The sequence below is a fragment of the Triticum urartu genome, chromosome 6A (assembly GCF_056163025.1).
Source record: "Triticum urartu cultivar PI428250 chromosome 6A, HENAU_Tu73, whole genome shotgun sequence".
Classification (NCBI taxonomy): Eukaryota; Viridiplantae; Streptophyta; class Magnoliopsida; order Poales; family Poaceae; genus Triticum; species Triticum urartu.
In genome coordinates, this window is record NC_141878.1 from 173570373 (window position 1) to 173641535 (window position 71163).

General features: G+C 46.0%; 4 protein-coding genes and 1 pseudogene across 5 annotated transcripts; 3 read left to right on the plus strand and 2 right to left on the minus strand.

Moving 5' to 3' along the window:
* Positions 1-3469: 3469 nt before the first annotated feature.
* LOC125516676 (leucine-rich repeat receptor protein kinase MSP1-like) lies at positions 3470-11989 on the plus strand. 2 transcript variants are annotated; one of them, XM_087527295.1, is made up of 2 exons: positions 3470-3968; positions 7850-11989. In XM_087527295.1, the coding sequence occupies exons 1-2, from the start codon at positions 3957-3959 to the stop codon at positions 11726-11728; spliced, it is 3891 nt and encodes a 1296-aa protein (XP_087383421.1). In that variant the 5' UTR covers positions 3470-3956; the 3' UTR covers positions 11729-11989. The 2 variants fall into 2 exon arrangements, 1 of the variants encoding a protein (XP_087383421.1); XR_015607797.1 differs by lacking the exon at positions 3470-3968 and adding an exon at positions 6654-7274 and having other exon boundaries at positions 7850-7983.
* A 1055-nt stretch (positions 11990-13044) lies between these two features.
* Positions 13045-21058, minus strand: LOC125513517 (ATP-dependent zinc metalloprotease). Its single transcript, XM_048678649.2, has 7 exons — positions 20558-21058; positions 20130-20189; positions 19686-19934; positions 19272-19348; positions 13919-13995; positions 13698-13830; positions 13045-13607 (listed from the first exon to the last, which is right to left on the minus strand). The coding sequence occupies exons 1-7, from the start codon at positions 20964-20966 to the stop codon at positions 13452-13454; spliced, it is 1161 nt and encodes a 386-aa protein (XP_048534606.2). The 5' UTR covers positions 20967-21058; the 3' UTR covers positions 13045-13451.
* Positions 21059-25894: 4836 nt separating this feature from the next.
* Positions 25895-31792, minus strand: LOC125517542 (glycosyltransferase family 92 protein RCOM_0530710-like; annotated as a pseudogene).
* A 4181-nt stretch (positions 31793-35973) lies between these two features.
* On the plus strand, positions 35974-37904 carry LOC125513516 (uncharacterized). Its single transcript, XM_087527296.1, has one exon. It carries the CDS (start codon positions 36480-36482, stop codon positions 37902-37904), a length of 1425 nt encoding a protein of 474 aa, XP_087383422.1. The 5' UTR covers positions 35974-36479.
* Positions 37905-38395: 491 nt separating this feature from the next.
* Positions 38396-42156, plus strand: LOC147964624 (uncharacterized). Its single transcript, XM_087527297.1, has 2 exons — positions 38396-39400; positions 39934-42156. Exons 1-2 carry the CDS (start codon positions 38396-38398, stop codon positions 40939-40941), a joined length of 2013 nt encoding a protein of 670 aa, XP_087383423.1. The 3' UTR covers positions 40942-42156.
* Positions 42157-71163: the final 29007 nt, after the last annotated feature.

The following is a 71163-nucleotide window of genomic DNA, read 5'->3' on the forward strand; positions in this document are numbered from 1 at the left end:
GACTGTTGCTGTGATGACCTCAGCGGAACAAATGGCTTGGTGGTCGACAACATGCATCCCCTGTGTTGTTTTTCGACTTTATTTGATGAAGAAGGTGGTGACGGTGTCTAGCAGGAAGCATGGGGATGTTCCCCGGCCAACGTGCCACATCGGATATGGTTCTGTCGCTTGCGACGGATTATTTCATTGGCTCATAAAGCGGCTTTTGTCGCGATGGTGCTCCTCTAAACCAGGGTGTGAAAGTTCTTCGTCTCCTTCCAATTTGGCGATGATTCAACGACGACAGAGGTCGGAGGCGGTTGATGGTTGTTCTTTGTGAAGTGACCCTCTAAGGCTTGGTTGTATTTTGAATTTTAGCGGGTGTCCCTTTTTCAGTCATACCGAGATATGTGTCCTCGCTTTATCTAGAATTGTGCTATTGTGATGTTATAATCGTGATTTGTTATTATGAACACGTAGTTACCTTAAAAAAGGGATGCTCTAAATCTCTACCATCTAGGCAACCCCCCCCCCCTTTTAAAAATGCTACACACACGGTGCTTTACGGGGCCGCAGCGAACCCCTTCCAACTTACTGCTAAACTCCCTCCTGATTTTTATGGGGTGGGTCCGTTTCACCTCTTTTTCCCAATCACAACTTTTCACGTCAGCACGTCCGTGAAATCCTTCTGTCTGCGTGGCAAAGCTCCCCCCTGCCATTTCGAAGGCAACTGCCCTCAGGTCAAAAACCCCGCATCCGCTACTCACAGAAGGTGATCTCATCCCTGTTTTGTTTTGTCTATAGCCATCAAATTTAATGCCTACTACTTATATATCTTACACCACACTCTAACCCCGTCCCACTCGCAACATTGTTAATATCATTACTATGTAGGTGAGTCATACCCGGTCGCCGTCCCTGGTCCGTCACAAACACTTCAGTGAAGTTGGTGCGTGCGCCCTGCTCCCCGCCATGCGCCACATGTTCGTCCATGCCTTGACGTCGACTCTCTTCACTTGTCACATCTGAATCGCTGCCACGCTACCCCGCCCTTTCTATAGTGGAGGTTCGGCGAGCCTAGACCCTAGACCGTGAATCCAAACCCCGTATTGGCCGCCGGCAGATACAAAGAAGGAAGAACCCACCCACTCCTAGAGCAGAGATCTACACGGCCGACAAAAAGATGAGAAACCCAACTGAAAAAAAAAACAAGATCGGCAGCAACGCGGTGTGGAGCACAAGGTGGCAGGCCAAATAGAAATGGAAGGTAGCCGGCGGATTCAAGGCGAAGGCCCGGGATGGCAACTACCACCATGCATGCACCCTTTTCTTTCCCGTTCCTAGCCGAAACCCATATAAATACGCCGCCACCCTCCCAGGAACGCCGTCATTTGTCTCTTTCATTCCTCCTCTCCTCGCCAGCTCGCCGAGACTGAGTGGCCGCGCCTGGAACACGTCGCCGGCGAGTTGGCGAGCGCGCCCATCGCGCGTGGGATAGACCTGGTAAAGCAAGATGGCGCGCCCTCCCGTCTCTCCGTGCCCTCTCTCTTGCTGCACGCTCATGCCTCTCTCTCGTGCTCTCACCACAGGACAGTCCAAGGCAGTACGAACACGCAGGGGACAGTCGATCGAGGCGCCGTCCGTCTCGATCGCCGGCGGTACGTGGCCAGCACCCCGATCGAGCGAGGCTCTGTCACCGATCGAGCGAGTAAGCAAAGACTTGTCGGTCCCTCCCTCCTCCCTCGCTTCTTCCATTTTCCTTCTATATCTGCATGGCCCTTCCACGTCGAGATGCCGTGTTTGTTTCCTTGTTCGTCTCTTGCTCTGCTCCGGCCGATCATGCGCGGCTGTTCCGCCAGCTCTCCAGGCCGATCCCGACGGGGCTACATATCGTGCAGAATGGTGTGATCTCGCTCCTGTCCTGTATGTAGATCTGCAGTACCAGCAGAATTACATATACAGATAAAAAAAGGAATTACAGGTCGATCTATACATCCTCAAGAGAAGAATTACATATCATCTACAGTAGCTAGTGAGTTTGGAATTGCCAGGGGCATTTGAATTTTGACAAGTCTCGTACGTGTGCGACGCGCTGAGGTCTGCATGCCTGAAGTGTGTTACACCGATCACGCGCTGGTCCTATCGCCGTGAAGTCTACTATTATTCGTATTCACATATAATTTGCCTTCTGTGGGACATGCATGCACGGCAGGTATACACCCAAGGGGCATATCTTTTTCAATCCTATAATAAATTTATTCAAGATTGCAATCCCGTACTACATTATTTTGCCCAGTTATTGCTATATTTCGAAATCTAGTACTCCCTCTGTTTTTATATAGTCCGCATATTAGTTTTGGTCAAAGTCAAACTTTGTAAGTTTTGACTAAGTTTATAAACAAAAATATTAATATATACAATAAAAAATCAATACCACTAGATTTATTATTGAATGTACTTTCACATCATATAGATTTGTTATGGTAAATGTTTATATATTTTTCTATAAACTTGGTCAAACTTTACAAAGTTTGACTTCGGTCAAACCTAATATGCAGACTAAATAAAAATAGAGGGAGTAATAAATTGAAAGGGCCCTGGTTGCATATCGCCCCGGCCGAGAGCGGCCGCAATAGCTCGACGTGTCAGTAAATGCTACCGTAACTCTACTCCTTTTGCTATTCTTGAATGATGATTACCCTTTTTAGTTTTGCTAAAGCATATCAAAATGTGTTCTAAATATTGCACATCTAAGTTCAATGACATTAATTTTACGCTAAGATTCATGCAAGCATTTTTTTATCTTTTTTTAATTGATTGAGTTATTTAGATGTGCGATAACTAAGGCATATATAAATGTGTCTTAAACAAATCTTTATCCTTTAGAGTGGTTGCCAATTGGTAACTGCTTGGCAGCTTTTTTGGATATCATTAACTAATTAATTGCTTGCATGCATGGTCCAGCCCGTGCTTGCTTTTGGATCCCTTGTTTTCAGGATTTCTTTCCCCTCTCTTTTCGGGTGAGATCAGCTCGGCCGTTTCCACTTCTCGTTGCTCAGTCATGCTTTGGAAGGTACATACTCTACTCCGTTTAAGAATTAAGATTCTTGCCTCAAGTTGATTAATCACATATGCATGTGCACACTGCTTCTTCTTTTTTAGAGAGAGAGAGGGGCATGTGCACACTTGGCTTGGCTCTGTGCATTGAACTCGAGAGCTTTGTCCGGTTAACCGTGATGCCATTTATCAAAAAAGACTTTTGCCCTATTTTATATATAAAGCGATGATCAACAGCATCCGGTACAAAGTCACGCCCCACAACACACCGTGATGCCATTTCGTTGCTCATCAGCGACGAATTCATTTTTGCTTTTCTTTTCTATTTTTGTAAAATATAAATAACACGGAGGGTGGGGGAGAGGGGGTCAGGAATTTGCCACTTGGATATATTTCCAAAAGGGGCAGCCCTCAAATGTTCACAACAAAGGTAAAGTGAATCACAAAAAAAAAGAGAAATCGGAGGGGGAGGGGGTACCAAGGCAAGCAATCCAGCGGTGTGCTGCACGGTTGTCTTTCCGACATGCTTCGTGGTGGCGGTGGTGGTTGCACCTCTTGGTCGTATGGGCAGCAAGGGATTTAGCGGCGGGAGGCTCTGGCCTGCTCTGGCGGTACCCAGATCTGGTGTAGTTGGGCTTGCTCTGGTTGCAGTGGTGAAGATGAAAGAATAGAGTGCAGAGGATAGGAAGCACATTCTTCGGAATCCTCTACCCCCCCCCCCCCCCCGAAGGGCGACACGGGTGGCGTTCCCATCCGCTACCTCTGGCGCTCCTTCCTTCTCCATCCTCTTCCTCGCCGCCGCCGGTCAGCGCCCCTAAGTAAAGCCGCAGTGGTGTGGAGGAGGTCGCTCGTTCCTCTTCTCGTTGCTCAAACAGTTGAGTTGTTGTCACGGCTCTCGAGAATTGATCAAGCACAGAGTCATGCTTTGGAAGGTACATACTCTACTCGGTTTAAGAATTAAGATCCTTGTCTCAAGTAGATTAATTGCATATGCATGTGCACCATTCTTCTTATTATTATTTGAGAGAGAGAAAGGGACATGTGCACTCTTGGCTTGGCTCTACGCGTTGATATTTGAGAGTTTTGTCCGGTTAGGTGTGATGCCATTTCGTTGCTCGTGAGTGATAAACAATCCGATCAAACTTTTCTGTTTCAGTTTTGCTTTCCTTTTCTATTTTTGTAAGGAAAAAATCAAAGCCGAGGGAGAGGGGGGGATCCGAGCATTTCCCACCTGAATATATTTCCAAAAGGAGGCAGATCTCAAATGTTTACAAAGAAGGTAAATGGAATCACCCAAAGAGAAAAAAGAGAAATCAAAGGCATCGGGGGGGGGGGGGGGGGGTCCGAAGGCGAGCAACGAGCAATCCGGCCGCCTGCTTCAGGATGATAGGCAGTCGACAGATGTGAGCGCCAAGAGTAGCATCATCCCGGCATGCCTTCCAAAGTAGAGGGAGAGAGAGGGTGTGAGGCCTCTAAACCCCAAGACCACCCCATTGTGGTGCTTCTAGAGTTGCCAACAACACAAGATGGTGAAGGCATTGGTAGTGTCGGGGCTGACAGCGGTTGGCACGTACATGAGGTGGAGATTTTGCACTTCGGCGCTTTTTCAAGAACAACAATCCCAACCGAGTTCTAGAACCACGAAGCAGACATGCACCGGAAGATCAGGTGATCGACAGTTTCATGGGGTTCATGGTAGAGGGGGCACACCATGCCTTCCAGGGCGACAATCCTATTTGTTTACTTGTAAGAAAAATCCAGTTTGATCCCCTTTCCCTTCCCGGGCCGCTCGCTCGGGAGGCTCTGGAGGTGCCAAACCTAGCGCCGAGAAGCCCCCGCCTCCATGAGATCCCCTTGCCACCGCCGCCGACGGCAGCGGCGGCGCCTGGCCCACAAAGTCGACGAGTGTGGTCGGCGCGCCCCGACATGCCTTCCTCGTGCGGGGGAGGGCGTCAAGCGGGCAGCGCGAGTGAGTTCTTCCGGTGCGGCGGAGCATAGCGAGGTGCACGTGTGGGGCACAGCGAGGTGCGCAGTGGGGCACAGTGAGGAGCGCAAGCACGACGGAGCGCGGCGGTGCACGACGTGGAGCATAGTGGAGGAGCACAGGCGTGGGGGTGCCGTCCAATTGGAGCCGACATGGGTGACGGCGGAGGCGACGCCGCTCGGACATAGAGAGGCACAACGACTCTCGACCAGGTGTTACCGCGCGAGCAGCGGCCGGACCTCGCTGCAGTGTTTGGACGAGCGGTGGTGGCCTCCTGGTGGCACTGGCGCAGGTGCTAAAGGAGAGGGCTTGGACCGGATCTGGGGCTCTAAGCCGCAACCGCTATGCTTCTGCCAGCCAGGAGTTGGTGGGTTGGGTACTGCATGAGGTCGAGATTTGTTCTGGTGTTGCGGGGTCTTGGTCGTGCCGGAGGTGGAAGGTGAGCTGTGTGACGGAGGTTGTGCGGTGTGTCGGTGTTCCACGACGTTCTGATCACATTGGCGAGGTGCTGCGGCGGTGGCGGAGTAACCCAACATGGACAGTGGCCTCAATACAGTGGGGATGGTTGGAAGTGCGCGACATTACAGATGAAAATCTTTGCCCGTCTTCGGCCGGTGCTAGCGGCGACGGCGCCTGTGGGTGTCGTTTCCCTCCTTCAAGGCGTCGCGGAGGTGTGTCGGCATGCCCTCTTGCTTGGGTTGTTGTCTCCGGGCGAAAGCCTAGGCCCCTTTTCGGATCGGCGATGGCGGTGTCTCTGATATGGTGACTGTTGAGAGCCTCGTGTGGGGAGACATGGTTTGGAGGTTTTGTGTTGCGGCTCTTCTATGCTTGCCGCTGGTCCAGGTAGATCTTCATCGGCACAATGTACGCCGTTGCCGGTGAGTCAAAGACGATAACTTGCTTGGGTCTATCTGAATCCCGCCATCCACTCGCCATCTCCTTTTAGGCATTCTAGGGTGGTTGGTGCGTCAGGAAGGGAGGCCCGGTTGTAGTTGTTGCTCTTTGAGGTGACTGGTGTTGGTCGAGACGCGACTTTGTTGTTTTGCTCAGGGCACACTCTCTGCGTTGCGTTGTAATGTCTGTGGTGGTTGATCTTAAACTTAAATTGTATGTAAAGCCATTTGTAGAACCAGACATCAATCTAATGGCAGGGTTGAAGTATACCTGGCCATACCTCGGGCCGGGCCGGGCTTCGGGCCAGGCCTAGCCAAACTTGACGCAAAAAACCCAGGCCCGAGCCCGGTCCGGCCGGCCATCGGGCCTGTTTTTTGGGCTCGAGCCCAGCCCAAACATGTAAAAGCCCGTCGGGCTCCGGGCCAGCCCGGCCCGACCTTCAGAAAAATGCAAAAACGACGGGCCCAGGCCTGGCCCGGCCCGGCTATCAGGCACAAAATCTAGGCCCGAGCCCGGCCCGGGAGCAGCGCCAGGCCGGGCCAGGTCGGGCTTTTTCGGGTCAGGCTGGCCGGGCCGGGCTTCCCATGGCCAGGTATAGGTTCAAGTGACACATCCTCAGTGAGTGAACTTTCCGTATATACGGGTCTTCTGGAGGTCGTTTCAATATAAAGCCATTTTATTTGCTCAAAAAATATAAAGCCAATTTACAGTTAAAATGATTTTAACACGGCGGAGCAGTGACCCCCCTACCCACCGCCAAGATAGAAGTTTGTGCGTTCCAGTCCCGCCACCACCACCGCCACCCCTACCCGCCGCCATAGCTCACCGTGAGCTTCGCCGGTCAGGATTCCGCACTGCGTAAACGCCAAGTAGCCGGCCGTTCGCCGCCGGCCCGCAGATCGATGGAGGCCTCTCGCTGTAGCTCGAGGGACGCGACGCTGCAGCTTCCCGTCGCGCTCTTATCCGTTCCCGCCGTCGCCCCCTCGCCGCGCGCCGACCTCTGCCTGTCCCTCGTCATCGCCCCGGCCCTGGCGGCTCCCTTTCCCCGTCTGGTGCCTCCGCGATCACCAGGACCGTCGAGGCCAACACCTCGGGTCGGGGGTGACGACTGACGGCGAGGAACGTCATGACGTGCCGGACGATTGCCGGTGAGCCCAGCTGCGAGGTGAAAGAGAACCGGGCAGCATTGCCGGAGAAGAGGGAGAAGGAAAGAGCTGTGATGGATTGTCCGCCGCCGCCCACAACCTGTTCGATGTATTGGCTGTGTGTGGATGTGAAAACAACAGCCAAGGAAGGGCATTTCGCTACAAATGTGAAATGTAAAATGAACATTTTGACCCTGACAGAGTAGCATATTCAGGTAAGTGTTGCAAATGGCATGACATATCTGGACAGTTTGTACAAGAGCAATCTTGCACGTGCAATTTCTTTGGAAGTTGGCGATGGTATTTAGAATTACATTGGCATGTATCCAGATTCCCCTTGCCTGGGACTCTTAATCTTACATAGTAATTTCTTATTTCTTATTTAGCATATGTATATACCAATCTAGAACACCAGCTTAAGCTTTGTTGAATCACCTTCTGCTTTGTTGAATCCACGATCGTCTATTGGCTCATGGAAGATGCCCTGATTAGTTTTTTCTGCCAAGTGCTCCTTCCGTTTCTAAATATAAGACTTTTTAGAGACTTCAATAAGGACTACATTCAGATGTATATAGGCATATTTTAGAGTGTAAATTCACTCATTTTGCTTTGTATGTAGTTGGTATTGGAATCTCTAAAAGGGCTTATATTTAGGAACGGAGGGGATATTTTTTAGCACCTTATTTCATTTGTTTGCCTGCAAGATTTATTGGTTTGATGTATTGTCATTGTTCAAAACTCTGTTACCTCAGCACTGATACTTACTCTTGATTGTCCCCTCCTTTTCCAGGATAGCCTCTACCTGTTGGTCCAACTTCTCTGTATTATCCGTATATCTGCATCGCCGGAATCTGATAAAAGGAATCTATTTGCTCTGAGGAATGCAATTCCTCAAGGGAAAGGCTTTCTCCATGACTGGTTTGATCCAAAAACTCCTCCATGCAGCTGGTCAGGTATAACTTGTGCGGGAGACGCGGTTGTGGCCATAGATCTGTCCCATGTGCCACTCTATGTCCCCTTTCCGTCATGCATCGGGACATTCCAGTTGCTTGTTCGGTTAAAGGTCAGTGGATGTCAGTTCAATGGTGAGCTCCCAGAAGTTGTGGGAAATTTGCGGCAGCTCCAGTACCTAGACCTGAGCAATAATCAGCTCGCTGGCCCCCTACCAGTTTCACTATTTGACTTGAAGATGCTTAAAGAACTGGTGCTTGACAAAAACTGCCTTTCCGGACAACTGAGCCCTGCCATTGGTCAGCTTCAGCACCTCACTAAGCTATCCATGTCCATGAATTCCATCTCTGGAAGCCTTCCTCCAGAGCTGGGAACCTTGCAGAACCTGGAGTTTCTGAACCTTAACAGGAACACATTCAGTGGGTCGTTACCGGCAGCTTTCAGTAATCTGACCCGGCTCTCATACCTTGCCGCAAGCAATAACAGCCTCACTGGATCAATATTTCCTGGAATAGGCACATTGGTGAACCTCAGGAGACTTGTTTTGTCGTCAAACGGTTTGACTGGGCCAATTCCTGAGGAGATTGGTCAACTAGAAAACCTGGAAGTTATAAATTTAATGAACAATGGTTTCACTGAAAGCATTCCAGAAGAGATTGGTCACCTGAAGCGGCTAAAAGTGCTTAAACTCTCCAACTGCAAGTTCAATGGTGCCATACCTCGGTCAATCGGTGGTCTTGAAAGCTTGATGACTCTTGATATATCAGGGAACAACTTCACTGCTGAACTCCCAACATCTGTCGGTGAACTGAGCAATCTAATTAAATTGTTAGCAGTTCGTGCAGGGCTCACTGGGGCCATACCGAAAGAACTTGGTAACTGCAAGAAGATTACTGTTATAGACCTGTCCTTCAATCATTTTACTGGCTCTATCCCTGAAGAACTTGCAGAGTTAGAAGCTATTATCAGCTTTAAAGCGGAAGGTAACAGACTGTCGGGTCACATTCCAGATTGGCTTCAAAACTGGGGGAATATTAAGTCCATATCGTTGGTGAACAACATGTTCAGTGGGCCTCTGCCATTGCTGCCTTTGCAGCATTTGGTTGAATTCTCTGCCGGAAAGAACCTGCTCTCAGGCCCTATCCCTGCCGGGGTGTGTCAAGCTATCTCTCTGCGGTCACTCAACTTGTATAGTAACAATCTGACAGGGAGTATCAAGGAGACATTCAAAGGATGCAGGAACCTCACTATACTGAGTTTGCAAGTTAACCAGCTCTGTAGTGAGATACCAGAATACTTGGCTGAGCTACCGCTAGTAAGCCTGGATCTCACCCAGAACAATTTCACGGGGTCTCTGCCTGACAAGTTCTGGGAGTCATCAACTGTTCAGGAACTCTATCTCAGTGACAATAACCTCACCGGCATGATCCCTGAGAGCATTGCCGAACTTTCCCACTTGAAGATTCTGCGGATTGACAATAACTACTTGGAAGGACCAATTCCACGGTCGGTCGGCACTCTAAAGAGTCTGATAACATTGTCTCTGCGTTGCAATATGTTGTCTGGGAACATCCCGGTAGAGCTCTTCAACTGCACAAACCTCGTCACGCTAGACCTGAGCTATAACAGTCTGACCGGACACATCCCAAGGGAGATATCACGCTTGACACTGCTTAATAGTTTGGCTTTGTCTAATAATCAGCTGTCAGGCACTATCCCTTCCGAGATCTGTGTGGGATTCTCGCACGCGTCTCACGTTGATTTGAGATTTTATCAGCACCAACGACTTCTTGACCTGTCATACAACCAATTGACTGGTCAGATCCCAACAACGATCAAGGATTGTGCTGTAGTGGCGGAACTATACCTGCAAGGCAACTTGTTGAATGGAACTATTCCTGCAGAGCTTGGCGAGCTGATGGGTCTTGCAACCATTGACCTGTCTTTCAATGCATTAGTAGGACATATGCTTCCTTGGTCTGCGCCATCTGTACAACTTCAGGGCCTTTCTCTGTCTAATAACCGCCTGAATGGATCCATTCCTGCTGAGATAGGCCACATTCTTCCTGCAATTTATAAGCTGAACTTGTCGGGTAACACGCTTACTGGCAATCTACCCCAGTCTTTGCTCTGCAACCATCACCTAAGCCGTCTGGATGTCAGTAACAACAACCTCTCTGGAGAAATCCTATTCTCCTGTCCCGATGGGGATGAAGGATCCGTGAGTGCCCTGAACACGTTCAATGCAAGCAATAACCATTTCTCAGGGAGCCTCGATGTGTCTATCTCCAACTTCACAGGGCTGACCTCTCTTGATATCCACAGCAATAGCCTCAATGGGAGCCTGCCTTCAGCTGTCTGCAATGTTACCACTTTGAACTATCTTGACTTATCAAGCAACGATTTCAGTGGCACCATCCCATGTGGTATATGTGATATGTTTAACCTTGTGTTTGCCAACTTCTCTGGTAACCACATCGTTGGCACGTACAACTTAGCGGACTGTGCTGCTAATAACATCAATCACAAGGCGGCTCATCCATCTTATCAAGTTTCACTAGCGGCAATCGTCTGTGGCATTACGATCATTATCATTCTATTGGTTCTTCTGGGGGTTTACTTGAGACGGAGACTATTGAAGAGAAGGTCCTCGTGGGCTCTTGTACCTGCGAGCAAGACCATGGTGACCTCCGAGGAAACCTTAAGGAGCAAACTCCTAGGGAAGAAGTCACGGGAACCTCTGAGTATCAACCTCGCGACATTTGAGCACTCACTGATGAGGGTCGCCGCAGATGATATCTTGAAAGCCACTGAGAATTTCAGTAATCTACACATCATAGGCGACGGTGGCTTTGGCACTGTCTACAGGGCAGCACTCTTCGGAGGCCGGCAAGTTGCTGTCAAGAGGCTGCACGGTGGCCACCAGCTCCAGGACAACCGTGAATTCCAAGCTGAGATAGAGACCATTGGGAAGGTGAAACACCCAAACCTTGTTCCCCTCCTTGGCTACTGCGCTTCCGGCGATGAGCGGTTCCTGATCTACGAGTACATGGAGCACGGGTGCCTCGAGGCATGGCTGAGGAAGAACCGGACTGACGCAGCCTACTCGCTGGGATGGCCAGACCGTCTTAAGATATGCCTTGGCTCTGCCAAGGGCCTGGCGTTCCTGCACCACGGCTTCGTGCCCCATATCATCCACCGGGACATGAAATCGAGCAACATCCTGCTGGACTGGGACCTGGAGCCGAGGGTCTCCGACTTCGGCCTCGCGAGGATCATCAGCGCGTGCGAGACCCATGTCAGCACCAACCTCGCCGGCACGCTCGGCTACATCCCCCCGGAGTACGGGCTGTCGATGCGATGCACCGCAAGGGGCGACGTCTACAGCTTCGGCGTCGTCATGCTAGAGCTGCTGACCGGGCAGGAGCCAACGGGGCAGGAGGTGGATGAAGGCGGCGGAAGCCTCGTCGGCTGGGTGCAGTGGATGGTGGCGCGCCGCCGCGAGAAGGAGGTGTTCGATCCCTGCCTCCTGCCGGCTTCGGGCGCGTGCAGGCAGCAGATGGCGCGCGTGCTCGCCATCGCCCGGGGCTGCACCGCTGACGACCCGTGGGCGAGGCCGACCATGCTGGAGGTGGTGAAGGGCCTGAAAGTGACACAGATGATGGAAAGCACGCCTCCGGCGACGACGACACTCTCCAGAGCGGGCCTCCGGTGGTGACAGGCTCTCTCCAGGGAGGACATGTGATCCAATGATAAACCCTTTTTGCGAGAGATAACCTTTCTTCTTTTCATTTCATTTCTGAAAGGCGATAGCCCAATCGTTGTAAGCTTGTATCAGCGGAGTAAGCTTCAGTTATCTGGAGAATGTGACGAGTCGCTGCAGCAACGGTGCTGCTGAAGTGCTGATCAAGCTGCGTACATGTATCCTCAAATAATGCTGTGGCTCTTCTTTTGAGTTTTTAGCTGGTTACAAGATATATATGCACCGTCTCCTTGATCTGGCAGTTTATATGTATGGCGAGCTCGGGATATGCAATGCCTGGGAGCGTTTCCATACGCGGTGTGTTGGTTGCTTCATACTGTATATACTACTAGAACCCGCAAAAAAAAAAGGAAAAAAAAAAGAGGAGTTCAGCTCCAAGACATTATACTGGACGTGCAAATAGGCAATGTTTTCTTTCACTTGTGTCAAATGCGTGGATGTATGTCGTAGGGGTCTAGAGTTGCTGAGATGCTGTTTTCAAGAACAAGTACTAGTACAATGCTGAACCTGAGGGGTATAATTCAGAACTTGTCTTTGTGACTTTGCACTGGCAGGTTGTATTATTCCCTGAGTCTGAAGTCCAGAGCTGCTTCGATCGGCAAGCGAGCAAACATAAATGGAAGCCGTTTGCTTCGAGTGACGCGTCCTTTTGCAAATGTTTCTGTCCACACAATGAACTGAAAGTGGCAGAGGCGAAATTCTGGTTCGAGTCCTTATAGTTATAGTTTTTTAGTAGTGATCTCTGTTCATGGAGATCACGAGGCCACCGATACCCTCTGTGGTACCGTGGTACGGTGGGATAGAAGAGTGGCATGTGGGCTTCTCTCAAAAGAGAAAAACTTTCACACCGCTGGCAAATTCCACCGTCTCTCCTGCTTGAATATCGTTCAATCCATAAACATGTGCGATCCCATCTCCAACTGAGACCACTCGATCGATCTCATCCACTTGAAAGTTCTTGTAAAACTTGGTCATTCTACTTTCTAATAGAGTTGTGAGTTCTGCATATCCGAGTATTATATCATGTTTGGAGCATGGAATCAAGCCATAGACAACGATCGGTCATCCAATCAACCAGATAGCTGTCAAAAGCACTGAAACAAAAAGCTACTCCCTCCGTTCCTAAATATTTGTCTTTCTAGACATTTCAAACAGACTACAATATACGGATGTATGTAGACATATTTTAGAGTGTAGATACACTCATTTTGCTCCGTATGTAGTCACTTGTTGAAATCTCTAGAAAGACAAATATTTAGGAACGGAGGGAGTATATGTATATCTATTGTTACCTATGTTTATATTTGTCAAACGTACAAAAAAATATTCATCATCATCACTTCTTTACATCTCCTATGTATATGCACATTTATGGCATACTGGCAACAACACCAAGCACATAGCTTTTTCCCAGCTTGCAAATTTCCACGGGAGCTCATCTGGCTACACATGCATCAGATGATCCTTTTCCTCCTTAAACCACATCAATGGATCGACGAGCCATACTATATTATGGTTATGATTTCATTGAAGAGCGCGTGCAGTCCCAGCTTCACTCCACTTCTTGCCTCAGCAAGTAGCAAGATTTCTTGTGTGCGTCAACTTCTTTGCATTGCTGAAACCTCTCAGTAAGTAAACCTTATCGGCAGGAATACGTGTAAGATATCAACATTCCCAGCTATCTGTCGGAGGCGATGGCTTCTTCGATCCTCCTAATGACGATGCTGAGACCATGTCCGCTTTCAAGTGCTTTGACGGCAGCTCTATGTGCTTTCTTGTGCCACTTCAGGAGGTTGTAAGACTGCATCACTGACCAGCGAGCTCTATTTGCCATCTGGTGATAAGCAACGAAAGATACTCATGGACTGTTTTTGGTTTATTAAGACGAAGGTAAGAAGAGACACATCAGAAGAAGAATATAGACCTGTGCGACAGAAAGCGGAGGATCGAGCAGAACACACAAACTCCTGAATAAATTCTCGTCATTTTCTCCTCCTTCTGCCTCCCCGTATACAAGTGCTTCTGCGGCGATTCCAGCAAACAGAATCATGCAGTATCTGCAATTACGATCTCGCTTCAGTACAGAAGAGACGATGTCCAACAACTCCAAGTGTCGAAATCGAAACATAACACCTGGTTACATACCTGTCAAATGCTGTACTAGACAGATGACCCTCACCAAGTTCTTTCTCCATTTTTGCGTCCCAGAACTGTGTTCCTGCCTGCAGAGGTGTGACATTACACATCTTGAGATCTCTATGAAAAGCATATCTCAGATCCTTAAGGATTTTTTGACACATTGTGCCACAATCTGCACAAAGAAAAACAAGGAAGTCTAATCCTATATTCTTACTCTTACGAGCACTGGCGGAGCCACCTCCTGGCAACCCTGGGCAGCTGGCTGGGCTCGGCTGGCAAGCCTCCCTTAGAAACATTTTTTTTAGTCGAAACAGTGCTGTGTTTGAGGTTGAAGATGACTAATGTTTGGGCAAAAGTTCACTACCATAGCAATGCACATGAAATTATTCATGATGTAGCACACAGCGAGCAATCTGGTTCTATGTTTAAGCTAGATTATGAGAAGGCCTGATAGAGTAAATAGAGAATTTATTAATTCTATGATGCACCAGAGGGGCTTTGGTGCTAAATGGATGAATTTGATACAATCCTTGCTCTATAAAGGTCAATAGCAACTTCTTTGAAGCTGGTCAACCCTATCTCTCCTTTACTATTTAACCTAGTAACTGAGTGTTCACTAGAATGCTGATGAAATCTGCTAGGCATGGTTTAATATCTGGTTTGAAAAAAAAAATCTGCCATGATCCTTAAGCGGATCCTCTCTTGCTTGGAACAAATATCCATCACAAGTGTGAACTTATGCCTATCAACATCGATGCTGATTAAGGCCAAACTTATGCCCAAACCTTATGTTGCAGATTAGGGGAATTTCCTATGAAGTATCTTGGAGTTCCCTTGCACTATAACAAACTTAGAAAGGAGGACTTGCAATCTGTCATTGATAGTGAGAAATTAGTTCTTATTCAATCCTGGTAAGCAAATATTCCTATTTACATGATGAGTATCATTAAATTCCCTATGAAGTATCTTGAAAATGGGCTATAGCTCTCATAAATTCTCAGATGGCATACTGCTTCTGGATATGAGCCATCATAAATATCATCCAACCCATTGGTATCTGTTGACACAGGAAAAAAAGAATTTGGAGCCCATTGGTATCTGTTGATACAGGAAAACAATAATTTGGTGGTTTAGGGGTACAGATATGAGCATGTGTCTTCTAGACCTTGGGTTAAAAGATACTCCCTCCGTCCCATAATGTAAGACGTTTTTTCACACTACACTAGTGTCAAAAAACGTCTTACATTATGAGACGGAGGGAGTACCATTTAAATGACAACAAACTCTAGAAACAGATAATTGTTTTGCAAGTATAGAACTCAGGACCCAAACTTATTTGCCTGTCCTACCAATGATATCTCTCCCTTTTGGAGGAGGGTGTCTTATGGGCTGCAAAAGCTGGTATGATGGGATATCAGTGGAAGGTTGGAAATGTCAAAAAGGTGAAGTTCTTGGAAGACCATTGGTTTGGCACCTCAAGTCTTGCTATTCAATTCTAGGAGTTGTATGGGCATAATATTTCCCTGACATCTAGGATTGGGTGCAATATAAAAGATACTTTTAGAAGATGTGTAGATCAGAATCGGCTCAACAAACAGTTTGATGTGATTCATATTGCTAATTCGCTTCAGATTAATGAGTATGATGATGCTATTATCTGGAAGTTTGAATCAAAAGGGATGTACTCTGCTAGTTAATTTTACACTATCATCAACTTTAAGGGAGTTATGCCTGTACATGTTCCTGCTGTTTGGAAGCTAAGCTGTCCCACCAAAAATCCACATTTTCCCAGGCTCCTAAATAGAGACAATTTAAATAAAAGACAGAATGTGCCTGATCTACCTTGGCCGGAACCTGCGAGAATGAAAGAAATCCCTCCTCGACTCCATCCAGGCCCTAGACCTCCGGGCCGACTCCACGGGCCTTACCTCGGAGGAGTGGCTACTCCGGTACGATCTTGAGGATCAGCTCATGGTCATATATACGGATGAGGAGGCCTACTGGCGTCTGCGGGGCACACAAAATTGGGTCCTCAAGGGGGACGCCAATACGGCATATTTTCAGGCCATTGGCAATGGCCGGCGGCGCCCGAACACCATCCCCTTGCTTTGGGACGGTGAGACCCTCCTGCGGCGACTGGAGGACATCCGGACCCATGTCGACGGCTTCTATAAGGCCCTATTCTCAGCCTCCCCTCGGGGAGGAGTTGCTCTGGCCCACGACATCTAGCCTGAGCACATGCGCGTTTCCGCGGCAGATAATGCAGCCCTCACGGCTCCGTTCTCGGAGGAGGAGGTCTGGGCTGCCATCAAGGGCATGAACCTGACGTCCACTCCGGGGCCAGATGGCCTCCCTGTGAAGTTCTTCCAGACTTTCTGGAATGTCATTAAGCAAGGGGTCATGGCCCTTCTTGAGGAGTTTTTTGTGGGCTCCATCGACCTAGCCCGCCTTAATTATGGGATTATCACCCTCATCCACAAGGTGCCTGATGCCTTCGACATTCGCCAGTTCCGCCCGATCACGGTGATCAATGTGATCTTCCGAATCCTGGCAAAGGGGTACGCCAATAGGGTGACCCTCTTGCGGACCGCATCACCCACCCCGACCAGTCGGCCTTCATCCAGGGACGCTATATCCTGGATGGAGTCCTAGTCTTCCATGAGGCTCTCCATGAAGTTCGCTCCAAACACCTCAAGGCGGTCTTCCTGAAGCTGGACTTCCACAAGGGTTATGACATGGTCAGCTGGGCCTTCCTTCGGGAAGTTTTCCTCCGGAAGGGTTTCAATGATCGTTGGGTTACCAGGGTCATGCAGATGGTCTCCTCGGGCCGGACCGCCGTTAACATCAACGAGGAGATTGGACCCTACTTCCCCACCTTCTGTGGGGTGCGTTAGGGCGATCCTCTTTCCCCGTTCTTGTTTAACATGGTGGTCGATGCGCTCGCCTCCATCCTCGATAAGGCTAAAGAGGCGGGCCACCTCCGCGGGATAGTCCTCGATAAGGCTAAAGAGGCTGACTCGCTGGCTGTGGCAGATTGCGAATGGGGAAGGGGGCCTTTGTCTACGCATGATTCAGAATAAATACCTGCATGGCCAGCCGCTCGCCTTCTGTCAGTGGTCTGGTTGCTCTCAGTTCTGGCAATCTCTAATATAGTTGCTCCCGGTCCTCCGCATCGGGACCTCCATCTCGGTGGGGTCTGGAGCGTCCACCCTCTTCTGGTTCGACCGGTGGGCCGGGGACCGCCCTTTCGCGGCCCGTTTCCCGGATTTGTTCGCCATCGCGGTCGAACCTAGGATCTCTGTCGAGGTGGCCCTTATTGACTTAGGGCGCCTCGTGTTCCGGCGGCCTTTCGGGCCCCCGGACCTCCTCGCCTGGCAGGACCTTCTAGCATGCATCGCCCTACATGAGCCTAACGTGGAGCACGCGAACGACCGCTTCTCATGGCATCTAGAGCCGTCAAGTAGCTTCTCCACTACATCCATGTACCAGGCCATCGCAACGACACCCGGACCTGAGCCTCTCGTGGTGATTTGGTCGATCCGTCTACCGCTGAAAATCCGGATCTTCCTGTGGCAATGGATCAGAGGTCGGGTCCCCTCCGGTGTGGAAGTGCTCAAGCGGAATGGCCCGGGAGATGGGATGTGTCCGCTCTATGGGACAGAAGAAGACTCGAAACACATCTTCTCTTGCGTATCCGCACAATTCCTATGGAGTTGCCTCCGCGAAGCGGTGGGTGGTAGTTGGTGCCACAACAACTTCCCCAACCTCTTCGCCAAACTCCAGGCTTCACCGCCAGCTGTCCGCCACACTAGGTGGCTGACTATTGGGGTCCTTGCCTGGACACTGTGGACGGTCTGAAATAAGCTTGTGATCCAGCGTGTGCCTCTAGGACGTGCTACTGACGTTGTGTTCAAAATGTGTGGTTATTTGCAGCTTTGGTGGCCGCTTAGCCGCCCCCGGGACCGAGATGCCATCACCACCATCATCGCTGATCTTCACGCGATGGCTCTCCGCTTGGCGCCGCCGCTTCCTCCTCCGCCACCAGAGCCGGATTAGATCCTCACATTCTGTGCCGCCACTTGTTTTTCATTTTTGGGCTTGTTGAGTTGTGCCCTCAGCAGAACCTGTTTGTACCTTGTGTTGTGCTACTTCGTGTGCGGGGTGTGGGTGCGTGTGTTTGCTGTGTGACCTTTGTTGGACCTTGTGGCTTCGGAGGTTTGCTTTATATATAAAGCAGGGCAAAAGCCTTTTCCGGTATCATGTGTACTCTGTTCTGAAGCTGAGGCATGCATGCTTGGAAAGTGATTTCTCATTTCACTGGACTTCCAGGCATTGCTAACTTACTTTGAGGCTGGAGCCTGTTTGTGGATAAGTAATACAACCATAAAGTAGCAAATGACGTTATGGGGGTTGTGGAAGCTTCATAATCATATTTGCTTTAATCAGCACATATTTGTCCGGAATGCGGGTGAGTTGGTGGAAAATTGCTGCATTTCTTTCAGTGGCGGCTCCTGTGCTCGGAGGGTGCAAGAGAGCAGATAGACAGAGCGGTTCCATCCTGAGTCTCTGAAGATGGAGTTCCCATGGCCGCAGCATGCTAATTCTGAAGCCTGGGAAGGTACTATGGCCAGTCTTGTGCGCTGGGCCGCTGGCTGGAAGCCACCTCGCTGAAATTCGTGGAGAATGAGATGATGCTTCATGTCGTCCCCAACATCTGAGTGCAATCTGGGGTTCTGGTCGTGTGGATGTCTTTTGTTATCTCCTTGTAACACGGTTAATAGATGTACAAGACGTTCTCTGAACTTTTTATTTACTTCTTTTGTTTTGCTGGGGTAACGCTTCTGTTATTCCCCCGTGGACTGGTGATGTAAAACCTGAACCGATTTGGTTTCGTGGTCAATGGAACTGGGGCGGGGGCCTATTCTTTTAAAACTACCATAGCCACAGTTAGGCTTTGCCCAGGCTCCAAAGGCTGGCTAGCTCAGCCACTTCTTACAAGACATATTTCTTTAGTCTTGGCTACTACATACCAACTTGGTGAGGTTTATTAGCCTTCTAGATCAGCAAATACTTCTAAAACTGCATCTAAATCCAACTTGAAAACAAAATACTTGTGCATACTTTCTTAATAATGTATGCAGGAACATGGGCAGATTGAACTCAGTCACACCACTTGCTAGTGATGGCAGTAGAACATTTGTTACTTGTAACTTGTAAGTAAACTTAACTCAAAATTTTGAGAAGGCGGGATGATGTATTGAAACGACAGAAATTACACTACTTCATCAGATAATAAACATAAAAAAAACAACTAGCACAACATACATATAATAAAAGAAAAAAATAGTAAAGGTGGTACCTGGCCTTGAATGCCCATCCGCAGTGCCACAAAAGGATCCAGGATGACTCCTCGTATGGGGCAGCCCATTAGATAAGCTAGACACAGGTTCATGAAAGTAAGATGTGTTAGGGTAAAAACTAGTCTCAGAAGTCAGATGCTATACAAATAGCCATTGTTCCAAATATTGGCCACTTAATCGCTACTCGGTGGGTCACCGAATAGCCGATTAACTGGTTTATCGGCCAATTAACTGGCCAATTCGCCTATATTATCCCTTATCGTCACCTGACCGATATGGTACCAGTTACCGATATCCTGAACAATGCAAATAGCAGACTGCAAAACTAACAAATAAAAGCTACCATCCCAAAGTTGGATCGATACAGGACTTGAGACCATAAAACAGTGTGAGACATTGAAGGAAAGAAATACCAGTAAGAAGATGTCCGGCTTCATGTACAAGGACTCTGCGCTTGTATGGAGGCCAGAAACATGAGATTTGTGCAGCACAAGTACCACCAAGAAAAAGTGCATCTCCGGTTGCTAACGCCAATATCGCAGCCAAGTTAGGCCGTACATCCACTCCTTGGGTTAGTAGAAAAGATGCACCGCCAAAAAAAGTAGCCAGAACATAACGAGAATTTCCTGAGAGACCCCACTTCTTTGGTGCAAGCTTTGCAGCTGAGAAAAGTAAAACATGAAGAAGATAAGGGCTACATAAGAAGGTGAAGTCCTAAATTGGTGCATTATCCTATTTCACATATCCACTGGTAAGACAAGGAGTGTTGCAGTATGAGTTTGAAAAAGAATGCCACTTCAATGTTTGAATAAGGAAGAACACAGATGAAAGAAAGGGAATATTGCCTCAATTTTCACCTTCCAGGCCTGTCATCTCCTTTAAAATTGTCGGCGTAACTTCTCTCGGTCCCTCCAGAACTGCAGCAAAAAGGGTATAAAATATCTCTTGACCTAAATGAAAACTATCAGTGCATTGCTGTAAATACAGAGCAAGCCAAGTGCAAAATTTCAGGGCGTTCCTTGACTGAATCAGTATAGTGAAACACTTTCAGATCAGTTCACAGCTTCGCATTCTACATAGCTTATACAAGCTAGAATGCTGGATTTTACCATGAACCCCGCAGACCTCATCGAACATTGCTAACAGCTAACAAACCGAATTCTACACCAAGTACAAATTTGAAGGCAGTTTGGCAACTGGGATACTAATTTTGGATAAAATGGCCCTCAAACCCATTCAATTATCACGCAAAAAATGGGACAATTAACGAGAGATCGGCGTTTACCTATGTTCTTGCACTTGCCGAAGTTGGCGAGGACCCCGCGGTCGGAGAGGAACTGGTACGCCCGGCCGACGAGCCGCATGTCATCTGCGTCGATGCAGGTGTCCAGCACCTCCCAGTCCCGCCCCGGCGACAGGGGGAGAGCCACCTGCGTAGCCGCATTCGTGGCCGCTTCCGGATAAGACGCGGGCTCCACGGACTGCAGGAAGCGGAGCGCGCGGGAGAGGTCCTTGCTCTCGACGGCGTCCTCGAACTCGCTCCACTCCCTGAGGGAGCCCGCGCGGAGGCGGGTCCCGGGGCGCGGCGGGCGGGACGGGAAGGGGAGGAAGCGCTTAGAGGAGGGGGGAGCCGGCTGGGAGGCGGAGAGGGCCGCGGTGGAGGTGAGCGGCGAGGAGCAAGAGGTGGACGCCATTGGTGCGGTCACGGAGGTGGGTTGCTCTGCTTCGCTGTGACCGTCGTGGCGTCGCCCGCTGCCGGTCGTCAGGCCTGTCCGGTATGACTGATTTTTTTTAGTGGTAAGACAAAATTGTATTCATCAAACTCCACATAAAATGGGATACAAGTTAGGTCATGAGGTTGGCCAAATCAAACATGATCCCATGATCCAGTCTAAAAGCATACCGAATACTTCGCTAACTTATGTGCTTCATAATTCACAACACGACATTCGAAAGAAAAGTTAAAAGTGAAAAAAGCTACTTGGGATTTAATTTCGTCGATAATAGCTTCATAGCTTTCCTTCAACCCTTAAGGCTACCGCATTCACCGCTAGTTGTGAGTCAGATGATATAGCGACATTTTGTAGATGCAGATCCGCTGCTAACGCAAGTGCCTCCCGATATGCGATCACCTCAAACGTGGTCGGATCATGTGAAACGTCAATCACCAATCCCGAGCTTCCCTAATAATTCCCTCTGTTGTCTCTGCATACTGCTACAGCCGAGCCTCTTTTTACTAGTTGGACTCCCACGATGACATGGATCTTACTGAACTCCGGGGGTGGAGCTCTTGGTCTTGATGGTGGTACACTGGGTGGAACAAGCGCTGCTCGAATTAGAGTCCACCCTCCTTCCTTGATCATGTCAAGATCTTCGATATAATGATTGATGAAGCCTTGTACCGCATGCGGGCTATGAAAGATGCCCTCATGAATAGCTTTCCTTTTAGCTGCCCATATAGCCACAAAGTAATAGAAAGTTTTACAAGGAGGTCATGCGGCAATGTTTCCATGCGCGTGAACAGTCATTGCTTCGCATTCGGTTGGGTAGTGGATGATATCTTTTGTGCCAGCTCCTCATTAACTAATGCCGAGGTACACCTGGACATTGTGTAATCGACCAATGAATGCCTCCACGAATCCGGTGCTCCACAGATGCCGCACGCGCTCGAATTGGTCATGCGCTGGTGAGCCCTGACATCTTTAGTGGGGATCGAATGTTTCGATAAACGCCAACGGAACACTCTAACCTTGCCTGGAACCTGGACCTTCCACAAAGTTTTCCATGCCTTCTTCTCTTTGGTCGTTGAAAGTGCAACTAATCCCTAAATGGTTTTGGTAATTCATAACAACATATATATCATTGATCTAATGCTTATTGAAAATAGATTTCAGAAAAGATCAATGATTGGCATGGCAAGGACATGAGATTGTGGACCCCTCAAAATGTTAAGGACATGGATTGGCAAAGCCTCAAGACTCTGCATTTTCTACATTTTTTGTTAAATGGTCCAAGATCGCATTGAGTCCATAGGAAAGTCAATACTATTAAAAGGGGATGCGGTTTTGATCATGACTCAATTACTCAAGTGCTTAGTGATATTGCTCCAAAAATCCTCAAACGCCTTCTCCAAATCACATATGTCCAAACCCTAAAATTTCATCTCGGTCCCACTAAAAAGATTTATGCCGGACCCACCAAGTTGATCCTACACACTGCCAAAGCCAAATCCTAAAATTTCGGTCTCACCGAGTTGTTGTGGCCAAGTTTCTATAAGCCAATTTGTTCATTTTGGAATCACCGAGTTGAACTGATCGGAACTATCGAAACAAAGTCCTGCCTAGGTTATCACATTTCGGTCTGTCTGAGATTTCCACTTCGGTCCCACCAAAAAGCCAAACATTCATATCTTTTACACAGGTCGGTCTCAACGAGATTTTGCTCCGGTGTCACCGAGCTGAGTCAAAAGTGTGTAACGGTTGAATTTTGGGTGAAGGCTGTAAATACCCCTCCACCCCCACCTACTCTGGGAGGAAGCGCTTGGAGGAGGGGGAGGCCGACTGAGAAGCGAAGAGGGCCGCGGTGGAGGTGAGCGGCAAGGAGCAAGAGGTGGTTGCCATTGGTGTGGTCGCGGTGGTGGGTTGCTCTGCTTCGTTGTGACTGTCGTGGCGTCGCCCGCTGACGGTTGTCAGGCATGTTAGGTATGATTGAATGTTTTTGTTTTTTAAACGGCCCACCGTATCCCCACGAGCAAACCTGGTCAAGTGGGCCGGCACGGCCTGACCCTCCACTAAACATGCCTGGCAGCACGATCCAGGGCGGTTTGTTCATAAATGGGTTGCCGTGATGGCACGTGTGCTGCACTATCAGGCCCAGATATGGCATAGATTTTAAACGTGCCGGCCGGCCGGTCTGTAATGGGCTGTTTGGTCCTAATAGGCCATTACGGCCCAATTACTTAAAAAAATCTGAAAATCTGAAAAAATACATGAAACTCAAAACCTGAGGCAAAGTTTATGTGGAATAAATCTTGAGCTTTCTTAGTGGCTGCCTCATTAAAAAATTTCATCATTAGGAAGGAAAAGGAGTACAAAGCCATGCACTAGATTACAAAAGGATAAAAAATTACAAAGCGTACAACTGTTCTTCCTCTTCTTCAGTGGTAAGATTTTTGAACTTGGCTTTCTGTCTTGTTTGTAAATGCTGGAAGATAACCATATAAGCCAAAACTTAACTATGTCATTATAGATAAGTTCCAAGTAAAGTCATAGAAAACCAAGATTCATTTTCTAAAGGGAAGTGCAGACCAACATCTCACCAAAATCATGACTTCACGAGAAATGAACTAGTTTCAGAACAGAAGCCAAACAACTCAGGATCAGGCAATAGATATTTAAGCATGGACCTCAGTTAACAAATAGGATCTGAAATCACTTGGGTGAAGCTTTCATGAATTATTAGCCCAGCTCACCCAAAACCAAAAAAAAAATAAACAAAATAAAATAAAGAGGCTACATGTGGTGCCCAACTATTAAGCCAAAATCATTCAATGAAAAGAAGTCATCCTTGTGAAATATCAGAAGCGTCTCACCTCCCATGGGAGGCCGCGTAGTGCTATATTGATTGATCGGGGCTTATCCCGTCTAACGCATACATTGTTCTGTTACAGCCGTGGTTGGCAAGGAGAGAATAAAGAGGTAAGAAAAGCAACAGTGAAAAGTAAATAAGCTAGAGGTAGACGATGAGCGAACGCAAGCCATCCGATCTTCTTTTCCGTCATTGATCCCCAGCCGTTCATTATCTGAACCGGTACAGTTAACTGAAGACTAAAACACCTAGCAAGTTCAGTCACAATGCCCCGTTGTGAGCGCGATCTTGTCTTCAAGAAGCTGAAGGTTGACGGCGCCATGCTTTGACTGTCTTCTTGAAAAAGGCTGGGAATGTATGCTTCATGAAATCCACGTCTTCCCAAGTTGCGTCATCCAGAGGAAAATTCAGCTGGCTAATGTGGAACACTGGGTGGATACCCACGTTTGCAGCTGCAGGTGATATGCCACAGTGCCCACATGATACAGTACTCGAAATGGTCCGAAGAACTTCCTTTGCAGCTTGATGTGAGAGTGAAGGCCGAAAGCATATGGCTGAAGCTTCCAAGTAAATCATGTCAACTACTGCGCTTCATCGTTGACAGCAGTTGTCAGTGTTGACAGCAGTGCCTACCATCGAGAACTCACTGATTTGTCGCTGTGGATATCCATATAAGGCCTCAAAAGGAGTCTCTTGGAGAGACGAATGAAAAGAACTGTTGTACAGTATTCAGCCATGGGTAAATGCTGAACCCGTTTCTTCGAATCAGTAGAAACCAGGCAGCAAAGGTAATTTCAATACACTCGTTCACATGTTCAAGTTGCAAGATCAGTCTGACAATGTCGCATTCTCCATTGGAGATGCATTTTGATGTATGAGTTCCATATCAAGAAAGACTTTTTCCAAAGATGTTTCCAGCTAATTAAAACAAGTCAAAACTGGAACAAAACCATATAAGCCAAAGCTTACCTGCATCATAAACCAAGATTCATTTTTTTAAAGAAAAGCCAACAAAGTGTAGACCAGCATCTCAATCAAATAGTTTCAGAATAGAAGCCAAACAACCATAAGGATCAGCCAATAGATACTTAAGAAATGGACCTCAATCAACAAACAAGATTTGAAATCATTTGTGTGAAGCTTTCACTGATTAGTACTCAAGCCCACACAGACCCAAAAATAAAATAAAATAAAGAGGCTTCATGTTGTGCTCCAGCTAAGCATTACAAATTCAACTGATCTAAGTCCAATTGTTAAGCCAAAATCATTCAAGGAAAAGAAGTCATCCAATTTTAGCAAAAGAACCAATATTAAAGCACCGTGTCACATGCTGAGTATCAAGGCACAATGAACATAAATTTGTTCTTAACAGTTCAAGATGGAAAAAGAAGGACAGCAAGAGCTTGAATAGCGAAAACAAACTGCTAACCATCGACAGGGAAAATGCTCTCAGGTTATTATTATACTCCCTCTTCTAGTTCTGGAAAAGTTATTGGCTTAGGCATGGGTTTAATTAACTTTTTCCAAACTTTGACTCACTATATTTCATAATATTTTTGGATTGGAAATGTGAAAACAATGTGTAGGTTTATCTCATAAAGTACTTTCAAAAAAATATTGTCTCGAAGAACTTTACAGTAATGATGTATAATAAAAATAAAGGTTATCTCTCATAAAGTATTTTAAAGAAGTACGTATAGATTTGAAGAGTTTTATAGTTAACGAAAATAAGCAGTAAAAGTTGCATTATGGGGGCTTCTTCAGAACTAGACTAGAGGGAGTATGTTCATCATTGAGCAACACACACATATTGTGGTGCTTCCCGATCAACCTAAAGCCTATTTTTATTCACAAAAAAAAAACTAAAGCCTATTTAAAAGGTGTATACCATCCAATTTAAGAGATAATTTTTAATTCTGGAAAACTTAGTGGTTTTGATTTACGTTTTGTTAGTGTAAATAAACAGAAATTACTATGTAAAAGAGGGGGAGAGGTGGTAGATCTTACCATTGTGTGTTACCTGATCTGACTGGAGCTAATGAGGGTTCCCAAATCCGACACCGAACCATCTTGCAGTTAACAGCTGAAGGATATTGTCTTTAACCTCGCAGTATCTTTGGGCCCAGCCTTTTGGTTCGGTGTCATCAACTGCTAAGCCAGGAGCCCGGTCCTTTGAGTCGAGGTTGATCGGATCTTTCCAATCAGCCACATAAGCGGACACGCGCCTCTTGAACTTGACTTTGAACTCCGACCAAGCTTGGTATTTGTAGTGGTTAACACGTGCGAACGCAGTCCAGATATGTAACGCCCCGAGACCAATGTGCCAGATGTCCGTCAGTTATTCACTGTCGTTGTCATGTTATTTTCTTATGTGTTGCATCTTGTCATGTCATCATGTGCATTGCATCATCATGTTTTTGAAACTTGTTTTCGCCCGGATTCTCCCAGTTCCTTCTGTTGTCCGTTCTGAGCTCAGACACACTTGCACGCGTCCGCGGCACGTCCGAAATATTATTTTATAAGTGGCCGGAAAATGTTCTCGGAATGGGATGAGAGTTGACGTGTGATCTTATTATAGTGTAGATAGACTGCCTGTCAAGTTTCATCGCATTCGGAGTTCGTTTGACGCCCCAACGGATAACTATAGCGGCAATATAGCCGGTCTAACATCGGACGTTTTCGGTTCTCCGAAAACAGTCGCCGGGCCTCTCTCTCTTCTCTTCTCTCAGCCTGAGGCCTTCTGCACAGTCCACTACCTACCGCCGGGCCTAGCCTAAGCTCTCTCATCAGCCCGTGGCCCTCCTCGCGCGCGCGCCCGAAAAGCTGTCCCGTACCCGACCCGGGCAGTCGTCACCGTTGGTTCCGGATCATCCCAAAACATCTCTAAAATATCTTCGGTTATTTGTTTGGTCCATCTAACCTATTTTATCTCGATCATCCAATTTTAATCGGATGATCCAAACTCCCCTCTTCTCTATATATAGTCCAACCTCATGCCTATTTTGGACTAAACCTAGCACTAGCCCTCCATTCCCGTGCAGCCGCCGCCGCCCCTTGTTTTCCGCGCCTGGCCAGCCCACAGCCGCCACCTCGCACCACCAGATCCACCATACCACAGCCAACTAACTTGTTGCAGCTCCCCACCGTTGATCTAGAGCGTCAGATTCAGATCGAATGGCCCCCGTCGCCCCAGTTCATCCCGCAAAGGCTCTGGATCAAGCAGTCCCGTGCAGCGCTGCAAGGCCCGAGCGCCTCGTCTCCTCCCGTGCCTCCGTCCAGGACGGATCGGGAGCAGCACCTCCCTACGCCAACTCGCCGGAGCAGAGCACCTCTCTACCTCGCGCCCCTCCTCTTTTCCTTTCCCCGTTGCGGTCTCCTTCCTCTCACGTCTCCCTCTCTCCCGTTCTACAGGAGCCACCGCCGCCAGGGAACCCCGCCATGGACGCCCGTCGAGCCGCCCCTAAGCTTCGTCCGCACCGCCGTTTCCTGGATCCGCCCGTCTTCGCTGTCTCCGGCGCTGCCGGAGCCCCAAGACCCCTCCGCCAAGACCCGTCGTGGCCGCTGTCATGCCCCGCCGCCGCTTCCTGGTTCGACTGCCCGTGCGAGGAGACGACCAGGAGCAAGCCTAGCGCCCGCGTTGACCGCTCCACCACGTCGGCCCAGCGTCTCCAGCGAGGCCCAGCTGCGTGACCTACCGGCCTCCCTCCTCCACCGAGTGGGCCGAGGCCCATGGTGAGGCCAGTTGCGCGCCTAAGCCGGCCTGCCCGTGAGGCCGCCGCCAACCTCCCTCACTAACTGGGCTTGGCCCATGGTGAGCGCCCAGTCCGCCCAGTTTCAGCCTGCTGTGTTTTTTTCAGATCTGGGAATTTAGTTGTTATTCCAGAGAAAGCAGTTTTACAGAAAAGCCCTTCAAGTTCATGCACTTAATAACTAATTAACCGTGCACCGGATTAAAATGATCTTTATATGTAATATGTCTAGAATTTTGTCTAGTTTAATAATATGCAACTTTCACCCATGTTTAAGATGTTTAAAGTGATGTTTGTTTAAATTTGTCCCTATGCCATGTTAAAATGATTTAATTCATAACTATTTAACTGTAGCTCCAAACCTAACAAACTTTATATGCATTTGGGGTAGAAAAATGCCTAGTTTAAAATGGTGTACTTGTTTTGCATGTTTATTAACTCTAAAATTATGTTTAGGGCAGAACAGTATCAAACCTAATATATGCATATGGGGATTTACCGGAATTGTTGTTCATTGCTTCCGGCCTCATTTAACCTTGACTAGATAGGTAGTTTTACTTTGCTTCACCCTCTTGCCATGTTTGACAACATTTAATATTGTTGGGTACATAACCAAGAGGGAACTAAATAATTGATGTGGTGTTCCGTCAATATGCAACCCGTTCCATATTGTGCTTCACTTAATTTGTAGGATTGCTTGTGCACTTTGCCATGCCATGCCTCTTTAAACCGGACATGCATCATACTTGATTGCGCATCGTGCCATGATTATATGATGGTTGTTTTACTATATTGTTTGCTTTCTTTCCGGTGTTGCTTCTTCGGATTGGTTCCGATAACGTCGCGTTTGTGAGGACCCGTTCGTCTACGTCCGTTTGTCTTCTTCATGGACTCGTTCTTCTTCCTTGCGGGATTTCAGGCAAGATGAACATACCCTCGAAATCACTTCTATCTTTGCTTGCTTAGTTGCTCGCTCTTTTGCTATGCCTATGCTGCGATACCTACCACTTGCTTATCATACCTCCCATATTGTTGAACCAAGCCTCTAACCCACCTTGTCCTAACAAACCGTTGTTTGGCTATATTACCGCTTTGCTCAGCCCCTCTTATAGCGTTGTTAGTTGCAGGTGAAGATTGAAGTTTGTTCCTTGTTGGAACATGGAGATGTTGTTCCTTGTTGGAACATGTTTACCTGTTGGGATATCACAATATATCTTATTTAATTAATGCATCTATATACTTGGTAAAGGGTGGAAGGCTCGGCCTTATGCCTGGCGTTTTGTTCCACTCTTGCCGCCTTAGTTTCCGTCATATCGGTGTTATGTTCCCGGATTTTGCGTTCCTTACGCGGTTGGGTAATAATGGGAACCCCTTGACAGTTCGCCTTGAATAAAACTCCTCCAGCAATGCCCAACCTTGGTTTTACCATTTGCACTAACAACCTACCACCTTCCCTTGGGTTCTGCAGACTCAAGGGTCATCTTTATTCTACCCCCCCGGGCCAGTGCTCCTCTGGGTGTTGGTCCGAACTGAGCTGCCTGCGGGGCCACCTCGGGGAAACTTGAGGGTTGGTTTTACTCGTAGCTAGTCTCATCTGAGTGTGCCCTGAGAAAGAGATATGTGCAGCTCCTATCGGGGTTTGTTGGCACATTCGGGCGGTGTTGCTGGATTTGTTTTAACCTGCCGAAATGTCTTGAAGAACCGGGATACCGATTCTAATCGGAATGTCTCGGGAGGAGGTCTATTCCTTCGTTGACCGTGAGAGCTTGTGATGGGCTAAGTTGGGACACCCCTGCAGGGATTTGAACTTTCGAAAGCCGTGCCCGCGGTTATGGGCAGATGGGAATTTGTTAATGTCCGATTGTAAAAAAACCTGAAGTTGACCTTAATTAAAATGCATCAACCGCGTGTGTTACCATGATGGTCTCTTTCCGGCGGAGTCCGGGAAGTGAACACGATATTGGAGTTATGCTTGACGTAGGTTGTTCTAGGATCACTTCTTGATCATAGATTTCTCGAACGTGCTTTGCCTTCTCTTCTCGCTCTCTTTTGCGAATATGTTAGCCACCATATATGCTAGTCGCTTGCTGCAGCTCCACCTCTTACCTTTACCTTACCCATAAGCTTAAATAGTCTTGATCGCGAGGGTGCGAGAATGCTGAGTCCCCGTGGCTCACAGATACTTCCAAAACTAGCTTGCAGGTGCCGTTGAACCGTGCAGATGACGCAACCAAGCTCAAGAGGAGCTCGATGAAGATCTTGTCCCTTGTGTTGTTTTCGTTCTAGTTGATCAGTAGTGGAGCCCAGTTGGGGTCGATCGGGGACCTTTGTTGCATTTGGTGTTCTTTTTTTATTTTGGTTCCGTAGTCGAACCCTGATTGTATTTAGATGATGTAATGCTTTATTCATGTATTTGTGTGAAGTGGCGATTGTAAGTCAACTATGTATCTTTTTTCCCTATTGTATTACATGGGTTGTGTGAAGATTATCTCACTTGCGACATTGCTTTCAATGCGGTTATGCCTCTAAGTCGTGCTTCGACACGTAGAAGATATAGCCGCATCGAAGACGTTACAAGATGCTTTTGAAAGTAGGCTTGAGCTTAAAATGATGGACCACATTCATGAGGGATGGTTCCACGGCGTCGAGGCGGACCAAGGATTTGTGCCGCTGCGGGCTCTTCAACCGGCAAGTGTAGCCCTGGCAGACCCCCTCCGGTGGATGTGCTGTTTGGCCCGAGGGGGCAAAATCATAACAAGCAAGGTATATTTGGCCAACGCTATCATCAACAGAAATAACGGGCTCTAGCAAAGATTTTGATGGCTTCTCTAATCCTGCCCAGCTTGTTGAGAAGATGAACTCATCAACATCTATGACAGCCATCCATTGGCACGAAGCTTGCTGTGTGGCCGCGCAATGAGACAGACCAGCTTCTTGGACCTTGGTCCAAGGCCATGGCACGGTTGTGATGTTGAGCCCGGAGGATAAGCTGCGCCACTAGGCCTGCCAAGTTGTCCTCGCTGCCATTATCATAGATAAAGAACTGATCCACCCCAATCGCACTATGGTAGAGTGCCCACTCCCTGAGAAACTTGGAGATGTTGCGTCCCATTGTGCAGGCGCAAATTGAACTCTTTTGAGGAGTCACCGAAGAAGATTCAGCTTGCTGTCGACGAAAGGTTGCAAGGGAGGGCATGGGATCCTCGCCGGTGACCCCTAGTGTGACAAGAACCTTGGTGCTTCCTCCTGACTTGACAGGTGTCGGCGGCGAGGGGCAGCGAGTAACTTGCTGTACTGAGGTGATTGCCGGTGTAGTTGCCAGCATGGTATCGGCGCCGTCGCTGTAGCGATACAGGCACTGAAGGCCTTGGCGGCGGCTGATTCCCTTAGCGAAGACGAGCACGTCGCCTCCGTCCAGATGAATCTGGAGCAGCTGCGGCGGCCGAGGAGGTGGAGGAGTGGAGTAAGAGCGGCGCTTGGAGCTGCTGGAAGCTCTGCGCTGGGTCGGGAAGGCGGCAGACGTATGCGTGAAGTCCGGACGCCGGCAGCATCCCGAGCGGTCTCGCCGGGGAGGAAGCCCCGCCCTGGAAGGCGCAGATGGCGTCGCCGGTAGGCTCAGCGTCGTCCAGGATCAGGACCTCCTGGTCGGGAAGGAGGACCGCATCCGCGTCCTGCTGCGGCGGCGATTGGCTGGCGCGGAGGCGGAGGGGCAGAAGGCGCCGCGCGAGGCTGTCATCGCTGAGGCGGAAGGGCGAGTATTGGGATTGCGGGGACGGCGACGGAGAAAAGTCGGCAGCGAACGGGAAGGGCGGGGGCGCCGGACTGTCGGCGACGAGCGGGAAGGGGGCGCCGAGGCCGAGGGGCAGCGAGAAGACCGGGCGGCCCGAGTAGGCGTTGTGGCCTCCGCTTCCGGCTAACAGCAGGAGAGCTCCGACTGAGACGCCGCCGACGATGCGGCGCAGCCGGCTGCAGCGGCGGTGTCGCGGCATATTGGATTCGGCGGGAGCACGGCGGGAGCTTGATTTCGCGGGAGAAGGAGCGTGATTTGGCGGGAGCTCGAAGGCGAAAGATTGAGATTTCGCGGGAGCAGGGAGCAGAGCTTCGATTGCTGGGTTGCGACCGAGAAGACGGTCTCGGTCGATCGATCTGGGTTTAGGGTTTTCGACCCGACCCGAGCACGGATTGGTTTTTTTTTCCTCCCCGGGTCAGGCTGGCGGGCCGCTGGGTCGGTTCCACTTCCCGCGTCGGTCGGATTGGGCTCCACCACGTCATTACGATCAGGCACGCTGGATTTTGCGAAACGTGCTCTCTTTTCTTTTTTTTATAATGTAATAAAACGTGTTGCCTTCTCCAATTCCACGCCGAGCCTCAGGAGAGAGTTGTTAGGGTTAGAACATGTCTAGCAGATCCCGCGAACCGGTCCTGTCCGCTATAATAACTGCCGTTTTATGAGATCCATACTATATCCCCGGTCCGAACAGATACTTCAAATCGGGCCGCCCCGAAAAAGAATTTGTGGGATCCCGCATCCGCGAGCCCAATTCCTTCATATGTGCGGATTTCACCTGATTTTGTCGAATCCCCTTTCGGTTGTCGCGAACCCACTTCCGCCGGCTTCACCTCCCACCTCCCACCCCGTCGCCGCCGCCAATCCATCCTCTGACCTCGCTGTCCTTCCTCGCGGCGCTAGAATTCAGCCGAATGGCCGCCCCCTGGTGCGTCATACCATGTGTCGCCGCAGCTCTATATGCCCTGGCCTCCCACGGCCGCAACTCCTTCCGCTGCCGCTCCAATTCCTTCCGCCGCCGCTCCATGTGTTGCCTTCTAACTCCAAATCAATATCGAGCCCCCGGAGAGAGCGGTTAGGGTTAGCAAGGCGAAAAGGAGGCGATCGGGTCCTTTTGCGTTGAAGATGGCAAAGATGAAGGAGGCTATGCTAGCCAAGCATTGGGATGCAAAAGTGGCTATGGCCGAGGAGAAAGAGAAGCACAAAGAGGAGAAGTGTGAGAATAGGTGTGCCTTCGAGGAGCGCAAGCTCATCCTAGGGGAGAAAAAGAGGAAGGACAAGACGACCGCCGAGGAGGACCGGTTCATGATGATGAATCCGGAGGGCATGGATGCAATGGAAAGAGACTTTTGGGAGACGAAAAGAATGGAGATCATGCTCTAAAGAAAGATGGAGCTTCAAAAACTTATGGACGGTGGTGGTGTTGGGTTTGGTGGGTGTTTTTCTTTCGGCAATGTTGGTGGTGGCTTTGGCATGGGTGGTGTGGTGGTGTTGGCTTCGGCATGGTTGGTGGTGGTGGTGGTGCCAACTTCCACATTGGTGGTGGTTGCTTCGGCATGGGTGATGGTGGCTTCGGCATGGGTGGTGGTGCTCACTCTCCTGTCCAAGTTCGTGAGGATGGTGGTGCGAGCTCTTCGGTTCAAGTTCGTGAAGATGGTGGTGCGAGCTCTCCAGTCAATGTGAATGATGGCGATGGTGGTGCGAGCTCTCTGGTCAATGTGGATGATGGCGATGGAGGTGCTAGGGGCGATGTTGGTGGTGATGTTCTTCACAACAATGAGAATGTTGCTTGATTTATCTATGTCATTTAAGTATCTTTTGTCTTGTTTTATCATGCATTCATGAGCCTAAACTTGATACCTCGTATGTTGCGCATTGGATGCGACAAACTAGTATGATGATCAACTAGTGATATATATATATATATATATATATATATATATATATATATATATACACACACTAGCAAAAAGACCCGTGCGTTGTAACGGGAGAGACAATTGTATCTGCAAAATGCATTTGCAGTCAAGCTGAATTTAATCTTTACCGAGATATGTGGGAACAAAGTTTGCATATCTTTAATATGAACTAAATTTCTAAGTGAGTGACAAAAATAGGTTGAAAAATCAAGAGTTACACTAATAGAACTTTAAGAAAATAAACTCAAATCTGCAGTAGAGAAGTGCACTCGGGTAGTAACTTTTTCTCTTGAGGATTGCAATAAACATAGAATTTTTTTATATTTGATAGTACAAACGGAAAACTTCATATTTTGTGGTTGCAAGGTTGCATGATATTTTTTTCCGGATAAATCATGGTTCGCGAGTTCAGCTACGGAAATAAAAATATTCTTTTCTGATTTGAGATGACTTTTAGTTGAAGTGCGGCACATAGAAAACATGCCCTGGCACCATGGGTGTAGTAACTGGTAAAGAAAACTTTGTACATGAGCTCCCACATTAAAAGGCCAAGGGTACATAATGACGGGCAAAAAGGGAACGTGTTTACCTCATATAGAGGTCTTGTACTCCTTGTGGTTTCTCTTAATTTCTAAAACTAAATTAAAATTAAAAAGAGGTAAACACTTTAGTTGAAGTGCGGCACATAGAAAACATGCCCTGACACCATGGGTGTAGTAACTGGTAAAGAAAACTTTGTACACGAGCCCCCACATTAAAAGGCCAAGGGTACATAATGACTGGCAAAAAGGGAACGTGTTTGCCTCATATAGAGGTCTTGTACTCCTTGTGGTTTCTCTTAGTTTCTAGAACTAAATTAAAATTAAAAAGGGGTGACGACTGGATTCAAACCCGCACCTCCTGGGTAGATGTGTGGCGCTCTAGCCACTAGGCTACAACATCTTTGCTGATGTTAAGCGAGATTCGCTAGCTGATAAACCAAATTTAGCGCAGCGACCTGCGATGGAAAAAACGAAACGTTTTTTCTGACTTATAGGTGGCATACTCGGTAATTTGTATCAACTTTGGGGGTTAATTATATGACGTACGGGCAGAAGCAATAACCCTTTTATTATTAGGGTAGAGGTATATATATAGAAAGTCTATTAATAACCCAGGGTAAAGAATAAGTTATTCCTCCTTTCATTCCAACAATTTAGTTCCTCTCTGTCAGTAGTAGATTGTGTTCTGGTCTAAATTGATAAGCTATGTGGAGTTAGACGTGTGTTATATAGATCATGAAATCCATGCTTAGGTTCTTTCGTGTGCAGGTTACATTTTCTAGACATATAGGTAGCCAATTACTGGTTTCAGGACTACGTCATAGATTCGTGCATTGCACCATATCATTTCACTAGATGGTAAGTTGTGCGAAAAGAAGTTAAAAAGCTAATGATCATGGTGTTCAGTGTTATAGACTACAAGCATGCTAGAAAACAAATTCAGAACTAGCAAACAAAAGAATTGAGTTCGTCGCGATAACAATTTTCAGGAAACAATGGCTATTTCATATATATGATGGTGATTTTTTGGCGACTATTTCGGGGGAAAAAAACTTAGGCTATGTTTGGTAGCAAAGTATCAGAAAAAACAAAGTATCAAAAATTACAGTAATTTAATCAGTAGGCACACAATACCATAGTTTTAACTTAACAAAGTTTTTCTGGAGTATTCAGAATACAGACCACATGTTTGGCCACAGCACACAATGCTGTAAAATTTGCTGGCTAGCCGTTAATTAGGCAGTCGCATGCTGTAGTAGCGAGATGAAAAAGTAGTGGATGGAAGTTGCACCGTGGTGTAGTACTAGAATATATGGATCGACTAGATTAACGATGATTAGCGGCAGCGACGGCGGCGGAGTAATTAGCAAATGGATAATGAGAAGTAGTAGAAGTAGGAGGAAATAAGGATTCATCCTTTGCAGATAGTTTTTGTAGGAAAATGCTAATCAATTTATTAGCAAATGGATAATGGGAACTAGTAGAACTGTACTAATCAATTTGTAGGAAAATACTCCTTTCATTTAAAACATTAGGCATATAGTTTTTGTAACTTTACTTTTAGATATGTTTTCTCTTGTATTCCCTCATTTCTATACTCTCTTTCTCTCCCATATTTATTTATGGATGCTATGGTCATTTCACTGAACATCGTTTTTGTTCTGTGCCCTGTTTAATCCCCATTCTTGATCAAACATAGCTTATAAAAAAATGAAGGGTGATCTAGTTATTTTGTACACACAGTAATTAGTAAGTATTTGTGTTATGTGTGTACGTTGGTACTAGCAATTGCCGATGTGGTAGTTTGATAAATGAAGCTAGAAAACAGCTAGCGGTATCCAGCAAGGATAGGACAGGAGATGTCAAATTTATAAGTTTCCAAATGGCCGCCCAGAATGTGTAATAATCAAGATTGGCGAAATATTCAGTTTGCAGTACACATGTATCACAGCTCAAACATACCAATTACATGTGAATTGCGTTTCTTGTTCTGACATCATTGCATTTCATGATCCTCGGTATTTATTTCTATGCAATTACAACATTAGTTTGAATGGCAGCTGGATTTGGATTTATTGTTAGGCTTACTTTGTTTTTGTGTCCTATAAACAGGGTGAAGCTCGGCGAGAGAGGCCCTATAGTTTACAAATATTCGTGGAGCTCTCACAATGGCAGACAGAGAGAGGAGCTACTCCAGCATTGCACGGCTGACAGCAAGTGACTAATGCCCTAATCTTGTTGTGTAAATTAATGCAACTGGCGTTAACTTGTAGAGCATCATGTTGTTAGAATAGTTCTAAGGTCACCGTGTGATTTCGTTTACATTTTTGCTTGCTTGCCGGTGTACCAAACAAGATGGATGTAGCTTCTGCCGAGGTATGGACGAGGGGCGGGTCCGTTCCTCTGTTCCTGCTCTGTTCCCCTCCCCTAGGACATCAAGGTGCTCCCGCTACTGATTTCCCTGGGAGGATTCTTCGTCTGGGACTGCGATTCCGGTCGCTCTCTCGCTGCTTTCTTCCCCTCTCCATCTCCCTTGCCGCGCTACCTTGTGGTGGGTTGACCTAGATCTGTTTTGTTCGGGGCGATTAAGGGGCGATCTGTGCATCGCTACCCACCCTTGGCAATGGCAGACCGAGGCTCGAATTCCACCCTTGATGCGGCGGCTACTGGAGAGGCTGGGATCCTGGACTCCTTGGATCGACGCGCCCCCGCGCCTGCAACAAGGGATCCGGTGCCGACCCCCGCCCCGGTGCTCGGGGAGTTTGGTTCTGATTCTGCCCCTCGTGTGGTGGAGATGATGGAGCGCCTCCGTCTGACGGCGATTGAGGCGCAACCGGTCTTGGTGGATGATGAAGATGAGGTGGATCAGGTGGATCCGGGTCGTGCGCTGGTGGGGAAGGTGCTCTCCCCCAACGTCCTCCACATCAACACCATCCCATCGGCAATGAGGCCGGCGTGGGGAAATCCCCAAGGCTTGCTGTTCCATCCAGCAGGAGATAACCTGTTTGTGGCGGAGTTCGCCACCCCTGCAGACCGTGCTCGTGTTCTGGAAGGCTCGCCATGGATGGTGGGTCGCCATGCTGTCCTTTTCAAGGATTTTGATGCTGAAATTCAACCGACTCAGATGATCTTTGATCGACTGACCATATGGGCACGAATTATGGCCCTGCCTCCAAGACTGATGAAATCCAAGCTTGGTATGGAATTTGCAAAGTCGATTGGCAAGATTGTGCGTGTGGAGTCGGATGCCGATGGTCGCTGTTGGGGCCCCTACATGAGGGTTCGGGCCGAGGTTTTGGTTCAGGAACCAGTGGTAAGGTATGTTACTGTAACATCTGCCAAAACGAAGAGCACCGAAACATATTCAGTCATGTACGAGCGACTACCTTTCTTCTGCTTTTCATGTGGCCTGTTAGGTCACTCGTCGATGTTGTGCCCAACTCCGGGCGTCCGTGATGAAAATGGAGAGCTCCCCTATGCTGCCATGAAAGTGTGTGTTCCTGATGATCAACCAAAGCGGTCGGGGGGCTCAAAGTCCAGTTTTGCTTCTTCCTCGTCCGGCTTTTTTCAGAGAACCTCGGGACAGAAGACCTTTACTGCTGGTACTAGAATTTCTAATCCTAGCAGTCAAGCCAATAATGTTGCCAAGAATGATGTGGTCGATGAGACAGAGGTTTCCTCCCCAGCTAAGGGTGGTCCTGGCCGTGGTAGCTCATCCCGTGGAAGGGGGCGTGCCAGTTCTGCCCGTGGTCGTGGCCGAGGGAAGATTGGGGGCTCGGGCAAGGAATTGTTCCCGGTCTCTAAGTCAAAGAAAGGTATGTCCGGACAGAAACGCAAAACTGCTAAAGACACACCTGGTCAGCTCTCTGAAGGTACTACTTGCTCTGAAATCAATCAGCTTGCTATTGTTCTATCTGGCAATTCTGTTGGAGCTGCTCCTCCACTTGAAATGATTGGAGATATTGAGTCAGATAAGAAACAAAGGACTTCTCCTACCCGATCGGCGGATCCGGCGGTGGCTGCGGAGCAGCACCGCCAGATGCAATGAGTCTGTTATGCTGGAACTGTCGAGGCTTGGGGTCGGACTCGACGGTTGGCGAGCTTCGCTGGTTAGTGAAGCTTCACCGCCCCACCCTCCTCTTTCTCTCTGAGACAAAGATGAGGGATTCACGTGTCAGAAACTTTATGTGGTCTCTAGGTTTTACCGGGTGTTTGGCCGTTAATTCCGACGGCCTGAGTGGTGGTTTGGCTCTGTTTTGGACGGCGTCTGTTAATGTTTCTCTCAAGGGGAGCAATGCTTGATGTATTGATGTTCTTGTTACTTCGGAGGCGGGCTCAACTTGGCGTGCTACCTTTGTGTACGGCGAACCGAGGAGAGAGGATAGGCCACAATTCTGGGAGTTGCTGAAACGTTTGAAAGCTCAATGGCAAGGTCCTTGGATTGTATGTGGGGATTTCAATGAGGTTCTATCCTAGGACGAGCATTGTGGTCCCCGGGACAGATCTGAAGCTCAGATTTCAGCCTTTCGAGATTGTCTCATGGACTGTGAGTTGATGGATTTGGGTTTCTCCGGGCCTAAGTTTACATGGTGTAATCGCCAAGACCCGGAGTGCCATGTGAAAGTCCGGCTTGATAGAGCAGTGGCCAATTCAGATTTTGTAAGGTTGCATGATGTTTGCGCTGTTGAACATGTGATCACCACCTCGTCTGATCATTATGCTATCTTGATCGAGCTTGCCGGGCAGCCCACCCAGAGGACACAACGGCCAGTGCAGCAAGATTTTAAGTTCGAGGCTATGTGGTTGCGGGCAGCCGACTATAGAGAGCAGCTGGAACGTGCTTGGACTGAGGGGCGGAGTGGTGATTCTTCTCTGCAGGCGACATGGGACAATCTTCATCATGTCGCTGGGGCCCTTAAGTCCTGGAGTCGTGACACTTTTGGTTCTATCCGGCGTCAGATCAATAGACTGGAGCGACGACTTAAGTCCATCCGGTCTATGCCAGTCACGAACTCATCTTTGGCTGAGGAAAGATCTATTAAGACTCAATTATGTGAGTTATTTGAAAGAGAAGAAATCATGGCTCGTCAACGTTCGAGGGTGGACTGGTTGCGTGAGGGGGATCGCAACACTGAGTTCTTCCATGCTCGAGCTGCTGCCCGCAAGAGGACCAACAGAATCCAGCGTCTGGTCCGTGATGATGGGTCCTTTTGTGATACTCAACGAGAGATTAAAGGTTTGGTGCAACAATTCTATGAGAAACTTTTCACATCCGAACCTTGTGATGCAGCTGATGCAGTCCTGGATGCTATCCCTCAAAAGATTTCTTCTGAGATGAATGAGGATTTGAGTAAGCCCTACACTAACAAGGAAATCAAGGCTGCTCTATTCCAGATGGGTCCTACTAAAGCTCCTGGACCTGATGGTTTTCCAACCCTCTTCTATCAGAATCATTGGGACTTCTTGGGAGAGGAGATTTGTCGAGCCGTGAGATGCTTTCTGGATGGAAGCTCAATTCCGGAGGGTTTTTGTGACTCAGCGATCGTCCTTATTCCTAAAGTGACACGACCCATCTCTCTCAAAAAAAAGTGACACGACCCAAGCACCTGAAGAATTTCCGTCCAATTAGTCTATGTAATGTTCTTTACAAGATTGCCTCGAAGGTCTTGGCCAATCGTTTGAAGTTATTGCTCCCTGTTGTCATCTCTGAGTTTCAAAGTGCCTTCGTGCCTGGAAGATTGATCACTGACAACTCTCTTATTGCTTTTGAATCTCTTCACACCATCAGACATCAGCGAGCTAAACAACCCTTCTTTGCCTTGAAGATTGACATGACAAAAGCCTATGACCGTGTTGAGTGGAGTTTTCTTCATGGTTGCCTCTCCAGACTTGGTTTTAACCCTGCATGGATCAACTCAGTGATGAGGTGTGTAACCAATGTCCGCTATGCTGTAAGGGTTAACGGTGAGCTTACTGCACCTATTGCTCCATCGAGAGGAATTCGTCAGGGTGATCCTATCAGCCCCTATTTGTTTCTGCTCTGCACTGAAGGACTGTCAAGTCTGTTACTCCAAAAGGAGAGTTGTGGCGAGCTACATGGCATTAGGAACGGTCGTTCCGGTCCTCCTATCTCACATCTCCTGTTTGCCGATGACAGTATCTTCTTTGCTAGATCTGATGCTCGTAGCGTGGCTGCTCTGAAGACCACTCTGGAACTATATTGCTCTGGTTCTGGTCAGTTAATTAACAAGGACAAGTCCTCTTTACTCTTTGGTCGTGGTTGTTCGGAGACTGTTAAGCAAACAGTAAAGGCGAGTCTTGGGATATCTAACGAAGCCTTCAATGACACTTACCTTGGTATGCCTACCGAGGTTGGTAAATCCCCTACTAGTATCTTCAAGTTCTTGCCAGATAGGGCTTGGCGATGTGTTCATGGATGGTCCGATCGACCGGTCTCGCGAGCAGGGAAAGAAACACTACTGAAATCTATCATTCAGGCGATCCCTACTTTCATCATGAGCTGCTTTGAACTTCCTATGGCTATCTGCAGAAGGTTCAGACAAATTATTGCCGATGAGTGGTGGGGCAGAGAGGATGGGAAAAGGAAGATACACCGGAGATCATGGGATTGGTTCACAACGCCCAAGTCTTTTGGCGGGATGGGTTTTCGGGATTTGCACATCTTCAATTTGGCAATGCTAGGCAAACAAGGGTGGCGACTACTTACTGTTCCGGACTCCTTGTGTGCTCGTGTCTTAAAAGGCCGATATTTCCCTCACACGGATTTCTGGAATGCACCGGCTCCGCGTTCAGCTTCTGCCACTTGGCGCAGCATTCTTGCTGGCCGTGACCTGCTCAAGATGGGAGTTCAATGGGGAATTGGGGACGGCTGCCAGGTTCACATTACTTCTGACCACTGGATCCCTTCATCTCCGCCTTGTGTTCTCCAGCCGCTCTCTCCTATTCCTGCCAATGCTAAAGTTAAGTGCCTTATGTATGAGGAAAGCAGGTCCTGGAATGAAGCAACGCTGCGTGCCTTCTTTCGGAATGACGTCGCATGCGAGATTCTTCAGATCCCTATCTAAAAGCATGGTGAGGATTTTGTTCGACGGCCATTCACAAGATTCGGGGAATACACGGTGCGATCAGCCTACAATTTGGCTCGGTCTGCACACTTCCTGGAGTCTCATAGTTCAAAAGGAAAGGGTTTGAGTTCCAATTTTTCTTCCCAGGAAAAGGATTGGAGACTGCTATGGTCTATCAAAGCACCGGGCAAGATGAAAGTTGTCTTATGGCGCTTTGCGCACAATTGTTTACCATCTGGGGAACAACTTAAACGCCTCCAGGTACCCAATTCTAAACACTGCTGCTTTTGTGCTCGGTCTGAATATGTTGAGCATGCTCTGCTGTTTTGCCCACATGCCAGGGACGTGTGGGATATCATCAAAGAGGAATATAATTTCAGCTTGCACCGTGGCACTTTTCTGTCTCCAAGGCAATGGATTTTTGACTTCTTGGCAAGGTCGTCTGATCAGGTGCGTACTGTCCTAGTTGTGACCCTCTGGCATATTTGGGAGGCTCGAAACTTTGCGAGAAACAGTCCGAAGGCTCCCCATCCACGACGTACTGCTGAGAAGATCAAGGCTTATGTCGCCCTTATCCCGCAGCATCTTTTCCTTCCAGTATCTGAACATAGGCGTGAAACCAATGCTTCCAGCTCCGACTGGTCTCCGCCGCCGTCAGGTACCATCATGTTCTACTCAGACGCTGCAACTTTCTCGAGCCTGGATAAGTCTGGCATTGGGGTCGTCGGCAGGGATGACAGAGGTCAATTCGTGGTGGCCTGTAGCGAGCCGATTGAGGGTAGCTTGGAACCTGAAATGGCTGAGGCCATGGCTCTTCGACGTGCTGTTCTTTTGGCGCATGATGTACAGGTTTCAGATGTTATCTTTGCCTCTGACTGTCTCTCACTTGTGCAAAGAATCAACTCGCCTATGAGTGACCGTTCTTCAGTTGGAGTGGTGGTGGCTGATATCAAGTCTATGTCTGAAAGTTTCTCTTCAGTGTCCTTCAAGCATGTTCGTCGGAATTTGAATGTTCCTGCTCATGTGCTAGCTAAATCATGTATGAACTATTCTAGTCTTTGTGTGTTCCATTCTGTTCCGGATTGTATCCGGCAAACTCTGTGTAATGTTGTTCATTAATCTATAAAGCCGACTTTCTCTCTCAAAAAAAAAACAAGATGCAAGATGGCATATAATGTATTTTTACATTGAATCATGGATGGTGCATTGGTGACATTTTCTTTAGAGTATGATGATCATCTTTGTTTTACGTCGTCTCCCAACTTTATTTTGTTCTTATGTCGGCTTCAAAATTCCTACATTGGTGGTTGGCAAAATGACTGGAGTAGTATATTTCTTCGTCAGGTCGCTATGTTGGTGGTTGGCAAGATAACATAATGCACGTGCTGACTGACGTAAGATGGCGGCAAACAACAATGACCTGAGAAGCATCTCGGCCGAATCGGCTGGCCGACGACGGGGTGCAGGACAACGACCTGGAGAAGCATCTCATCTTGCTCTCCGTAGTCTATCCGCTCTCTATGGTCATTTCTCTGGCAGTTGACTTGAAGCTTTCCTTGTTCAAAGAAATTCATTGATGATTGAGCAGAAAAATTGACTTAGAGGGAGTGCCATAGAGCCCGTATGGGCAGAGGTAATTTAAGTAGCTTGTCCGCTGTAAAATTACATGGCAGGCAAAACAAACTAGCCAAGACTACGTTGCATGGAAAAATAAAACTGAATGGGTTTGTCACATGCACGATGTAACTCACCTCCATTCATCTCGTAAAATTACCTCACAAGGCCTTCTGCTTACGGTTGTTTCAGAGGGACACGCTCGTTCCTCCAAATTGTAATTTTACCTCCCAGGACCTTTTTCTTTGGGTGCGCTTAATTGTGGTGTGCGTAGGGTGTATGAAGAGAGGCTGGGGTGAGGAATATATATATATATATATATATATATATATATATATATATATACACATACATATATACATATATATGTATATATATATATAGCGGAGGTCTTCCTGAATTCCTGAACTCACAGAGGAAAAAAAGGGCCACGGCCACGCCCACCACCTCGTCCTCGATCCCCAACCTCCCCGATCCAGCGCCGTGGACCTCTCGCCCCCTGCCACAACTGTCGCCGCCCTGGCTCCGGTGCGCCTCCCGCTGCCGGAGTCGGCGCGCCTCCCCCCGCCGGCCACCCCCGTCCCTACCCCCGACCCCAATGCGCCCCCCACGCTCGTCCACCCCGACCACGACACACGTCCTGTCGCCGGCCAGTCCGGCCTCGTCGCCGTCCTCCGACCTCAGCGCGCCTCCCGCCACCGGCCACTCCGGCCTCGTCGGCGCCCCCCGACCCCAGCGCTCCTCCCGCCACCGGCCCTGGATCCATGCGCAGCCGACCCTGGATCCCCACGCGCCATCGGCCCTGGATCTCAGCATGCCGCCGTCGGCCCTGGATCCCAACCTGCCGCCCCGGCCGCTATCCTTGGATCCCACCACCGCGCCGCCCGGCAGTGGACCTCCGCGCGCGTCGCGGCCACCACATCCTGCACACCACCGCCGACGCGGACCACCCGCACCAATCACCCCCAGTGTTGAGGTCAAACGGGCTGCACTCGACTTTCACCAACCACCATCGCCGTCGGCGCCTTGGGCCCCACAACTGGCGTGACCCACCTACCCCGCTGCGTTGCTCGACCTCCCTCACCTGGTCCTTCTCGACGCCCGCCTTCTAGCCGTGTCGCCGGTTCCCCCACCCTGTAGCTATCGTTGACTTTCTTCCCACGGCAAATTTGAACTTCATCGTGTCGCTGGCTTCTTCCTCCAGATCTGAGCCTTTCTTCCTCCATGTTGCAGAGTGTTTCAAAATTCTAAGGTCCATGCCGAGGTCAGGAGGTGCCATCCCGTTGCTCGTCAACCTTCCCGGAGTCCGGCATCTCTTTGTGCTTTTGGTCGCTGTCATTTATGTCAATAGTGAGAGAGAGTAGAGTTTTTGTTGTATGCTTTACTGTCCTCGGTGTTGTTACTACATGCTCTGTGAAAAAAGCTCGCTTCCACTAGTAGGTTGCCGTTGTTGTACTGGAGCAAAAGGGAATTAACAATTAATATATAAGAATTTGTGTTTTGTTGTACTATCGCTACTTCTTGTAGCTTTGGTAAACAAAAGTTAAAATTTTGTTGAAATGTGTGCATCTTTTGCATTATATGGGAGTGAGAGATTGAGAAATATGAATGTGTATGTTAGTGCTCTATTGTGCTTGCTACTTTTACAACATCAGTCCTGCCATTCCTTTGTTTAATGAAAATATGAATGTGTATTTGCTGACTCAAACACAAAAATTCAAAGAAGTTCAATATAAAAGCCACTAGAAGTTCAAACACTAAAACTTCAGCAAAAATCATAAATTGAAAGATGCTTATCAAAACAAAGAGGTTCAAAAAAGGTACTTTGATTTTTATTGCAAAACATATTTTTCATGTTTCTAAAAAATCCAAGAAAGGTCAAATTAAATAACATAACATTTCAAAAAAGTTTATTAAATACGAAGTTTCACCAATTCTAAAATAAATTTAAATTCACATTGAAGTTCATGTATAAAAAAGTTGAAGTTCGCATATAGTACAAAGGTGCATTTCTAAAAAAGATGTAAGAATAAATTTATATATTTTCTAAGAATAAAACCAAGAAGTCCAAATTTCAAAAATAGAGAAGTTTGCTGTTTATAAAAACTCACATTTTCTTGGTACTAAAAGAAATAAAATGAAGAACTTCAAATCTTCACATTTCTAAAAAGCACACAAAAGAAGTTGAAAAAAAGTTAGAGCGGTTTTGATGTCTATAAAAAACTCAGATTTTTTCCTTTACTAAAGTAAAATAGGGAGAAGTTCAAATTGACAACAGACGAAAGTTCACGTACTGCATGGTATGAGAAAAATATGAGTAAAAATGTGAAGTCCAATTTTTTGTTGCTAGAAGTTCAAGTGCACATACCAGGAAAGTTCAAAAAGTTCCTCCTGTTCAACAAGTTTCCTCAACGGAAGCTCAAATTAAAATAACAAAAAATAGTTTAGAAAAATTAATTAGAAAAATATTGTGGAGGGTGTCCAATATTTATGACAAAACTGAGATATTTTGATGCTAAAAGAAATAAACCAAGAAGTCCAAATTATATAAAAAAGAGAAGTTCAATATTTATAAAAAAAACACACGTTTTCTTCGTTACTAAAGATTAAAATTAAAAAGGTTCAAATTAAAATAAAAGGAGTAGTTTGATGTTTACGGAAAACTCAATTTTTTCCATTTCTAGGAAAAATAAAGGTATGAGTTTCAATTTTAAAAAAATGTTTGATACTTATTTGAAAACATATTTTTTTCCTATGAATGAGACTAAGAAGTTCAATTTGAAATAACTGAGAAGTTAGAAGTATATAAAAAACTCAGATTTGTTGCAAGAAGTTCACGTGCACCTCCGTGCACGGTTCAGAATTTATATTGCAGGTCATTCGATCTCCAATTACATGTTTTAAAATGGCAAAAAATGATGTTCAACCTTCAATTCTGTGTAACTCAACGTATACACAAAAATGTGAGAGAAGTTCATTTTGAAAACAACGAGAAGTTCAAGTACGGCAAGGAATGAATTTCAGGTGAGAAATAAAAGTATAGAAAAATAAAAGCTTAAAAGGTTTGTTGACAGAAGTTGAAGTGCTCTATCCGGGAAAATTCAAAAATTCTTGCGAGAAAGGTTCATCTTGTATTTCCATCTTCAAAAACACAAAAAAGAATTATTATTTTTGTGTTTTAAAATAATTCTCTCAATCCACGAAGAAGTTCAGTTATTATTTGGGAGCGATTTGATTTCAAAAAGAAAACAAAATTTCAAATTATAAAAATGGAAAAAGTTCATGTACTACATGGTGTGTGTTTAATATGAGAAAAATGAATTAAAAGCTAAGGCCCAATTTTGTTGTTGTTATAAGTTCAAGTACTCGGTCGGAGAAAGTTAAAAAAGTTATTGTAAGAGAGGTTTGTACAAAAAGAATATCATTTGTGTAACACTGACGAATGGATGAGAAAATTACAAACGAAAAATATGTCACAAAAGTTCAACGTGAAAACAACAGGAAGTTCACCTACTACATTGAATGAATATCAGATGAAAAACTTTTAAAATCGTCGCGAGTATGAAAAAATGATCAACACGGGAAAGTTGCGTGTTTACAACAGCTTTCCATCGGGATATCACTTGCTCAATTTCGGTGAGTGGATGGAGAGCTACAAGAAGTGGATGGAGATCTACGAGCAAAAAAAACACGTGCAAAACAGAGTGAAGTTCAAGTAGAAATGCCGAGAAGTTCAGGTTCTTCACGCGGTGCATTTTCGAAGAATTTGTTTCGCGATACAGGCAGAACAAATGATCTCTTTGTTTTTGAAATTACTTAAAAACGGCTAGGAATCAGAGAAAACCATCAACATGAAAAAGTTTCACATTTTTCGTAGCTTTTCAGTGGTATATTATTTGCCCCATTCCGATAAAGTTTGTAGAAATTACGGCAAAAATACGTTTTTAGCCATTTTCAAAACTGACATAAAACCGTAATGAATTAGGAGAAACAATATATACAAAAAAGTTTCGCATTTCTTCATGCTTTCCAACGCCATATCATTTGCTGCATTTGGACGTACGGTTAAAAATTAGCTTGAAAATACGAACTCGGTGGAACTTGTACCGTTTTCTAAATTACTTTTAAACCGTTCAAAATTAGAAAAACTTTTAACATGAAAAAGTAGCGCATTTTCATAAGCTTTCCAATGCCATATTATTTGCCTCAATTGGATTAGCTGTTTAGAAATGACATCGAAAATACGAACTCGGGTGTTCCGTTTGCGAAATTCTACGATTTTCCGAATTACTCTTTAACCGTAGGGAATTAGAGAAAACTTTCAACATGTGGAAGGAGCGGTTTTGCAGCAGCTTTCCAACGCCATATTATTTGCCTCATTCCGATAAATGGTTTAAAAATGTGATCGAAAATACGATTCACGTTTTTTGTACAAAGACAAAACGGTTTTCAAAAGTGCTCTTAAACCACTTATATTTTGCCAAAAATTTAACTTGGGTCATATAGCAAGCCCCATTTAGACACCTTTTAGCTGAAGTTCAACCTAGCACACGGGGAAGGTCAGGCGTGTTACTCGGGAAGCTCATGTTGTGATCACGGGATCAGAATAATATTTTCATCACAACCTGAACTACCTGAGTAACGCGCCTGAATACACACACACACACACACACACACATAAACACTATTCTGATCATGGGATCAGAATAATATTCTGATCATAACCTGACCTGCCCCGCTGGTAGTACGTTGAACTTCCTTTGTACTAGGTTGAACTTCCGCTAACATTGCCCAACCGGGGCTTGCGATATACCGTTGGAAAGCTATGGACACCAATATCACGACCCAACTTAAATTTTTGACAAAATATAAGCGGTTTAAGAGCAGTTTTGAAAACCGTTTTTCTTCACACACAAAACGTGAATCATATTTTCGATCGCATTTCTAAACCGTTTATCAGAATGAGGCATATAATATGGCGTTGGAAAGCTGCTGCAAAACTGCTCCTTCCACATGTTGAAAGTTTTCTCTAGTTCCCTATGGTTAAAGAGTACTTTGAAAAAATGTAAAATTTCGTAAACCGAACAGCTGAGTTCGTATTTTCGATGTCATTTCTAAACGGCTAATCCAATTGAGGCATATGATATGGCGTTGGAAAGCTTATGAAAATGCGCTACTTTTTCATCTTGAAAGTTTTTTTTTCTAATTTTGAATGGTTTAAGAGTAATTTAGAAAATGGTCCAAGTCCTACCGAGTTCGTATTTTCGAGCTAATTTTTTAACCATGCGTCCGAATGCAGCAAATGATATGGCGTTGGAAAGCTTGAGCAAATGCGAAACTTTTTGGTATATATTGTTTCTCCCAATTCTTTACGGTTTTAAGTCAGTTTTGAAAATAGCTAAAAACTTATTTTCGCCGTATTTTCTACAAACTTTATCGGAATGGGGCAGATAATATATCGTTGAAAAGCTACGAAAAATGCAAAACTTTTTCATGTTGATGGTTTTCTCCGATTCCCAGCCGTTTTCAAGTAATTGCGAAAATGACAAGATCATTCGTTCCGCCTTTATCGCGAAACAGATTCTTCAAAAATGCACCGCGTGAAGAACGTGAACTTCTCGGCACGTGTACCTGAACTTCACTCTGTTTTTTCACGTGCTTTTCTTGCTCGTAGCTCTTCATCCACTGCTCGTAGCTCTCCATCCACTCACTGGAATTGACCAAGTGATATACCGATGGAAAGCTATTGTAAACACGCAACTTTCCCGTGTTGATCATTTTTTCATACTCGCGATGATTTTAAAAGTTTTTCATCTCAAATTCATTCACTATAGTAGTTGAACTTCGTTCTGTTTTCACGTTGAACTTCTGTGACGTATTTTTCTTTGTAATTTTCTCATCCATTACGTTAGTGTTACACAAATGATACTCTTTTTGTACAAACCTCTCCCGCGATATACTGTTAGAAAGCTATGGACACCAGTATCATGACCCAAGTTAATTTTTTGGTAAAATGTAAGCGGTTTAAGAGCAGTTTTGAAAACCGTTTTTTCTTCATACAAAAAACATGAATCATATTTTCGATCGCATTTTAAAACCGTCTATCGGAATGGGGCAAATAATATGGCGTTGGAAAGTTGCTACAAAACCGCTCCTTCCACATGTTGAAAGTTTTCTCTAATTCCCTATGACTAAAGAGTAATTTGGAAAACCGTAAAATTTCGCAAACCGAACAACTGAGTTCGTATTTTTGATGTCATTTCTAAACGGCTAATCTAATTGAAGCAAATGATATGGCGTTGGAAAGCTTATGAAAATGCGCTACTTTTTCATGTTGAAAGTTTTTTTTAATTTTGAGCGGTTTAAAAGTGATCTATAAAACGGTCTAAGTTGCACCGAGTTCGTATTTTCGAGCTTATTTTTTAACCGTACGTCCGAATGTAGCAAATGATATGGCGTTGAAAATATTGAGGAAATGCAAAACTTTTTCTTATATATTGTTTCTCCAAATTCCTTACTGTTTTAAGTCAATGTTGAAAATGGCTAAAAACATATTTCCCCATAATTTCTACAAACTTTATCGGAATGAGGCAAATAATATACCGTTGAAAAGTTAAGGAAAATGCGAAACTTTTTCATGTTGATGGTTTTCTCTGGTTCCTAGCCGTTTTCAAGTAATTTCAAAAATGAAGAGATCATTCGTTCTGCCTTTATCGCGAAACAAATTCTTCGAAAATGCATCGCGTGAAGAACCTGAACTTCTCGGCATGTCTACTTGAACTTCATTCTGTTTTTCACATGCTTTTTTCCCCGTATCTCTCCATCCAGTCACCGGAATTGAGCAAAGAATATGCCAGTGGAAAGCTGACGTAAACACACAACTTTCCCGTGTTGATCATTTTTTCATACTCGCGACGATTTTAAAAGTTTTTCATCTCAAATTCATTCACTATAGTAGTCGAACTTCCTGCTGTTTTCACGTTGAACTTCTGTGACATATTTTTCATTTGTAATTTTCTCATCTATTTCGTAAGTGTTATACAAATGATATTCTTTTTGTACAAACCTCTCTCACAATATTTTTTAACTTTCTTCGACTGAGGACTAGAACTTATAACAACAAAACTTTTAGTCTTTGTTTGTTATTCCTTTTTAATACAAAATGCACATCGTGTAGTACATGAATTTCTAGCAGTTATCAATCTGAATTTCTCTCGGTTACGTGAGAATATCTGAATTTTAATCTAAATTTCTTAATCCCTTTTTTATGAATTTTGAAGCGCTCTATTTTTAAAAGTTGAACTTCTTGTTATTTTATTCTTGAAGTTTTCTATAATCATCGAACTTCTCCGTCTTTTTAATATGGACTTCCTGGTTTTTTCTTAATCTTTTTTATGAAATTTTGAAGCGCTCTATTTTTAAAAGTTGAACTTCTTGTTATTTCATTTTTGAAATTCTTGTTTGCATTCTTTAATATGAGGAAAATCTAAGTTTTTATAATCATCGAACTTCTCCATATTTTTAATTTGAACTTCGTGGTTTTATTTCTTTTAGTAACGGGAAAAATCCTGAACTTGCTGAGTTACACAACCTGAACTTTCCTATGTAGGAACCCGACCTTTGGGCTATCTTCACAACTGTGTCTCTCCGCGCGAATTATTCTGGTCAGTCGTGTTCTATGTGATGTAAGTGTAAAATTTATTTTTGAAATTGAACTTCATACTTTTATTTTTCTCAGAAACAAAAAGAATTTGAGTTTTAAATGTTTTGAAGTTAATTTTGAAAATGTCCAAAAATGTTTTCTTGTCGTCATGTTTGCATAATTTATCAGAACGGGGCAAATGATACACCATTGGAAAGCTATCAAAAATGTGAAACCTTTTCATGTAGAGAGTTTTCTCTAATTCCAAGCCGTTCTGAAGAATTTTTTAAAATGGCAAGATCATTTGTGATGCCTTCATCGTGAAAGCAGAGTTTCCAAAAAATGCACTTCAAGAAGAAGTTGAACTTCTGGGCATGTCTGTTCGAACTTCTTCCTGTTTCCTTTCCGTAATGTGGACTTCTTTGTTTTATTCTTATGTACGCGAAAAGTCTGAGTTTCGTAATAATTTTTTAACCGATCCGCTTTTTCAAATTGAACTTCTTTATTAATGAGGAAAATTTGAGTTTTTTATATAGGTTGAACTACTTCGTTTTTCAATTTGAATGTCATGTTTTTATTCTTTAGTAATGAGAAAAAATCTGAATTTTTTATAAACATTAAATTGCTTCATCTTTCAATTTGTTCGTCTTGTTTTATTTTCCATTAATGGCAAAAATCCAAGTTTTGTAAGAAACAAAAAACATTGAACCATTCCCTTATTTTAATTTGACCTTCTAGGTTTATTTAGAAACGGGGATCATCCTTTTCATAACTTCAAATTTAAAACAGGCAAAATCCCATTTTTAGAAACGAGGGAGATAAGGGACTTGAACGGCCTGGATTCACCAATTTGAACTTCAAGAAAAATTGAAAAATAATTATTTACTCGATTTGTTGCAAACGAGGGATATCTGGACGTACATCAAGTCATTTTTTCATAAGCCAAGTACAGAAACAATGGATCAAGAAAAAAAAAACATATTTTTGTTATTCTCCCGGCTTGTTGCCATACCAACAAAGACATGTTGTATCTCTCATTTCTCACCACGCTGTAAACTAAAAAAACTGTAGAAAAACACACTTTTGGGGATGGTCGGTGCTCCCTCAAGCTTGGGGAAATAACTACAGAGAACCAAAACCGATTCTTTTTATGTTGGCACTTTAGGTGAACGAAACCACATGCTCCTTTTTTTTCATCAACTCATCTTTTTTTCTAGTTTTTTGGTGAAGTTCAATTTTTGGCCTGCTGATTTGTAGTAGCATAGTAGTGCAAGCATATTGCGGGGGCGCCGATGAGTGAAAGTATGAAATCAAAACTATGAGGCCCAAATCTCGTCAGAGCATCCGGGGGCGCTACATATGTGAACCTCCAGCGGCGGTGTAGTTGAACGACCCAGAGGTGGCATTGATGAACGTCATGCTGCAGCGGTGGCGCCGATGAAATAAACTTTTTTTACTCTCATATCACTGTTCAGAACACATCTAGAATCAAGGACGAATAAGAGGAACACACCACTAAAATATTCCATGCCCAGTGTCCAAGCGCATGAGCATTATGCACTTTACGAGATTATGCTTTTGTACTAACTAGCACAACCAGAGCAACTTTAATGCTTCAAGAAGAAAAGAGCAGCTTTACATAGTCAGCAACCTAGTTACCTGAACATCTGAAGAACAAAAACAAGGACGATGTAGAGTTAGATTTTTAGAGTGGCAAGTTCCTCCAAATTGCCAAACAAGAAGCACTTGTGAAGACAGATGGGTAGTCGCCTTAGTACAAACATGCAGAAGCGGTGGCATCACAACAAGCAAGGCAGTAGAGGGAGAGAACACCAAGAACGCCACACCATTGTCATCGATGCTGCCGCGGTTGCACCATTGCATTGCCTGAACTTCTCTGTCTCTGTCTTGCGTGCACGCTCGTATGAAGGTATTGCATTCTGCTTCTAGCTTGGCTTCTGTTAACACAGCATGTGGCTGTCGTGTGCACGCGAGCACCACACACGCTACGGTCGTGAACCGGACACAAGCACACATGCGCCGTTGGACTGCACAGGCTCACCGGGCGAACTTCATAGGCTGGATGGAGCTCCTTCTTCCTTCCAGCCGAGTCGCGCCCAGTGTCGGCGAGCAAGACCATGCCTCAGGCCAGCTCCGTTGGTCACCAATCAGCAGGATGATGCCACAGGTCAAAGACAAGCTATGTGTACGCGCCGCCGAACTGCAGCCTTCCCGGCTCGTGCGTGCCACTGAGCAACCTCGTTCATGGACCGAGGAGAAGCCATCGTTGACTGAAGGTCATCCACGAGGAGCAGGGGCGGAGTTGAACGACCTGATATATGGCGAAGTTGAACGGCCCAGGTGTGCAGTGCCGACTGTAGGTGGTGTGGATTGTTGTGGCGACGCTTGGCTAGCTGCAGGTCGAGATCCCTTGTTGCTGCAGGTCGACATCTCCTCCACCTGCAGGTAGTGCCCAATCTGCACATGGGCTGGTGGTCGCCGACGAGTGGAGCGTGGAGACGCCGCGCTCGGGGTTGGAGGGAACAGGAGGAGGCAGCCATCGACGCGCCATGCTCGTGGACGGAGTACCTAGCCGGAGCAGCACCACCTCCCACGCACAACCCATCGGACTTGAGGCTTCGGTGAAGTTGAACTGAGCGGGATCCATGGCTCGGAGGCGGCACATGGGATCCACGGTTCGCGACGACACGCGGGATCCAGGACCGCAGCGGTTGCTCGGGTGGTGGTGTTGGGGAGCCGTGGTGACGATGAACGGAGGCGATGGGGATCAGTGGCGGCGGCGCCGGGCGGAGGCGATGGGGACTTGCGGCGGCGGCGGGTGGAGGTCCTGGGGAGGCACGACGGCCGTAGAAGGTAGAACGGTGGTGTCGGAAGGAGGCGGGGCGGCCTCGCGCCGGGTGGAGGCGGGGGCGGCGGCTCGCCGGAAGGAGAAGCGGGCGGCAGCGCCGGGAGTAATCGGGGTCGGCAACGGGGTGGTACTGGTGTCGGGGTGGAGGTGGTTGGGAGTCGGGACGGCGGCGCACCGGGTGGAGGTGGTGCGGCGCCGGTGGCCCGAAGCCGGGCCGGCGCCCCGTCGGTGACTGCAGGGGAGATCAGGAGGAGGTTGGGGATCGGCGGAGATGACGAACGAGTGGGCGTGCAGTGGCCTTTTTCTTTTTTCTCCTCGGCGGGTTCCGGAGTTCGGGAACGTCTCCGACGCGCCCTGTATAGAGTCGATTGTGATTCAAATAGCTATTCTGATTTCAGGATCAGAATAGTCTTACTATTCCGCAATATATATTTGCCTATATTTATGCACTTGTGATGATGAACATGAAAATATTTGCCTATATTTGTATTTGCTGGCCACGAGCCCTCCGACACGCAACATATCCCGCAAACGCGTCCCGCAAAACATTTGCGGGATGGTTTACATGAATTGTTCCGTGGGAAGACTCTAATACGTCCCAAACATATCTACTTTTCCAAACACTTTTGTTCTTGCTTTGGACTCTAATTTGCATGATATGAAGGAAACTAACCCGGACTGACATTGTTTTCAGCAGAATTGTCATGGTGTTATTTTTGTGCAGAAATAAAAGTTCTCGGATTGTGCTGAAAAATTATGGAGATTATTTCCAGAATATATAAAAAATATTGATGGAGAGAACTACCGGAGGGGGCCACCCAGGAGCCACAAGTTTAGGGGGCGCGCCCTATGAACTTATGACCCCCTGAGCCTCCAGTTGCACTAATTCCAATGCTATAAGTACCGCCTCGTGAAGAAAAAAATCAGAGAGAAAATTTCATCACAATTTACGATACGGAGCCATCGCCACCTCCTGTTCTTCATCGGGAGGGCTGATCTAGAGTGTGTTCAGGGCTCCAAAGAGGGGGATTCGATGTCATCGTCATTATGAACCACCCTCCATCAACAATTCCATGATGCTCGCCACCGAGAGTGAGTAGTTCCTTCATAGGCTTGCTGGACGGTGATGGAGTTGGATGAGATTTGTCATGTAATCGAGTCAATTTGTTAGGGCTTGATCCCTAGTATCCACTATGTTCTGGGATTGATGTTGTTATGACTTTACTATGCTTAATGCTTGTCACTAGGGCCCGAGTGCCATGATTTCAGATCTGAACCATCCATGTTTTCATGAATATATTTGAGTTCTTGATCCTATCTTACAAGTTGTATGCACCTATTACATGTTATGATCCTCATACCCCAAGGTGACAATAATTGGGATTCTTTCCAATGATTACCGTAGTATGAGAAGTTCATGTATTCACTAAGTGATAATGCTCTGTTCCGGTTCTCTATTAAAAGGAGGTCTTAATATCCCTTAGATTTCCGTATGGACCCCGCTACCACGGGAGGGTAGTGATGACCCACAAGTATATGGGATCAATCGTAGTCCTTTTGATAAGTAAGAGTGTCGAACCCAACAAGGAGCAGAAGGAAATGACAAGTGGTTTTCAGCAAGGTATTCTGTGCAAGCACTGAAATTATAAGCAACGAGTAGTTTGATAGCAAGATAATTTGTAACGAGCAAGTAACGGTAACGGTAACAAAAGTACAGCAAGGTAGCCCAATCCTTTTGAGGCAAAGGACAGGCCAAAACGGTCTCTTATGATAAGCGAAGTGTTCTTGAGGGTACACGGGAATTTCATCTAGTCACTTTCATCATGTTGGTTTGATTTGTGTTCGCTACTTTGATAATTTGATATGTGCGTGGTGAAGGAAATATGCCCTAGAGGCAATAATAAAGTTGTTATTTATATTTCCTTATATCATGATAAATGTCTATTATTCATGCTAGAATTGTATTAACCGGAAACTTGATACATGTGTGGATACATAGACAAAACACCGTGTCCCTAGTAAGCCTCTACTAGACTAGATCGTTAATCAAAAATGGTTAAGTTTCCTAACCATAGACATGTGTTGTCATTTGATAAACGAGATCACATCATTAGGAGAATGATGTGATGGACAAGACCCATGTGTTAACTTAGCATGTTGATCGTTCAGTTTTATTGCTATAACTTTCTTCATGTCATATACATATTCCTTCGACTACGAGATTATGCAACTCCCGGATACCGGAGGAATACCTTGTCTGCTATCAAATGTCACAACGTAACTGGGTGATTATAAAGATGCTCTACAGGTCTCTCCGAAGGTGTTTGTTGGGTTGGCATAGATCGAGATTAGGATTTGTCACTCCAAGTATTGGAGAGGTATCTCTGGGCCCTCTCGGTAATGCACATCATAATAAGCCTTGCAAGCAATGCGACTAATGAGTTAGTTGTGGGATGATGTATTACGGAACGAGTAAATAGACTTGCCGGTAACGAGATTGAACTAGGTATGGAGATACCGACGATCGAATCTCGGGCAGGTAACATACCGATGACAAAGGGAATAACGTATGTTGTCATTACGGTACGACCGATAAAGATCTTAGTAGAATATGTGGGAACCAATATGAGCATCCAGTTTCCACTATTGGTTATTGACCAGAGAGGTGTCTCGGTCATGTCTACATAGTTCTTGAACCTATAGGGTCCGCACGCTTAACGTTCGATGACGATTTTGTATTATATGAGTTATGTGATTTGGTGACCGAATGTTGTTCGGAGTCCTGGGTGAGATCACGGACATGACGAGGAGTCTCGAAATGGTCGAGAGGTAAATATTCATATATAGTAAGATAGTATTCGGACACCGGAAGTGTTCTGGGGGTACCGGGTACGTATCGGGTCACCGGAAGGGGTTCCGGACAATCCCCGGCAAGCTATATGGGCCTAATGGGCCAAGAGAGGGACAGACCAGCCCCAAAAGGGGCTGGTGCGCCCCCTATAGGTCGAATAGGAGAAGGAAAGGAAGGGAAGGGAGAAGGAAATGGGAGGATTCGGCCTCCCCCTTTCCTTCCCCTCCCCTCTCTCTTTCCTTCCCCCTCCGATGGATATGGAAGGGGGGAGGCCGACTTGGAGGAGGCGCCCAAGTAGGATTACTCCTACTTGGGGCGCCCCTTGCAGCCCCTCTCCCTCTCCCACCTATATATATGTGGGGGTGGCACCGCTAGAACACACAACATTCATTCCTAGCCGTGTGCGGCGCCCCCCTCCACAGTTTACGCCTCCGGTCATATTGTCGTAGTGCTTAGGCGAAGCCCTGCACGGATCACTTCACCATCATCGTCACCACACCGTCGTGCTGACGAAACTCTCCCTCGACACTTTGCTGGATCAAGAGTTCAAGGGACGTCATTGAATTGAACATGTGCAGCATTCGGAGGTGCCGTACGTTCGGTGCTTGATCGGTCGGAACGAGAAGAATTTTGACTACATCAACCGTGTTGTCAAATGCTTCCACTTTCGGTCTATGAGGGTACATGGACACACTCTCCCCCTCTCATTTCTATGCATCTCCTAGATAGATCTTGCGTGAGCGTAGGATTTTTTTTGAAATTACATGCTATTTTCCCAACAGTGGCATCCAAGCTAGGTCTATGCGTAGATGATATGCACGAGTAGAACACAAAGAGTTGTGGGCGATCATAGTCATACTGCTTACCACCAATGTCTTATTTTGATTCGGCGGTATTGTTGGATGAAGCGTCCCGGACCAACCTTACATGACCATGTTCATGAGCTCGATTTAGCGGGAGTGGGAGCGTGATTTGGCGGGAGCAGCAGGAGCTCGAAGGCGAAAGATTGAGATTTCACGGGAGCAGGGAGCAGAGCTTCGATTGCTGGATTGCGACCGAGAAGACGGTCTCGGTTGATCTGGGTTTAGGGTTTTCGATCCGACCCGAACACAGATTGTTTTTTTTCGAGTCAGGCTGGCGGGTCGCTGGGTCAGTTCCACTTCCCGCGTCGGGCGGATTGGGCTCCACCACGTCATTACGATCAGGCACGCTGGATTTTGTGAAATGTGCTCTCTTTTGTTTTTTACAATATAAAACATGTTGCCTTATAGCTCCAATTCCACGCCGAGCCTCCGGAGAGAGCGGTTAGGGTTAGGGTTAGGGTTTGTGGATCCATCCTGTATCCCCGGCCCGAACAGATACTCCAAATCGGGCCGTCCCGGAAAAAAATTGTGGGATCCCGCATCCGCAAGCCCAATTCCTTCGTATGTGCGGAATTTCACCCGATTTTTCAGATCCCCGACTTTCGGTTGTCCCAAACCCACTTCTGCCAGCTTCACCTCCCGCCTCCCGCCCCGCTGCCGCCGCCAATTACAAGGGGAGGTAAGGAACTGCCATCTAGCTCTACACTTGATTCACTTTCTATTTTGAGTAAACTTGCGACACCTACACCTGCTATTTATTCTGTATGTCGCATGTTATTGATGATGCCACTTCTGCTTTGCATGACGATTATGATGAAACTACTTCTATGATTGATAATACTGTGCCATTAGGTGAATTTCTTGATGAACAACTTGCTAGGGTTAGAGAGAATGAATTTATTGAAACTGATAATATTGACGAAAGTGATGATGAAGATTCTCCCCCTAGATATGAATTGCCTGTTGTGCCTGAGGGTTATGTTATGGATGAAGAAACTGTTGGAAATATGCCCTAGAGGCAATAATAAATTAGTTATTATTATATTTCCTTGTTCATGATAATCGTTTATTATCCATGCTATAATTGTATTGATAGGAAACTCAGATACATGTGTGGATACATAGACAACACCATGTCCCTAGTGAGCCTCTAGTTGACTAGCTCGTTGATCAATAGATGGTTATGGTTTCCTAACCATGGACATTTGGATGTCGTTGATAACGGGATCACATCATTAGGAGAATGATGTGATGGACAAGACCCAATCCTAAGCCTAGCACAAAGATCGTGTAGTTCGTATGCTAAAGCTTTTCTAATGTCAAGTATCATTTCCTTAGACCATGAGATTGTGCAACTCCCGGATACCGTAGGAGTGCTTTGGGTGTATCAAACGTCACAACGTAACTGGGTGACTATAAAGGTGCATTACAGGTATCTCCGAAAGTGTCTGTTGGGTTGGCACGAATCGAGACTGGGATTTGTCACTCCGTGTAAGCGGAGAGGTATCTCTGGGCCCACTCGGTAGGACATCATCATATGCGCAATGTGACCAAGGAGTTGATCACGGGATGATGTGTTACGGAACGAGTAAAGAGACTTACCGGTAACGAGATTGAACAAGGTACCGGGATACCGACGATCGAATCTCGGGCAAGTAACATACCGCTAGACAAAGGGAATTGTATACGGGATTGATTAAGTCCTTGACATCGTGGTTCATCCGATGAGATCATCGTGGAACATGTGGGAGCCATCATGGGTATCCAGATCCCGCTGTTGGTTATTGACCGGAGAACGTCTCGGTCATGTCTGCATGTCTCCCGAACCCGTAGGGTCTACACACTTAAGGTTCGGTGACGCTAGGGTTATAGAGATATTAGTATGCGGTAACCCGAAAGTTGTTCGGAGTCCCGGATGAGATCCCGGACGTCACGAGGAGTTCCGGAATGGTCCGGAGGTAAAGAATTATATATAGGAAGTGCTATTTCGGCCATCGGGACAAGTTTCGGGGTCACCGGTATTGTACCGGGACCACCGGAAGGGTCCCGGGGGTCCACCGGGTGGGGCCACCTGCCCCGGGGGGCCACATGGGCTGTAGGGGGTGTGCCTTGGCCTATATGGGCCAAGGGCACCAGCCCCAAGAGGCCCATGCGCCAAGAGAGAGAGAAAAAAAGGGGAGAGTCCTAAAGGGGGAAGGCACCTCCGAGGTGCCTTGGGGAGGATGGACTCCTCCCCACCCTTGGCCGCACCCTTCCTTGGAGGAAGGGGCAAGGGCTGCGCCTCCCCCTCTCCCTTGGCCCTATATATAGTGGGGAAAAAGGAGGAGCAAACGAATCTAAGGCCTGGCGCCTCCCTCTCCCTCCCGTGACACATCTACCTCCTCCCGCAGCGCTTTGCGAAGCCCTGTTGGAATCCCGCTACTTCCACCACGCCGTCGTGCTGCTGGATCTCCATCAACCTCTCCCTCCTCCTTGCTGGATCAAGGCATGGGAGACGTCTCCGTTTCGTACGTGTGTTGAACGCGGAGGTGCCGTCCGTTCGGCGCTAGGATCATCGGTGATTTGAATCACGACGAGTACGACTCCATCAACCCCGTTCACTTGAACGCTTCCGCGCGCGATCTACAAGGGTATGTAGATCCAATCCTCCCTCGTTGCTAGATGACTCCATAGATTGATCTTGGTGACACGTAGGAAAATTTTGAATTTATGCTACGTTCCCCAACAGAAACTGCTAGAGACTTTTTAGCTTGCAATGATAGATATGATCTTAAGAAACTGTTAGCTAAGCTGAAGGAAAAATCCTTGAATGCTAGAATGAAACATGACCTTGCTTTTGCTACTTCACCTATCTGTATCACCGATAAGGATTATGATTTCTCTGTCGATCCTGAGTTAATTACTTTGGTTGAATCTAATCCTTTTTATGGCTATGAATCTGAAACTGTTGTGGCACATCTTACTAAATTAATTGATATAGCCACCCTGTTCACTAATAATGAGAAAACTCGCTATTACTTTATCCTTAAGTTGTTTCCGTTCTCATTAAAGAGTGATGCTAAAACATGGTTTAATTCTCTTGGTCCTGGTTGTGTGCGTAGTCCCCAGGATATGATTTATTACTTCTCTGTTAAATATTTCCCTGCTCATAAGAAACAAGCTGCCTTAAGGGAAATATATAATTTTGTGCAAATTGAAGAAGAGAGTATCCCACAAGCTTGGGGGAGGCTTCTCCGATTACTTAATGCTTTGCCTGATCATCCTCTCAAGAAAAATGAAATACTTGATATCTTTTATAATGGACTAACCGATGCTTCCAAAGACCACCTAGATTGTTGTGCTGGTTGTGTTTTCAGGGAAAGAACTGTTGATCAAGCTTAATTGCTATTGAATAATATGTTGAGTAATGAAAATGATTGGACACTTCCTGAACCAACTCCTAAGCCAACTCCGAACAAAAGGGACATTCCATTTCTCAGTCCTGAAGATATGCAAGAGTCAAAGAAATCTATGAAAGAAAAAGGTATTAAAGCTGAAGATGTTAAGAATTTACCACCTATTGAAGAAATACATGGTCTTGACAATCCGACACAGGCAGTAAAGGTAAATTCTCTCTATAGATTTGATGAAGGTGATATTCCTCGTTATAAGTCTACTAGCCAATGCTTAGATGAGTTTGATGATTTTATTATTAAACAAGAAAACTTCAATGCCTATGTTAGTAGACAATTGAAACATAATGCATGTATGATTGAACACTTAAGTGATTATATGTCTAGAGTTAAAGGTGAACTTAAACTCATTAGTAAACATGCTTCTATGGTTACCACTCAAGTAGAACAAGTACTTAAAGCTCAGAATGATTTGCTTAATGAATTAAATAATAAGAAAAATGATAATGCTATTAGAGTTGTGACTAGAGGGGGTAAAATGACTCAGGAACCTTTGTATCCTGAGGGCCAACCTAAGAGAATTGAGCAAGATTCTCAGAGAACTAATGTTGATGCACCTAGTTCTTCTAAGAAGAAGAAAAAGAAAAATGATAGAACTTTGCATGCTTCTAGTGAACCCGTTGTTGACACACCTGAGAATCCGAATGATTTTTCTATTTCTGATGCTGAAACACAATCTGGTAATGAACATGAACCTAGTGATAATGTTAATGATGGTGTTCATGTTGATGCTCAACCTAGCAATAACAATGATGTAGAAATTGAACCTGTTGTTGATCTTGATAACCCACAATCAAAGAATCAACGTTATGATAAGAGAGACTTCGTTGCTAGGAAACACGGTAAAGAAAGAGAACCATGGGTTCAGAAACCCATGCCTTTTCCTCCTAAACCATCCAAAAAAAGATGATGAGGATTTTGAGCGCTTTGCTGAAATGATTAGACCTATCTTTTTGCATATGCGTTTGACTGATATGCTTAAAATGAATCCTTATGCTAAGTACATGAAAGATATTGTTACAAATAAAAGAAAGATACCAGAAGCTGAAATTTCCACCATGCTTGCTAATTATACTTTTAAAGGTGGAATACCAAAGAAACTTGGAGATCCAGGAGTACCAACTATACCATGCTCCATTAAAAGAAACTATGTTAAAACTGCTTTATGTGATCTTGGAGCCAGTGTTAGTGTTATGCCTCTCTCTTTATATCGTAGACTTGATTTGAATAAGTTGACACCTACTGAAATATCTTTGCAAATGGCTGATAAATCAACTACTATACCTGTCGGTATTTGTGAGGATGTGCCTGTTGTGGTTGCAAACGTTACTATTTTAACAGACTTTGTTATTCTTGATATTCCCAAGGACGATAGTATGTCTATTATTCTTGGTAGACCCTTTTTGAATACTGCAGGAGCTGTTATTGATTGCAACAAAGGAAATGTCACTTTTCATGTTAATGGTAATGAGCATACGGTACACTTTCCGAGGAAACAACCTCAAGTCCATAGTATCAATTCTATTGGAAAAATTTCAACGATTACTATTGGAGGTTTTGAATTCCCTCTTCCTACTGTCAAGAAGAAATATGATATTCTTATTGTTGGGGACATGCATATCCCCGTTGAGGTAACCTAGTGTTATTCGAAAATTCTCCGGTTTCATGTTATTCGAAAAGAGTTTGTTAACAGGACTTGATCAACCTTGTTAGTGGATTCCTTTTGATGAGCATGAGATGGATGAAGTTAGAAAGCACAACTCTCTGTACCCTCCTTTTACTTTCTGTTATTTAGATTAAATAAAGTAAAAATAGTATTTTCTGTCTGTTTTCTGAATTATCCTTGCAATAAAAAATACCCTGAAAATAAAAGTTCTCCAAATGTCTTGAAAATTTTATATGATTTTTTTCTAGAATATTTAAGAATTATTGGCACTGAGAACACACCAGGGGGCCTCACCACCTGGCCACGAGGGTCCAGGGCGCGCCCCCTGCCTCGTGGACCCCATGTGGGTCCCCTCCACTTATTCTTGCACCCACACACTTCGTCTTCGTCCAGAAAAAAAAAATCCTCCACCAGCTCAAACCTGAGTTCTAGCTCATCTTGCTGCCATTTTCGATCTCCTTGCCCAAAGCTCCATTCACAAAACTGCTTTGGGGGATTGTTCTTTGGTATGTGACTCCTCCAATGGTCCAATTATTTTTTGTTCTAGTGCTTTATTTATTGCAAATTTTTGCTGCTTAGGTGACCCTGTTCTTGAGCTTGCATGTCAAATTTATGTGGTCAAAATTAGTTTCAATGCATGATATGGCCTCTAGGCACTTGTAGGAGTAGTTGCTATCAATCTTGTTGAGTTTGATTCACTTTTATTTTGGGTCACTAAAAATTTTAAAAAAAATTCAGAGGAAATGATGAAGAGATTGCTGAGGGGCTCTTCGAGCCGAAGCTCGAAGGATAAGTAAAGTGAAGAGAATAAGACGCCCAGATATAATATCCCCTCCATTAACCCCAAAAGTTATTCCATATGAGTCCACCATACCTTCCTATATGCGGTACCTACCTGCCGTTCCAAGTAAATTTGTATGTGCCAAACTCTAAACCTTCAAATGAAAGTCTGTTTTGTATGCTCGAATAGCTCATGTATCAACTAGTGTTGTCTATATCTTCCATGCTAGGTGGGTTATTCTCAAGAGGAGTGGACTCCGCTCCTCATTCACGAGAAAATGGCTGGTAACCGGGATGCCCAGTCCCATGCTTAAATTAAAATAATTTCAAACAGAACTCCCCCAGGATTGTTGTTAGTTGGAGGCACCCGTTGTTTTGGATAAGCCATGGATTGATGTTTGTTGGTGGTAGGGGGAGTATAAACTTTACCATTCTGTTTGGGAACCACCTATAATGTGTGTAGCATGGAAGATATCGAGATATCTCGGTTGTTATGTTGACAATGAAAGTATACCACTCAAAATATTATTTATATCTATTTCAAAATCGAGCTTTGGCACCTCTACAAATCCCTGCTTCCCTCTGAGAAGGGCCTATCTATTTACTTTTATGTTGAGTCATCATCCTCTTATTAAAAAGCACCAGTTGGAGAGCACCGCTGTCATTTGTATGAATTACTATTAGTTTACATTGAGTATGACTGTGATTGGATCTCTTTTACCATGAATTACAATGTTTAGTCAGTCCTTGAACTTCATAGGTGCTCTGCATTTATGTTTTGCAGTCTCAGAAAGGGCTAGCGAGATACCATCTTGTTATACCATATTATGATTGTTTTGAGAAAGTGTTGTCATCTCAGATTTACTATTATTTCTCGCTAGTTGATTATGCCATTGATATGAGTAAACATGAGACCTAAGTGTTATTGTGAATATGTTTAGTTCATAATCTTTGCTGAAAACTTGAATGCCGGCTCTACATATTTACAACAACAAGATCAAACAGAGTTTGTAAAAGTTTTCCTTTATCACTTTCAGTTTGTCAACTGAATTGCTTGAGGACAAGCAAAGGTTTAAGCTTGGGGGAGTTGATACGTCTCCATCGTATCTACTTTTCCAAACACTTTTGACCTTGTTTTGGACTCTAACTTGCATGATTTGAATGGAACTAACCCGGACTGACGCTGTTTTCAGCAGAATTGCCATGGTGTTATTTTTGTGCAGAAATAAAAGCTCTCGGAATGACCTGAAACTTCACGGAGAATATTTTTGGAATATATAAAAAATACTGGCGAAAGAATCAACGTCAGGGGGTCAACACCCTATCCACGAGGGTGGAGGCGCGCCCCCTGTCTCGTGGGCCCCTTGATGCTCCACCGACCTCAACTCCAACTCTATATATTCACGTTCAGGGAGAAAAAAACTAAGAGAGAAGGATTCATTGCGTTTTATGATACGGAGCCACCACCAAGCCCTAATCTCTCTCAGGAGGGCTGATCTGGAGTCCGTTCGGGGCTCTGGAGAGGGGAATTCGTCGCCGTCGTCATCATCAACCATCCTCCATCACCAATTTCATGACGCTCACCACCGTGCGTGAGTAATTGCATCGTAGGCTTGCTGGACGGTGATGGGTTGGATGAGATTTATCATGTAATCGAGTTAGTTTTGTTAGGGTTTGATCCCTAGTATCCATTATGTTCTGAGATTGATGTTGCTATGACTTTGCTACGCTTAATGCTTGTCACTAGGGCCCGAGTGCCATGATTTCAGATCTGAACCCATTATGTTTTCATGAATATATGTGAGTTCTTGATCCTATTTTGCAAGTCAATAGTCACCTACTATGAGTTATGATCCGGTAACCCCGAAGTGACAATAATCGAGACCACTCCCGGTGATGACTATAGTTTGAGGAGTTCATGTATTCACCAAGTGTTAATGCTTTGGTCCGGTACTCTATTAAAAGGAGGCCTTAATATCCCTTAGTTTCCAATAGGACCCCGCTGCCACGGGAGGGTAGGAAAAAAGATGTCATGCAAGTTATTTTCCATAAGTACGTATGACTATATTCAGAATACATGCCTACATTATATTGATGAACTGGAGCTAGTTCTGTGTCACCCTATGTTATAACTGTTACATGAGGAATCGCATCCGACATAATTATCCATCACTGATCCATTGCCTACGAGCTTTTCACATATTGATCTTTGCTTAGTTACTTTTCCATTACCACTGTTACAATCACTACAGAATCAATACTATTACTTTTGCCACTGTTACCGTTACTTCCATATTACTTTGCTACTAAATACTTTGCTGCAGATATTAAGTCTTTCAGGTGCGGTTGAATTGACAACTCAACTGTTAATACTTGAGAATATTCTTTGGCTCCCTTGTGTCGAATCAATAAATTTGGGTTGAATACTCTACCCTCGAAAACTGTTGCGATCCCCTATACTTGTGGGTTATCATAGTGCTAAAAAATACAATTATACAGGCGAAATCATTTCCGATCATAAGTACATCCACACAGTCAGTCCCCGCTAAACGTTTCCGTTCGTATATAGATCACACACGGTCGCTCCAAGGAAAACGCTTCTGTTCGCAGGCACATCACACACAATTTTCCCCGTTAAATCATTTGTGATAGCATTTCCATTCCACACGGTATTAAAAATTTTATTGTTTGCATTACTGAATGCATCACACACAATTTTTATGTGGTAAACGCTTGCGCCAGGTGGCCTAATGCAAACAGTTTTCAAGAGGATGCCGTGTGTGATTGTTCATTAATCCAACACGGTTTATTCCTAGAAACTGCATGCGTTGTTTGAGGCCATCGCCCACGGTGTTTTCTCAATAACAGTTTGCAATAGAAAACCCAATTAGTTGCTAATTATCCTATTACTAATAATCCATTTATTAATCTAATTGACATTTCATATTAAGCACACAATATATTTCATTTTCATAATTGAAATACATCAGAGTACAACATCATATAGCTTCAGCACTCAGCTACCCCATTACACAACTGCATCAGCACCAAGTTTCACATGCAACATCTATAACCTTTCAAAATTATCATCATAGACGGTACATAGACATATGTATCTCATCTGAAAACCACTGAAGTAGAAGGCGAATATTGAGCCTTCATTGATGTTGAAGGTCTTTGCAACTTTAGGCCAATGCCTGTGGATGATTGACCATCCATCTTTCGTCCTCTTTAGGAACACTTCAATATTGAACTGTGGGTGTTGTATGAATACCTTCCTCGCCTCCTGACCATACATGTGGTTTGAGAGGTAATCATCAATGAACTGCTTTGGAAAGGTGAAAGGATCGAGAAGAGGTGTCTAGAGGAGGGTGAATAGACTCTTAGTAAAGAAAAGTGGCAGTTTTTAATTTCTTTAAGTTAAGGTGGAGTTTTATAATAAGTTTAACCATTCAAAATACATTCAAGCAGGCATGGCAAGAGTGTATGAGCAGTAGAAAGTAAAAGCATGCAACTTTCAAGAAAGTAAAGGGATGGGATTGGAATGTGCAAACGCAATTGGAGACTCGGAGATTTTTGGCGTGGTTCTGATAGGTGGTGCTATCGTACATCCACGTTGATGGAGACTTCAACCCATGAGGGTAACAAGTGAGCGAGTCCACGGAGGGCTCCACCCACGAAGGGTCCACGAAGAAGCAACCTTGTCTATCCCACCATGGCCATCGCCCACGAAGGACTTGCCTCACTAGGGTAGATCTTCACGAAGTAGGCGATCTCCTTGCCCATACAAACTCCTTGGTTCAACTCCACAATCTTGACGGAGGCTCCCAAGTGACGCCTAACCAATCTGGGAGACACCACTCTCCAAAAGGTAATAGACGGTGTGTTGATGATGAACTCCTTGCTCTTGTGCTTTAAATGATAGTCTCCCCAACACTCAACTCTCTCTCACAGATTTGGATTTGGTGGAAAGATGATTTGAGTGGAAAGCAACTTGGGGAAGGCTAGAGATCAAGATTCAAATGCTTGGAATGGAATATCTTGGTCACAACACATGAGTAGGTGGTTCTCTCTCAGAAAATGAATGCTGAAGTGTAGGCACATTCTGATGGCTCTCTTCTATAATGAAGGGTGGAGGGGTATATATATATAGCCTCTACACAAAATCTAACCGTCACACACAATTTACCAAACTCGGTGGGACCGAATCAGAAAACTCGGTCAGACTGATTCAGTTCATAATGTGACCGTTAGGCATTTCGATGGGACCGATATGATCAACTTGGTGGGACCGATGTGCTAGGGTTAGGGTAAAACTTCATCTCGGTTTGACCGATTACAGAAACTCGGTGAGACCGATTTTGGTAATAAGCAAAACAAAGATTTGGTCAGGCAAACTCGATGGGACCGATTGGTTATCTCGGTGGGAGCAAAATAATTGCAACAGGCAACAAAGATTTTGCAAGCCCATCTCGGTGAGACAGAGATCCCATTGGTGAGACCGAATTGATTAGGGTTTCTAGCGGTGGCTATATGTAACGCCCCGAGACCGATGTGCCAGGTATCGTCCAGTTATTCGTTGTTGTTGCCTTGTTATTGCTTGCGTGTCATGCGTTGCATATCATGTCATCATGTGCATTTCATTAGCATACGTGTTCGTCTCATGCATCCGAGCATTTTCCCCATTGTCCGTTTTGCTTTCCGGCGCTCCGTTCTCCTCCGGTGGTCATTTCTACCTTCTTCTCGTGTGTGGGGATTAAACATTTCCGGATTGGACCGAGACTTGCCAAGCGGCCTTGATTTACTACCGGTAGACCGCCTGTCAAGTTTCGTACCATTTGGACTTCGTTTGATACTCCAACGGTTAACCGAGGGACCGAAAAGGCCTCGTGTGTGTTGCAGCCCAACACCCCTCCAAAGTGGCCCAAAACCCACCTAAACATCCTCCATCATCTCGGTCGTTCGATCACGATCGCGTGGCCGAAAACCGCACCTCATTTGCACTCTCCTAGCTCCCTCTACCTATAAATATGTGTCTCCTTCCGAAATTCTCGCGCAGACGAAACCCTAATTTTCCCTCCGCGCCGCGCCGGACATGTCCGACCCCGCGCCGGACGCGTCCACCCCAGCCGGCCACCTCACTCCGACCAATACCAGCGTGCCACGTTACCACTGCCACCGCCCTCATCCACTCACGCGCTGCCACCTCACCCTCTCTCTCCTTCCCACTCCGCCGGGCCCGCCGGAGCCCATCCGCGGCCCGCCGTGGGCCGATCCGGGCCGAGGTGCTCGCCGCCCTTGCCCTCATCCGCCGCCGCCCGATCCGGGTCCCGCCGCCGCCGGAGGTCCTCGCCGCCGGTCACCATCTCCGGTGACCCTTCGCCGGAACCGCGCAAGCTCGTCCCCGCCGCCTGTGCTCCCGCGCCGCCGGCGCCCGGGGCACCGCGCGCCGGCCGCCGGCCGCCGAAAGTCACCTCCGCCGCCGCCTCGTTCTTCGCCTCCGACGAACACCTCAAGCTCCGCCGCCATGTGCCTCGCCGGCCTTCCCCGAGAGCCCGCACCTCCCCGCCTGCCTCGCAGGCGCGCCTCCCTGCCTGCCTCCCCGGAGCGCGGCGCCGCGCAGCTGCCTCGCCGCACCGCCTCGCCTCGCCGTTCACGCCTCGCCTCGGCTTTCGCACCTCACCGGAGGTTCGCCGGAGCTCATCCCGGCCAGATCTGCCCCGGTGGATAAGATCCACCGGGAGATGAACCAAACGGCGCCATCCCGAACTGGATCCACCCCGTCCCGCTTCTCCTCGTCCCGGGTTGACTTTTGCGAGGTTAAAATTTCACTAAGTCCCCGAGAGTTCCATGTTTCAAATTCCCATGTTCATCATGCCATAACTCATCACCCGTAGCTCCGTTTTGCGCGTATAGCATATCATTCGTCTCAGAGAGTACATCATTTCATCTCATTGCATCATTTTCATTTGAGTTCATCTTGACGCCCGAAATGCTGTTGGAAGAGAGCTATTTGAGTTAATTGTCAGATCTGCTGCATCAAATAGCTATTTGTCATTTTTTGCCATGATTAACGTGTGCATGATATGCCCCTGAGCTCTACATGTATTTTGTTATATGCTTTGCCATCTTTCCAGAGGTGTTATCCATGTATTTTTGTGATGTGTGTGGTGAATAGCACAAGCTTGCAAAGTGGTGCATTCGTTAATGCTGATTTCAGAGACTTAGCAATTCCACCAAGTCCTTGATCTGTTTTTATCAATATGCCATATGTTCATGTTGTTTCCTAGTGATCCGTGCCTCTTTTGAGGATGATCAGTAAGGATGATTTGTTAATATTATAGTTCTCTATCCATCCATGTCTTTGTTTGCAATTTTGGAGCACCCTAGCTTGAGTCAATCGAGCTCTACTTTTGATATTTCGTGAATCTGGGCAGATTGTCTACTTGTTAGCGATTTTGCCGAGGATGTTGTAGTTGATCCGTGCATGCTATGTTATTGTTCTTGCCATGTCTAGCTTGTATAATGTGTATTCTTGATGGGTGTATGCTTAGATTGTCATGCCTTGCTCTATAGTGAGTGCATCGAGCTCGTAAACATGCCTACTTGATATCTGATTTGCATGCTCCAGTTTTTCACTAAGTTTGAGAGTCTGATTATGTTTGTGCCATCTTCACATGCTTGCAATTGTATTTTCTGATCCCTTTTGGCTCAAGGTCACTAAGGGACTTTTGTTAAGCTCTTTGAGTAGCTCCATGCCATGCCTTGCTTTGCCATGTTAAGTTCCTGTAGAATATAGTTTTCTTGCTCCAAAGTGTGCTACCTGATCTGAAATTCCAGGCTTGTGTTAATTTCACTAAGTCTGAAACCTGTTTACCAATTGCACTTTTGCCATGCTTGTTTGAACCTGTTAGTGGATGAATTAGCCGTAGCTCAGTGTTCATATTTTGTTAAGCATCTTGAGAGGATCCCTGCCATGTATTTTGTTGCCATGTTTGAGTGCTGTAGCATATTTAACTTGTTGCATTTAGATGGCTACTTGTTGTTTATCGCAGACCGACACCATATTTGTTTTGCTTGCCATTTCCAAACCGTGCATCCGATTCCGGCGTTCTTTATATCGATTTCAACCGAAATCATCTCCTCTTTCCATTGGCACTCTTGGATTTCCATGTTGAGGCCAGGTTCCATCTTTCCTTTGCAAATCATGCATATGCATCGCATACCGCATCCCGCATATCATATCATGTTCATGTGTTGGTTGTTTACTATGTTGTGTGCTTCTTTCCGGTGTTTGCTTCTTCGGGTTGGTTCCGGTAACGTCGCGTTTGTGAGGACCCGTTCTTCTTCATGGACCCGTTCTTCTTCCTTGCAGGATTTCAGGCAAGATGACCATACCCTCGAAATCACTTCTATCTTTGCTTGCTAGTTGCTCGCTCTTTTACTATGCCTATGCTGCGATACCTACCACTTGCTTATCATGCCTCCCATATTGTTGAACCAAGCCTCTAACCCACCTTGTCCTAGCAAACCCTTGTTTGGCTATGTTACCGCTTTGCTCAGCCCCTCTTATAGCGTTGTTAGTTGCAGGTGAAGATTGAAGTTTGTTCCTTGTTGGAACAGGGAGATGTTGTTCCTTGTTGGAACATGTTTACTTGTTGGGATATCACAATATATATTATTTAACTAATGCATCTATATACTTGGTAAAGGGTGGAAGGCTCGGCCTTATGCTTGGTGTTTTGTTCCACTCTCGCCGCCCTAGTTTCCGTCATATCGGTGTTACGTTCCCGGATTTTGCGTTCCTTACGTGGTTGGGTAATAATGGGAACCCCTTGACAGTTTGCCCTGAATAAAACTCTTCCAGCAATGCCCAACATTGGTTTTACCATTCGCCACCTAGCCTTTTCTTTTCCCTTAGGGGTCGCGCGCCCAAGGGTCATCATTATTTTAAACCCCCGGGCCAGTGCTCCTCTGAGTGTTGGTCCAACTTGTCAGCCGCCGGTGGCCACCAGGGGCAACTCTGGGCTGGCCTACCGGAAGTTTAGACAATCCGGTGTGCCCTGAGAAAGAGATATGTGCAGCTCCTATTGGGATTTGTCAGCACATTCGGGCGGTGTTGCTGGTTTAGTTTTACCTTGTCGAAATGTCTTGTAACTGGGATTCCGAGTCTGATCGGGTCTTCCCGCTAGAAGGAATATCCTTCGTTGACCGTGAGAGCTTGTGATGGGCTAAGTTGGGAGACACCTGCAGGGATTTGAACTTTCGAAAGCCGTGCCCGCGGTTATGGGCAGATGGGAATTTGTTAATGTCTAGTTGTAGAAAACCTGAAGTTGACCTTAATTAAAATGCATCAACCGCGTGTGTAACCATGATGGTCTCTTTCCGGCGGAGTCCGGGAAGTGAACACGGTGTTGGAGTTATGCTTGACGTAGGTTGTTTTAGGATCACTTCTTGATCATACTTTCTCGACCGTGCTTTGCCT

What these genes read in the sequence shown, in the direction of transcription:
- LOC125513517 (XM_048678649.2), bottom strand. Translation starts at nt 20,966, where the DNA reads ATGGCGTCCACCTCTTGCTCCTCGCCGCTCACCTCCACCGCGGCCCTC. An exon ending in CGGCAAGTGCAAGAACATAG is followed by an intron (nt 20,190 to 20,557) that starts GTAAACGCCGAT and finishes TTTTTGCTGCAG; the next exon opens with TTCTGGAGGGACCGAGAGAA. An exon ending in CTCCGCTTTCTGTCGCACAG is followed by an intron (nt 13,608 to 13,697) that starts GTCTATATTCTT and finishes GCTTATCACCAG; the next exon opens with ATGGCAAATAGAGCTCGCTG.
- LOC125513516 (XM_087527296.1), top strand. Translation starts at nt 36,480, where the DNA reads ATGGCAGACCGAGGCTCGAATTCCACCCTTGATGCGGCGGCTACTGGA.
- LOC147964624 (XM_087527297.1), top strand. Translation starts at nt 38,396, where the DNA reads ATGGACTGTGAGTTGATGGATTTGGGTTTCTCCGGGCCTAAGTTTACA. An exon ending in GTTTTTGTGACTCAGCGATC is followed by an intron (nt 39,401 to 39,933) that starts GTCCTTATTCCT and finishes TTACTCCAAAAG; the next exon opens with GAGAGTTGTGGCGAGCTACA.